The sequence below is a fragment of the Aricia agestis genome, chromosome 4 (genome assembly GCF_905147365.1).
Source record: "Aricia agestis chromosome 4, ilAriAges1.1, whole genome shotgun sequence".
NCBI lineage: Eukaryota > Metazoa > Arthropoda > Insecta > Lepidoptera > Lycaenidae > Aricia > Aricia agestis.
This window is the reverse complement of record NC_056409.1, coordinates 16,554,019-16,626,107: the sequence shown is the minus strand read 5'-3', so window position 1 is coordinate 16,626,107 and position 72,089 is coordinate 16,554,019. Positions and strand designations below refer to the sequence as shown.

General features: G+C 36.4%; 2 protein-coding genes across 2 annotated transcripts; both read left to right on the top strand.

Annotated features, from left to right (window-relative positions):
* The first annotated feature begins 14,373 nt into the window (after positions 1-14,373).
* LOC121726124 (insulinoma-associated protein 1a-like) lies at positions 14,374-27,747 on the top strand. The gene is made up of 5 exons (XM_042113358.1): positions 14,374-14,463; positions 22,535-23,247; positions 23,830-24,024; positions 26,982-27,227; positions 27,577-27,747. The coding sequence occupies exons 2-5, from the start codon at positions 22,594-22,596 to the stop codon at positions 27,745-27,747; spliced, it is 1,266 nt and encodes a 421-aa protein (XP_041969292.1). The 5' UTR covers positions 14,374-14,463; positions 22,535-22,593.
* Positions 27,748-33,376: 5,629 nt separating this feature from the next.
* On the top strand, positions 33,377-71,733 carry LOC121726123. Its single transcript, XM_042113357.1, has 26 exons — positions 33,377-33,711; positions 35,425-35,648; positions 36,002-36,216; positions 37,342-37,421; positions 37,852-38,030; positions 38,995-39,146; positions 42,208-42,376; positions 43,149-43,342; positions 46,826-46,973; positions 47,625-47,808; positions 50,300-50,442; positions 50,570-50,679; positions 51,046-51,166; positions 56,878-57,187; positions 58,890-59,110; positions 59,428-59,642; positions 60,023-60,102; positions 60,790-60,968; positions 61,675-61,826; positions 64,683-64,851; positions 65,509-65,702; positions 67,393-67,540; positions 67,982-68,165; positions 68,418-68,560; positions 68,749-68,858; positions 71,543-71,733. Exons 1-26 carry the CDS (start codon positions 33,414-33,416, stop codon positions 71,679-71,681), a joined length of 4,461 nt encoding a protein of 1,486 aa, XP_041969291.1. The 5' UTR covers positions 33,377-33,413; the 3' UTR covers positions 71,682-71,733.
* Positions 71,734-72,089: the final 356 nt, after the last annotated feature.

Here is a 72,089-nt window from a genome sequence, read left to right as displayed (position 1 = left end):
CAAATTTACGCATTTTCACCCCCTTACAACCCTTTTTTCCAGTAAAAAAGTAGCCTATGTCCTTTCTCAGGCTTTAGACTATCTGTATACAAAATTTCATTACAATCGGTTCGGAAGTTTTGGCGTTTGGCGTGAAAGCGAGACTGACAGACAGACAGACAGACAGAGATACTTTTGGCGTTTGGCGTGAAAGCGAGACTGACAGACAGAGATACTTTCGCATTTATAATATTAGTATAGATTATGTGCACACTGCATAGCTGTTTTTGGGTATTTTGATTAATTAAGGGCCGCGCTACACCGGAAGCACTTACCAGGGTTTTAAAAAGTTTTTAAATTTGACACAAATTTTGTTGACACCGCGCGCTATAAACTAAAGTCCACGCAGACGATGTCGCGGGCAACAGCTAGTTATGAATAAAAACAATATTATATAGTAAAGTAGGTATGATTAGTTCTGTTACAATAATAAAGTAAAAATTAAAACGCCATCTGTTTTCATATATTAGAATTAAAATGTTGATTGCATTGATATATTTTCTGGATGGAATATAGGCCAACACGGTACACTCGAACTCCTTTATTTTAGAGCGCCTTCTGTTGTCAACTTGTCACATATATTAGAAATGCAGTAGGAGTTCTATAAGATAAGATAGATTAATTATTATTATACCAAGTGATTATATTATTAAACATAATATTCTAACGTATTAAAAACTATAAACAAAAACATACTAACTAATAAGTATGATTAGTTCTATGTTACAATAAAGTAAAAAATAAAACGCCATCTGTTGAATCGTATTAGAACTAAAATGTTCATTGCATCGATATATTTCTGGATTTTTTATAATATTATACATAAAATATGTTTAAGATTTTTGAAATTTTATTTTAATACACAACTAAGACCCAGGAACATTGAAAACTTTTTGTTCCGCCTGCGGGACTCGAACCCAGGACCCCCGGGATGAGCGCTGGCCACGCGCAATGCGAATTCATTTTCATCGATATTTTCATGGAAATAAGATATTTTCCCACATCAAAATGTAGCCTATGTCCTTTCTCAGACTCTAGAATAACTGTATACAAAATTTCATTGCAATCGGTTCAGTAGTTTTGGCGTGAAAGCAAGACAGACAGACAGACAGACAGACAGAGATACTTTCGCATTTATAATATTAGTATGGATAAGGTACTTACTATCAGAGAAGTTGATAACTATTAGGCAGATGGCGGACCTAAGTATTTGGTCGCGTTACGTCAAACCTAGCCGATAGATCACAATTAACATTAAATTGACATGATTCGATCAAATGACGTTGGTCTGCAAAAGCCTAGGAATCAATTTCCTCGATGGTACAATGGAACAGCAATTAAAGTTTATATATTTTATATCATGTCATTTTTAACCTCCGACAAAAACAGAGGGGTGTTATAAGTTTGACGAGTCTGTCTGTCTGTCTGTGACCGTGGCATCGTAGCATCCAAACGAGTGGACCGATATGGATTTAGTTTTGTTGTTTGAAAGTTGACATTATCGAGAGTGTTTATAGTTTATCATCATTAGCCCGCTCAGTGCTGAAAATTTTGTTGTTTTTTCTTAATTTAACATTATTAATGGAAAGTTATTGGTAAATATTGTACTTTGTGAGTTGTGACTCATTTCTTTGACTCAAAAAAATAACAATTTTTATAAAACGTTTAGTACTTACTGTGTATTATTGTCTAAGCTAAATATAATATAGTATATAGCTTCGAATAAAATCGTTTAGAAATAATAATAATACTCCCCACACCGGTTTCGTTGACGGTGGCCGGTTTCATTGAAACCAGACCAGGTACGCAGGAGTAATTTTATAGTGCCCAAGTGTGTGCGCAGTACACAAGAGCACTCTCTATTCCTTTTACTCTCATAACCCAGTGGGACGGAAGACCGACACGACCGGCGAGAGGTCAGGCGCAGGACCGACTTTTTACATGCCCATCCGACGCATGGATCATCTTACTTGTCAGACAATCAGGTGATCAGCCTGCATTGTCCTAACCAAACTTGGAAATAACATGTTTCCAACGCGGGATTCGAACCCACGACTTCCGGAGTCGAGAGCGACGCTCTAACCACTAGACCACGGAGGCGTTTAGAAAATACGAAAAGTGTAATACACTGGATACAAATACTGGGTTGCAGAATAAAAATAAAGTACTTTTGCATAGTTAAGTTTTTCCTAGAACAATTTAATTTCCTTAAAGGTCAGGCGTAGCCTGTTGCCTACAAACTTCGACTGACGGTGTCCACATGAGGGTTACAGCCAGGTATACTTCCGCAAAGCGATTACCGTGTAAGCTTCTAAGTCTTCCGACAGGTAAGCGACAGGCATTTGGCAATTGGCAGCAGACATTGCACAATATATCTGAGCACTATCTGTAAGCGGGCCCCTAGACGAGCAATTTTATTGCGCCATATCACGCGTAATATTATTGACCGTCTAGGGTTGATATTTAAAGACTCTCGTATTGAAATTTTTTGACAAATGGCAGATAGGTATAGTGTATAGTGTACCTATAGTCAAATGCCGGTTGCTTTTAAAATCGCACCTTGCAAGATACTTATTCTTCCGATGTTATTACCTGCGATTGAACTAAACCAGTGTCCATACGAGGGTCACAGCCGGGTATACTTCCGATATTATTACTTGCTATTGATACTTGTACTAATATATTGTATTCTGTGCTATTGACCTAGCAGCTACCATGAGGGTTACAAGTTACAACCAGGTATACTTCCGAATTCCGATATTATTACCTGGATTGACCTAAGGCGGTGTCCACACGAGCGGTACGGCACGCGCGCGCGCAGATTTATCAGCCTGTAATTAAACGCGTGAATTAGACCGGGTGCGTGCGCGCCGCAGCTGTCGCTCGCGTGCGGACCGACACATTTTGATACTTGATACCGCCTCAAGATACATATTAATTTGGTACAATGTCATTTACTACGGCTTATTAACCTTTTAGGGCATTTAGCACTCGTAAACAATGTGCCAATTTAATTACATTAAAAGGAATGCATAAATTTTCTAATTAAATTAATAAGAAAGCATAACCTTTCACGGTACCGTGTTATTGATTCATCTTATTTTTTTAATTGGATTTGCCTCATTTTGTCAACAGCATACATTTTAAGTACCTAGGCTAGGCTCTAAGCTGGTGCTGTTAGGTTCCTTTTGGATTTTTTTGGTTTCAATTAATGGAAGAAATAACGAAAGCAATACTTCACCTAAGCGTTCATACTTATCTATGTTAACAGCTGTCCTAAGATCCTCATTCCTCACCATATGACATCATAGACATACAAGACATGGGTTCTACACCCATGTTCTTGTACGTCTCAGATTATTAATTAAAAAAAAAATGACGAGCATGTTTGAATCACAGGAATGCAAGTATCAAAACCAGTCATACCGCCACCGAAATCGCGTGACGTATCGTGATTGTCTAAGCACTGACAGATGTGTGGCGGAATGTAATTGTTGTAGTACATTTTGTATCAAGCGGCACCCCAAAGTTACGTTCACCTCGTCAGATGTTCAATGGGGCGAGTTTGGGAGTTTTTTTGGGGTTTGTATAGATTTAATGTCGATACGCTGTTTTATAATGAATATTTATACGCTTATTTTAGAGGTAAGTTGGAGTAAAAGTATGCGCTAAAGGAGGTGAAGAAGGTACGCACCGTTCGTATGTGTAAAGGTTTTACGCACTATTCCTAGTTTCTTTACTAACTTTGTTACAGTTAACGTAGCGTAACGTAGTTCATGTTACGGTTAAAACTGCGTATTAACCGTAATATGAAAATGAAAAAGTGAAAATTCTTATTAATATCTATCTTTTACAACTTTACGTTACAAACATCTTAGCACATAACATGATAGAACTGACGCGTCTACAGTAGCTACAAAATAATTAATAATATTTATTATTACAAGTCACTATTACCTATTAGTTATTACTAATGGAAATAATTCAATAATGCCGTTAGAAACAACTATTATTTACTACTAGAATAATTCGGTGAGTCACATACTTGTATGGTCTAGGGAGTGACCACATCGTTCTAATATTTTACATGATACAACATATGCTGACGATGAAAGATAAATGAAGATCTACTTAAAGATAATTAATAACCACAACCAAATATCATTAGGCAGATATTATCATTGCCTAGAACAACCCTTGTTTAAAAGCTAACATTAAAATTTTTGTTTAAATAAATTGAGAAGTAACTTGTAACTTTAACAACATAATAAAACTAGTCATAGTATGTCACGAATATTGTAAATATTATAATTATTAACTAATGATGCAACAATTTGCATCATTAATCTCTAGTGATTAATGATTAATAAGTGATAATGGTGGCATATTATCGGAGATTCAAAGCGCCATTGAAAAGCTTAGTTATTCAAAAACACTTTAACGCCTATAGCCTATAAATTTCTAGAATTTGAGGTTTTTTATTACAAATACATGCTTTACTAAACATTCATATAAGTAACTCTTCTTTAGTTTCATTTTTAAATTACCTTGTCTTAAGTTCAACGAAAAAAAACCTTAAATTTACCTTGTCCTTCCTTTATCAGAAAAAATTACAAGGTCTTAAAGTGGCGATAACCCTATGACGTCATTGCAAGTGTAAGTCACATGCGGCACCCCTCAAGAAACAGGTCAAGACGGCACCTGTTGCACCCTCAGGAATTAGGGGAGCCCTTTATTAAGCTGTTGATAATATCGTACATTAATCATTATAGCAGTAGTTTTGATTTACATTCATGTTTTGACGGCTTTCTTTACTTTTTGTTAAGTAGTTCAAGGTGTTAAGGGTGATTTGTGTCATGTTTTTTTCTCAGAAGATACTCGTAGCAGGTCGTTACTATTCCAAATCTTAGTTCCAAATCTGGACCAAATACTGAGATCATTATGCATAATACTTATATTTTATGCTGCGGCCGCACATGCGTAGTGCTTAGTGCTTATAACGATACCATTGGACGATCTGCGTGTATCGTACAATGGTACGAGTATCTTCTAAAGCACGAAGCTTCGTGACGATATACGCATGTACGGCTAAGGCATTACAGCAATATATAACTTTAAAACATTTGTTATTTACGTGAGAGCAAAAATAATTTAAACCGGACTATTAACAAGCTAACTATTACATGAATATTGACTTTTTGCAAAGATTCCATTAAAATATACACTTTTTATAATATGCAGCAATTTCTTATGAGCATAAATATTTCTTAGACGATGTTTATACCGATGACGTACGACAATTGTGTTACAAATAACAATACAAGTTTTTCTTGGTAGAAATCTGCGTTAGAACATAAAGTTAACCGCGTGTCAAGTATCAAGGTGTGTGATACTTTGACACGACATGATTTGAAATCAAACTACTTCAGATCAACTACGTAGCCAAACAACTCACCAAGAACAACTTGCTGCAAAACCAAGATTTATTTTACTTTTTAAGAAAAACGTTGATACCCTTGTACTCTCGCCTCGGTAGTACTAAATTTTTACTAGTCAAAATATCATTTCAAATACCTGAAATCGAGTCATAATATTTTGGTAGTAAAAATGAAATATTGAGTGTGAAAGCGTAACAAACAAACATTAATGACTGATGATAATGATGCATGCGAGTAATGACCGCTGGCATTAGTGGAAGTGCATCAACAGTCAACACTCAAGAGTATCGAGTGACGTCATCAGATACATATCAAAGGACAGTCGTTTCAATGATTTTCGATTCCATTTAATGAATTCTGCAAGTCTTATTTATTACTACTACATAAGATCATGCCAGATGATTTATCACGCGGAAACTGATCATTTTCCGGTATCAAAATTATCCAATATTCTTTCCTGAGACACGTATTATAATTATAACAGCGTACAAAATTTTTGCAAAATTGGTTTAGCAGTTCGGGCGTGTTAGTATCGATGTTTTCCACTACTTTGTTTTTGGTGGCCCGTGTAAAATATCTCTATAGAGAACACATGAAATTCCGTATCTATGATATGTCTGCTTCTTTCGTAGTTCATTTCGTAAAACAAAATTGTCGACCTTAATGTAGTAAAATGGCAATATAAAGGTTATCGCTGTGCAAGCACAGCTTTCATAATACGCACATGTCCATTGTAATAAAGCATTAAAAACCACTTTGCACAAACTCATTAGCAATTTCATTAAAACAGCATCGGTATGACACAAGGACACTTAGTATTCAGAGTGCGAAAATAATGCCAAGTACCCGCATTTGTTCGCCTGAACGAACTGCCAGACAAAGCGTACTTAGACGTACTTGATGGTTGAATGCCTATGCAGGTAACTGAAACTAAATAATGACATAATGACCAGCCAGGAGCCATGAATATTTTTTAATAGAGGTCTGTCAAAAAGTTATGATCTTATGTAGAGCGCTAAGCCACATAGTACCAAGCTTCCAGCATACATATATACGGGCTACCTTAAATTCTACATTTTTACGATCTTAGTCAATGTTTGTTGTTAATGAATTTCATTAATAAAAATCAATTGTATGGAAAATACATTAATAATAATAGAGTAAGCAAGCATTTGAGATTAACAACTTCGTATCTTAATTAAAAACACACCATAGCATACCACCTCTTGCTATATTATACGTCACTTAAATACTTTTTTAATTATTTCCACAACCATACGGAACCCTACACAGCCGAGGTGTAGTCACCCATGCACCTCCACCTGCCCGTATCAGTGCGCGCGCGCAGCTGCCCGCAGCCCGAACCCGTTCATACGGGACACAGATAAAGGGCCCTAAAGATAAACGACCCTACGACAATTTGCATAGATTGTTCCACGCGAATCTCTTGATATGCTAACGAGTTTGGTGAATACAAATAATTACTATGGTGGCTGAAGAAGCCACCATACTAGAGAAGTTTTTGAGACGAGCAGATTTTTTTTACATTAAGGGCCTGTTTCACTACTTTCTGATAAAGTGCCTTATAGGCTATTCACAACTTTTTCGACAGATTCTCCATACTTGATCTGTCAAGTTAATTGGTGGATAGCCTTATCAGGAAGTGGTGAAACAGGCCCTTAGTTTATTACAGTTTATTAGATTCTGACATATAATATTTCTGATTATATTACTGATTTCCTAAAACTACTATAATATTTTATTAGGTCAATTATTATGTTAGGACTTAGGACCATTCAATCTATCCTTTAAAAAATGTATGTCACTATAAACTATTATGTTTTAGACAAAGAGCCTTTTAAAGAATGTTCGAAATCGATATCGAGATACATCTGTATTGACAAAACATTTCACAAACAACAGCTACAAAGTTTGATAATGTACAGATTAATAATGTATTACGGCATTACCCGGGGAGCTTTTTGAACAAAAAACGGAAGAAAATAATCACAACACAACGGTCTCTGGATCACAAGGGCACATATAGGTATTCCCGGCCCCCCGTGCCACGAGCGTGCGCCGAAATACACAATAAAATAATCCAACGCATTGTACTCACAAAGTACCGTTAGCAAAATAACAATATCGTGAAACGTTTTTGGGAGTTAGGTATTGAATTAAATAATGTTATGTTTTTCTTTTATTCGCTTTGTTTCGCTAAATCTGTGTTACTTAATTTATAATACTGATTACTAGATAAAAAAACAGTTTGATAATATGTAAATACATATAACACGTACACGGTACAAAGAACTTAAACGTAGCTCTCCGAAATTGTAGTAATTGAAAAATAACCAAATGAATAACGAGAACGCATTTTCTATCCTTTTAGATTCTTTTTAGAATACAAAACCATTATTTTAATACTTTTTTCAAAAATGTACTTTTTTGTGCGATCATACCAAGGTGCGTCCAGGGCGGCGGCGCGCGCGGCGCGTGCCAGACGCGTGCGCGTCAAACGAACTGCACTGTCATGGCGGACGCTTTCAGGTGCCCTTCGGTTCTTTATACTTTCTCCTTTCGGAACTAATCGGGTATAAATTTATAAATTACAATACAGCTCTCTGTAATAAGGGGAGTTTGTCGAAGAGTAAGTAGTTGTTCGTCTGCGAAAATATCGAATGGGGTACTAAACGTTTCACGATAACGTAATCGGTAAACTTACCGATTATGTACATTGTACAAATAATACCGTAGAAAATCAGTAAAATCTGCTACTTGTAGCAGATTTTACTGATTTTCTCTCTAGTTAAGGGTTGCTCAAGTATCAGTTACATGACGTGATTATTGGTTGTTATCTATATATATATAAATGGATTTTCTATTGTGTTAGTAACGCTAAAACTCGAAAACGGCTGAACGGATTGGGCTAATTTTAGTCTTAAAATATTTGTAGAAGTCCAGGGAAGGTTTTAAAGTGACACGAAGTTCCCGGGACAGCTAGTTAATAATAATTCCAAGTAAGAACCTGCTGAGTTATAGCGACTTAAGTTATAGTCCATTAATACTGTAGATTCAAACTAATACTGATATTGTTTTGGATAATCACCGAAAACTCACCGGGACAGCTAGTTAATAATAATTCCAAGTAAGAACCTGTTGAGTTACAGCGATTTAAGAGTTGAGAATGTTTATAATAATTATAGTCCATTAATACTGTAGATTCAAACTAATACAGGGAGGTGAGCCAAAATCTTTTCGTTTTCGCTTCGTTGTAGAATCGCCGATGAAAATGTATGGAATTGACATAAGCGTTCGTTAATATGACGCTGACGTTTGACTCGTCTTATGTCAATTCCATACATTTTGATCGGCGATTCTATAACGAAGCGAAAACGAAAAAGTTTCGGCTAAATGGCCTGATATTGTTTTGGATATTATGAAAACTTCGTTACAATTTAAACAGACGAAATCATTTGAAAATGTTGCCTTTTAATATCGCTGGCTTTCTGACCGAAGCGAGGCCAATGCTTCATCTATACAGACTCTTATTGCAAATTCAATCGAGAGCTGTCATACCAAATTATCCTCAAGGTAAAATTTAATCTCGTTTGGTCAGATAATAAAATGGTGCAGTAGTGCCGTAATAGTTGGGGGTGGTGGCTGCTACAATCTGCTGATTAAATCCAAGCACACCTGCACGAGGTGGGCGAGGGGGGTCGCCTGGCAACGCGCTGATAAACAATGCCAGCGTCCATCAGGTAGCCCTCCCCAAAGATGCACCCCCGTTATTACATAGGAAATAGTTACGATAATTGTGTCGAAAAATTGCGTAATGCAGCCACGGAAAAACATTTTCATGGAAGTTTTTTTAACAATATTAGCTGTTCTTTCTGTTGCTTTGACTTTAAGGAGTTGTGAAAAAAACTCGTATAAAGAAAAGTTAAAAGGTAAGACAAAATGTGTGAACATTTTGTCATACCTTAGAACTGCTTATTATCTTGGGCCAGTTCTTTCTGTTTTCAGGTTGTCTGTTCAGCCAAATAAAATATAATTAATGAAAACGTGTGATGTATCTCCTATAGGATACTTATTAACCTTGAAACGAGCAGTGTACTCATATAATGAGGGATGATTTTTCTAACTTTGCCTAAATACAAGCAATTATAAAATATTGCAAGTGCCACCAGAGCAGAAGCTTTACTGTAACTCTTCTGGTGCCGCATATCTATTTTCCTGGTTGATTTTAGAATTTTCTTAGTGTATCATGCTTAAATAATCCACAAACTGTGTTTTACCCGAAAAGAAGATCAGTTCCACTGTAGCTATGAACAAACAAAGATTGCGTTTAGCGACTTTATCTACACATACGTATACGTATAGGTACACTTTAGCATTATTGGTATTTCACAGATGCCTATGGACATCGCGTGGGCTAACACTCGTTAGCGTCTAACAAAAAAGATGGACTCTTTCACCAACGGTTGCTCTCACCCCAACCTCCCCTAACAATAGCGTAGCGTACAATGCGCGCGCGCATCTGCCCCGCGCACCGCCGTGATTGGCCACCGCACCCTCACAGATTTAATGTACTGATCGATATTCTATGAAAGCACTTTTTTGGGAATATTATTTGACGTTTTCACGCTAAAATTACTTAAAAATAGAATGAGCGAAATTGACGAAGCAATGGAAAGGTAAAGGCTTACACTATTTTTAACGCGATTCTTGGTTCTTCAATTTGTATTTTTAAGGAAAAATGCAATAACCGTTGTTAAAAAGTATGTTCCGACAAAGCAAATCATATAGCAGTTGACCCAAACTATTATCACGAACCTTTGAATAGCAACCTCATCCAAAATCAGATCAATAATTTAGGCGTACAGTCCACTGTACGCGTAATGTAGAGTACCAAAATCTTTACCATTCCTAACGCTAACGCTTGGCTTACAAAACTAAAAGCTATACTATAATTATGGCAGTATAACAACTACCAACGGCCAAATTACTAGTAAAACAATTATGTGTGAACCATGACCCAACACAACATTTCGGTATCCAGTAATCACACGGCGACTCCCACGTTCACCTCATCAGGGGTCGGCGGACACTCGCGCCGACAACATCCTTCCGACTGCGCCGTTCCCACGACTAAACCAACACTTCGGATGAGGATACTTTCTAATGGTGTTTGGTATGGATATTTCAATAATTATCATGTCGTTTTATATCTATTCAGTAAAATCACGAATTGAGGGACATAACAAATAGATAAGTGACACAGCGAGCTTGCAAAATATAATTTTCTATGCAAGTTAAAAATGCAACATAATGTTGACCAAGTACCCACGCCGTGTATTTTTCTAAAATTAAATGAATATGATCGTTAAAGGTGAGTGATATAAAATAGTTTTTAAATCGATTTATAAAAGAAATTATTAAAGTTGAACTTACAACAGTTTCGGATTTTGCCTGCCATGCCTCAAATCAATACATTACTGACATCCGTTAATAGGTGCAGAAATCCACAATCAGTGCCACACTAAAAGTGAGGGCTAAAAAGGTAATGATGATAATGAATTCAATACAGTACCTTCTGTTGCAATACCGATGTAACCGATACAATGCAAGTACTTATCTAATTACACTCACGGGTGACGGGGTAAGCGACACCGGCGAGTAGGATGCGCGGGCGCAGCGCTTCCGGCGCGTGCGCGAGTGGGGCTTCCCAGTTCCGCCGCAGCCGGCATCTTGTGACATACATGTACTGATTGTGTCAATAACCGCACGAGTGTCACCACGATCTGACATTAACACCATAAATAATTAATGTTAACAAAAATAATTTTATTAATTGATGTTGCTCTTTCATAATTGCAATACTTAAAGGTGCTCCCTTACCGCGAGCATTCACGTGTAATGTAACATTAAGGCTGCTTTTATCGTTTATCGTTAAGAAGATGTATGGGGGTAGTAGTAGCGTTTTAAAGTCGCGCACTTGAGCAGCGCCGTTCGTCCATACTTCGAACGCGCGCGCTCCAACGGCGCTGCAAAACGCTTAACGATAAAACCAGCGTAAAGATCGACTTTGAGCATTACTATACTATCTCCCTGAATGACAACATTCACGTGTAATGTAACATTTGACTTTGAGCATTCCAAAGCTAGTTGATGTTGTATCAAGATTTATTACACACCGTACTTATCATTACAAGGTGCGCAATGTAATGCTCGGTTTTGTATCATTACAAGGTGCGCATTGCAATGCTCGATTCTGTAACGTTACATTACAAGCGAATGCCCGGTGAGGGCGCACCTTAAGAATCTGACGCCTCCGTCATCCGTGGTCCAGTGGTCTAAAACGCGGCTCTTGACTCGGAGGTCGTGGGTTCGATGCCTGCTTTAGAAACAAGTTATTTCCAAGTTTGGTTTGGACAATGCAGGCTGATCACCTGATTGTCTAACAAGTAAGAATATGATCCATGCGTCGGATGGGCATGTAAAAAGTCGGCCCTGCGCCTGATCTCTCGCCCGCGCCAGTCCTATCGGTCGTCCATCCCACTGGGTTATTAGAGTAAAGGAATAGAGACTGATCTTGTGTACTGCGCACACACTTTGGCACTAGAAAAATTACTCCTGCGTAAGTGGCCTGGTTTTAATGTAACCGGCCACTTTTACCCAAACCGGGGTGGGAGGTATTATTATAACTTAAGGATTTTTTGTTTGAGCTCAGGGCCCGTAAAAAATATAATTATTAATTAAGCTACGTATGCATAACGTAGCTGTCGAAGCTAGTAGCTTTGCAACAAGCAGAGGAGGAGGCACTGGTGGGTTTTAGTGGGTACACCTGGGTGCTCTTCCTTACTGCAGCACCTGGAGAGCCGCATATCCCGGCGACCTTTCTCCCAAACTGTCGGGAATGCGTAACGCATTTCCCGCTGATTGAAGAAAAATAAAAAGGTTTCTTAGATGAGAGCTGCATGCGTAATATTATGCATACGCATTGTCAAAATATAGCTTGTTATTAGTAAAAAATCTTAAGCTTTTATGCTAACTAGAGATCGCCTAATGATCGAAATTCGACTTAAATTTAATCATCTTCTTCTTTTGGCTTTAAAGTATGGACTATTTCAGATTTAATAAAAAAAACAATCCCTTTTTAATTTGACAACAGACTTTAACCATAAACAAAAGAGTATAATTCGTATGTATAGGCTTGTTATTCAAAAAGATGGTAGTGTGCACATTGTAGTATGTGTTAAAAATGTATGATAAAAGTATAATTTCAAAATAATCTTAGGTCGATGCACTCCTTCACCATAATATAAATTATAAACTATAACTGTGCAAAATTTCATTCACCTACGTCTTCGCATTTTTCGTCAAAAGGGATCCAAAGATTTTTAGATACGTAAATTCGTAAAGGCATAGCTCAATACATCTCGTGCTATAAATTCACACGATCCTGAAAATCGTATCGTGTGAAGAGCCCTTACGACGCTCCGGCCGCGGCGCCGACGCGCGTGAATTTTGTTAAACAATCGCACTAATTACTTCAGTGTGTGCTCTAATTGAATATGCCTGTTATGATTCAATTACACTCAATTACGAGCGCGCTGGGCGGGCCGGTGGGCGGGGCTGCCTGGGCGGCGCCAGGGCGGGCGGCGCATCCCGCCCTAGCCTCATCTCATCTTAATATACTTTTTCTCGGCGCTGTGATGTAACAAAGGATCTGTCTACCCATATTTTTAATATTCGCAGAATTTTTAAACTTTGCCGTTTTTCTTTTAATGTTTTTATGTATTCCCAATCCTTTGTTGGTGCTGAGTGCAACCTGAATCCATTATTGATGTAGGTAAATGATTGATTAAAAAAATAAGATTTTTTAATTTGCTACCAGTTTCACATAATATTTTGTAGTCGGATACAACTCAATTCTACGTCGTAGCATTAAATATACCTGTCATATTATCGAAATTAACCCATCAATCCCCCTATTGTGTCTACGATTCCCACGATCGAGGTATTAACCTACAAAGTAAAAAAGATATAAAAATAATTCAAATGTTTTTACACACAATGAAATGTACCTGCTCATTACATATTCAAGTTCAGGTTTAGAACACGCTATAGATAACAGTATTTGCTCTATATTCTAACATATAGAGTTCGACAGAGACAGACACAATGTGTGTTGATCTGTAATCGTAGGTGATGTAAGATGCGGGCACTATCGGCAAAGGTTACGGCTGCACAAAACACTAGTAAAGGTGTATGGGGGCCGAAACACGTTGTTCGCTCGCGCGCGCTGATGTACAGGATGATAACTAAAATAACTCAAAAAAAAAAAAAGTGAATAAAGGAAAACAATGTTAAAACTTTTGTTTAACGGCATAAGGATACAAAATTATAGTCAGTCAATATATTGAGGAGAAATGCCCTAAAGCTAGGAAAAAGAAAATGGACACGATGTAAAAAATTTAAAAAGTTGAACTTTGAAAATAAAAAGGAAATTAAACTTACTTTACTTTTTATATTTTAACATTTTTTTAAACTTCAAAAAACATTACTTGCAACTTCTAAGAAATATTGTATACTAATAGCATAGTAAAGTATAATATACATATCTTTAAACGTTTTTGGTAAAATGCGTTTCAATATAAACTTTCGTCACATGGAACATAAGTCGATCATGAATATTCAGTATACTCATGTCACAAAGGGTCATTAAAATGATAATACAAGGCACACGCTGTATAAGGGTAACAAGTTGTGGCACGCGCCAGGGTACGCACCCCGGAGCAGAGCTCAGTCCTGTTCAGACCGCCCTGTGGAGCGGACACCGCGCACCCCAAACCACCAACATCGACTTCAAACTTTAAAAACTAATTTAAAAAAAGAATTAAAAAAAAACTTTTTTTTAATCGATACAATTCAAAGTTCAGTGCATAAGGGGTGCCGGCTGAGTCAACAGGAGCGAAGCCAGGTATGAGTCACATTTTTTTCGCCATAGTAACACCCTAAAGTCGCAAATACATGTAATTAGGGTTAGCCGTAATATATGTTTAGATTAATGTAATTTATGACCTATGTTTTTCATACGCCAGTTGTATTTTCCATATGAAATATTTCTCGTGTTAATAAACTTTAATAACATCATAGAATATTAGTATTTGTTGCTTTCTCTTACCTAATTAGGCATTATATTATGTGGTCTTTCATTAAGAAATAATTTAGAAAATAACTTCACTTCAAAGTTCATTTTTGTTTCGTCAAAATGTAAACTGATAAAAATAATGTAATTTAGCTTTTTCTTGTAAAACTAATTAATATTAGTATATTTTTCGGGGTAAAAAGAATCAGTTGTCCTTTTTCGGGATTCACAGTATCTCCATACAAAATTTCAGCAAAATCGGTTTAGCGGTTTGGGCGTGAAGAGGTAACAGCAAACAGACAGACAGACACACTTTCGGATTTATAATATTAGTGTGGATTATAAAATAAATAGTATCATTAAATATTGCATAAAAAATTCATTTACTTACTATGGGATAAACTCGTAAGTTTTACTTCTTCCTACTACTATTTCTTATCACGTCCTAAAATTCTTTTTTATTACACAATCAGACAAGAAAAGATTTGGTCGCCCGTTTCGGGTTGGACCCTGAAATATATATGACCCTGGTATTTAATCTTTATACTTTTACTTAATAATAAATAATGTACCGACTTCAAAATACATTATACAGGTGACAGAAGAACAGCATGGAAAGCTCTATTGATCTATGCTGGTAGCAAATTACCCTAATATTATACAGAAGTTTACTTACGATGTTATAATTAATAACTATAAATAATTTATGCCACGTCTTCTGTTCGTAAATTATAATGTATAATAGCTGGGGCGATTACTCTAATATGTGGATTTTTCAAAAATATATCTTTATGTTTGGTGAAACCTTGTGATTTGATTTTATGAATACAAACCGATTGGCGGTTTTTTAACCTATTGCTGTGTACATTTATATTAAACTTTTATAATAACTTACTGAAAATAACATTAAACTGTACAAATTTTTCACTAAAATCCTTAACATTGTAATTTAAGATAAAGTAGATACTATAAGGACTTCTCTGAGGCAAAGTTGGTGAAGCTGCACAGAGTGAACTCGCAACGCAGGTGTAATGTATCGTTACACAATTTAAGTTCTATACTGTTCTTGAGAATTTATATGGTAGAGATAGTGTTACATAGAATGTTTGGTAACTGAGTTTTGGTACTCGAATTAAGATTTTAATGACTTTAATAGATGTGTTTCATATCATAAATGGAGACGATAAAAAAATGAGACTTTAAAATAAAGCAAGAATTTTGTATCTACGTTATCTTATAAGTCGAATGTTTTTTTGGACAAGACATAAGTTTCTCCAATTCCTACAAATTTTACGAATCACGATTAGTTTAAATTGATTCGCAGTAACTTTCAGAAGTTTTCGCTTTTTCATATTTTTAGTTTCAGATTTTGCTTACCACGCCCTATACTAATAGTTACTAGACGGTCACTTTTTTCAGTTTTAAGCACGTAAATACTTGGGGAAAAAAAATAGGGGAGCAGACTGATCAGGTATGGACTGATTGACCGCGCACGCAACTCGCTAGCAATATTACATTTTTGTATTTAAACTTTTTTTGCGTTAAAATCCAAAACAAGCGCGAAAAACTAACTAACTAACTTGAGTTTAAAAGCAAAGATACACATGAAGTAATCTGGGGTAATATATGGTAGTATAATGATGTACTGCCCCTGAAACTGCACCGCACTAAGCGCAGCGGAAGCCTAGACCCGCACATACAGACTTTTTAGTCGGCCGATAGTTTGACCAAATCGGGGTTTCATGCTTACTGGACTCGGACTTGATTGTACATTATAATCGGGCGATACAAATCGTTTAGTGTGCGCAACTTTATGAATCTTCGTACTGATTTTAAGCTTTCGATCAAACTATCGGCCGACTAAAAATCTGCAGTCTGCGGGGGCTCTTAAGGCCCAGTAGTCCCTAAAATTAGCAGGTCAATGTCTGTCAGTACGAATATCGATGTTAAGGACATTAAAATAACATTCATATCAGCGCGCCTTGTACAGTGGCGGTTACGCGCTCGCCGCGTGCCTTGATAATAGAAAATAGGAGTAAAAACCTTTTGTTTTTAGTATTACACAAATCAAATATATCAAATCGTTTACGTTAGGTTACGACACATAATATACTACATTATTTGTTTTTTCTAGAAATTGTGTTATTTAGCCATAAAATGATTTAATTATGAAAAACAGCGTTATAACAGTCATCTTTGAGATTTTTTTCTATCGAGCAGAATTTTTCAAATTGTGTACTGATATACCTTTGCGTATAGGAAATTTTCTCAATTTTAAAACGGTACTTATTTTATACTTAAATCATGACATTTCCTTTACTAAAACGTGTTTTAAAAAACCCATTTTACAGTGTCTTAAGTCAATTTAAGGACCCTGAGCCATGTAAGGTCACTCTAACGGGAAAATGCTTGTTATTCGTTTATTAACTAAATAAATTAAGAAAACAAATTATCAAGTAATGCACAGAGCATTACTTGATAATTTGTTTTCTTAATTTATTTTTCTTAATTTATTTCATAAGGTATCATATTATAAATCTCTTTTTAACCAAGCTTCTATAGCCATTTAATAAAATTAAGTTTTGTTAGGCTCTTCCAAATGGCCTTGCAAGAAACACAGCTCCAAACAAGGCCAATGTTATACATCAGTCGTTTTACTACAAAATATAGTTACAAGTATTTATTTATTTGCTTTTACTAAAACGACTAAGCAACACATTAAGTGCTCAATATATTTATATCATTTAAAAAAAACTACAACGAACATTGCTTGAACATCATCTTTTAACTAAGAGTATATTAATGGAATTTTTTTAAAAATAGTAGTAATGAGTATCAAATGACACCTTTCAACTAATTGCCAATGCGTTTTATAATGCAATCAAATTTTTTTTTAAATATTAAATGGCCTTCTTATGGGAACGTTCTTACTATGGCCAAAATGTTCAATATGCGTGTATAAGTTTAATAATCTTAATAAATAAAGATGTTATAAAAAACAACATTATTTTAATTCTTACGGTACGCATTTATAACTAAAAATAACTGTTTATATATTAATGATTTTCGATGTTCCTTGTAAAGTTCATATTCCCCAGCAAGTCCAACTATCAAATCTTTGGTTGGGCCTTATAAGGAACTACCGGCCTTCCTAGGAACATTACCAATATTTTAACTTAAATCGAGGCATAAGTAGGTTTTTCTTTTATTAGTACTATACATACATCCCTATACGACAATGCCCTGTAATTAAATTTGAGATAGGTATAGGTTATGTAACTAAAACATAAAGTTTTTCAGGGTGCGGAAATTACAATTGTAGCCTCGACAACCAAAGTTTACAAACAGATCTCACTGCCACAATGGGGATAGTCCATTTTTTTTTAATTTTGCTCGTTACAAAAACATTTTGATTGTTTTTCTGTATATAAACGAAAAAAATACCCATTAGTTACTTATATTTTAACCTTTGTTTGACCTTCAATGGCGTTAAATTAGCAATAAATTCGACCAACATTACGTTTCGAACTTTTAGTAAGCTTCTCGTATCAGCTTTCACATAATGAGAACTTGCATTTGACGAACCAGCCATTATAAACAAGATTGAAAGGAAAAAAAACATACTGCAGAGGTCAATTATTGACCGCCGATGATGACGTCAGAGCGAAACTTTAAAAATTTATTGAGAAAAAACTAGCTAATGAATTTCAAAATTATTTAATTTATATTCTTAAAATACGCTATTTTAACGAAAAAAAAATATAAAAGTACATATGATTTTTTTTGGACAATGCCCATTGCGGCGCGATCGACTCGCCGCCGCGTTTGTGGCTTTAAGTTTGATGGATTTAAGTGTATAGTAGAAAGAATATGTCTTACCATGACAATAACTACGACTTTTTAACAGTTGGCCTTCAAAGGAACACGGCCTTACATTGCTCAGGGTCCTTACTTTTGAATGGTTTCGACATTCGTATCACGTATGAGACTTGACAACGTATTGTTTATTATCCCCGCGTTCCATTTGACGTTAAAAATGATCAAAACGCTCAAAATACCTCCGTTACTCAATTATATATTTTGGTCGTTTTTAACATCAAATGGAACTCGGGGCAAATTGGCGATTACGACCAAGCACTCTAAATTTTCAATTCGCGCTTGCGTTTCAGTGTGAGAAGTGCCTTATTGTCTTTGTAAAAGTACCTTTATGTTTCGTGAATAAATATCGGTGTGAATTGTCGCCTTCCATTTGTAAAATTATAATCATAGGTGTGGTTTAACGTTCGCGGTCTATGTATTACTTATTTATAAGCTAACACCCATCGTCCACGCGTATTCCATTGTTGAATTTAGATTCTTCATTTATATTCCTTTACCTAATTCAAATTTTACAATGAAACGAACGATACAGTATAATATTATTAATTGAAGGCATGATAAATAAGTAATGTTAATTTAGGCAAGCTAAACATATTTTTTATTTTATTTGTTTGATACCTTTTATAGTAACTAAGTAGCAGGCCCTGTGTGTTGAAATAGTGAGTGAGCTCAGTACTTGAACAAAAAATCCAGTAAGGAGAAAGTATTGTGTACATAAGGGGAATCAAAATAACACCTATGAAGTTTCCAGTTTCCAGACTACTGCAGTACGCTTGACAACTACGTTCTCTAAAATTGTATCTTATATATTTAAACGAGCAATTCTTGTATATTATATAATTGGAATCTCGGAATCGGCTCCAACGACTTTCATGAAATTTTGTATATAGGGGGTTCCGGGGGCGATAAATCGTTCTAGCTAGGAATCATTTTCAGAAAATGTCATTTTATTCGTGTTTTATCGATAATCGATAAACTGAAAAATATGACTCTTCCTGACATCTATTGGCGAATAATAATACTATTTTGTTTGCAACTAATTGTTTTAACGACCAGCAGATGGCGTTATTAAGTAACACGAAGTCAATAAGTGTTTGCTATACCGAGCAAAGCTCGGTCATCCAGGTACTTATTAATTATAACATGAACGTTACGAATACGTATTCAATTGTTAGGGCTATGTCACCAGAAATATAATAGATAATATATTATGAAATCTTGGTCGGACTCCGCCTCCGCACCGCCCATTCGGACACATTACGAAAATTATATTATCGGGTGGCACGCCTCGCTCAAATGTTTCTTGTTATTTTATTAATAACAATCGACCATTATTAATAATTATCATTTGGTAATACGAGTACTTATTACTATTTTATGACCTTTACTCCTTCAATTACAATTACTTTGCCCAATATTGAAAATATAGTTTTATTAATCTATTAAAATAATATTTCCACGTATTTAACACAATATTTTCATAAATAATTGAACGAAAAGTAAATTAGTTGCTTCTGTAATTTATTACAGAAGATTAATTAGTGTTGAATTCATTATTACTGCAGACAAAAAACAGAGTATTAAGTCAGATTTCACATAACGCTTAACAAGCGCAATATTGACAAATAATATGGGATTAGACATAAGTCATAACGCATCCCTGTCCCTGTCATAACGCATTAATAAGATGCGTTATGTCAAATTGGCGAATGCATTTTTAGCTTAGTACTCTGGCTTGCGTTTACATCGCTTTCTATTCGCATCCATGGGCGCCGGCAGGGGGGTGCCAGGGATTGCACCTGCACCCCTTGGGAATCTCGGGATCAACAGAAATTATTGAAATAAAAAGCATTTTGTAACCCTTTTACCATGCCGTACAAGGATAGTTCGTAATGTTCGCATCCTACCATCTTCACAACTTTTAGAACTTATTAATGTAAGCTGTATGTATATGCTAACTATATATGTAATAAGCTGTCACGGGCTACGAGTACACACAAAAGTCTGATTTCATACTTGATGTTGAAAAACAATGCAGTGTCACGTCGCGCGCGCATGTTAGTCTTATTCAAGGACGGCTGAGTAAGCTTGCCAGATTTTTTTTGTGCCAAGTCAGGACTTTGGTTCCAAAGTTCAGACTTGGCACAAAAGAATCCCGCTTTTTCACTCAAAAAGTTATTTTTGGGTGAAAAAGCGGGATTCTTCAGTCAAAAGCGGGACTAAGTAAAAAAGGTATAAAATTAAAAGTTTTTTTTAATTTTTATCTTTTTATTTGCATTATTTCTTCAAGCCCCATAAGAGCACCGGTGATCGCGACAAAAATAGAATACAAAAGCATTTCCTGGAATCCGCGATCGAAGTATTAAAATAACGTTTACGTGACAATAGAATAGACAGCTAAAGTAGCCAAAGAAAATCCACCCCTCTACCTCCCACACTCTTATCTTCATTACGCACCTTTCTTGCCCAGCACGCTGCACCCACGTCCGAGTTATCCCCGAAAGCGGGACTGAGCCTGTCCCGCGCGGGACATTTAATTTTGATGAAAAAATCGGGACGTCTGGCAACGCTGTCTGAGTTGCTCTTACGTATTATATTAATGTTGTGACAAAAGCGTAAACTTTAGAAATTAGGAAGTGTTATTATGGACCGTTACGCATGTCTTTTATTTTCCTCTCACTATCACTAAGCTGATGACGTCATATTTTTTTCTGAAATGTAACAAAGTTCTCTACTTTTGAGGAAAATTGCGTGATTTCTTGGAAACATACTTTGGTTTGTAAAAATTATGACATCGTATTGATTACTAAGTTTTTTTATCTGACTACGCAATACAGTTCAAGTTTATGATATTTGTTACGATTATTGTTACATAATAATGTACTACTACAGTAGTAGGTACATTATTATGTATGAATGTATATTTTAGTACGCTTTAAAGGAATCAGCTTCTTGTATTTCGGCTTGAGAGATCCTTATCATAAGATTATTGTCGTCAGTCTTCGTGGAAGCGAGTCACCTTAATTACTATCAAAAGCTGCAGTGTTTGTTCTATCCTATGCTCATATTTTTCTACCTGGCATAATAATATAAATTTCCTTATAGATAAAAATTTTACAGTAGCTTCACAGAAAAATCGCTCCTATTTGCATTTCCCAACTATTAATTCGCATTTTATCACTTTGCGGTAGGGCTCTAATGGCTTACAAAAATCAATTACGCTAAACACACTGACATTTTATATGGTATTTGCCTAAGCCGCCGTGTCCCGAGGGCTAGGGTGACCGTGGGAGCGATCTCTAATGTAAACTAGCCGATATATAATGGCCCTTTTGTTTCCATTAATATTTAATGACAATCTACTCAAAATAATGGGGCATCCATTGTTCTTTAAGGCGTATTAGTTACGCGTGGTCCTATTGGACACCCCGTGTGGTTCTTCGGATAGACCTAGGTAATTTAAAAAAAAGTTGCAATGTAGATGAACTTAAAAATGGATCGTGTCATGACCAGTGTTCGAATAAATTGAATTTAAATATGGAATCCAGAAGCGGAAATGAGTATTAATGAATGTCAGTGAGATGATTCACAAACAAGGAGCTACGATAAAATCATAACGTAATAATAAATTGCCTGAGATGCAAACAACATGCAATGATGAATTTTAATTGTATCATTAACTTATTATTTGTTGCAACCTACGAATAATATTTTTTTATTATTCATAGGTTGCAACAATTTAATACCCGTTTTAGTCTCTGTGGCATTTAAGATATTCGACTTAAGGATTTTTAATATTATCTAGTATCTACATTTGAGTAAGACTAGGTGTGACAAAAACTAGAATTTAATTAGATTTATGTTTTTGTGTACCTACAAGCGCACAAAAGAGCAATTTTCTAACGAGAAGTACGCGACGACAATCAGAGAAATGGACGTCGAGGACAATCAAGAAAATGTCTCACCTATTTCGTAACATTGATTTTATTTAATCTCCAACTTAGCAATGTTTCCTTTGTTGCAGGCAACAAAATGGAATACTGCAAGAGAAATACTTGGGTTTAAGATAATTGAAGCATATTTATGGATATGGAAGCAACAATCAACATAAATCGCTTAGCTTCTTCTAGATTCTATCAACAGTATCTCCCTCCTCCGATACGCCTATCCAGCGACTATCTCCATGACTTTGTTCCTCAGCAACATCCTACTTTTCTTCAACAATACTTCGACTACTACCATGAGCCTGTGGTTCCTCTAGACTTATCCCTCAAATCGACGATACCTATAACACCGCCATGCACGCCTCCTCCATCACAAAAACGAAAACCTACCGAAGAGAACAAAACTGTCAAAGCTAAAATATTCCGACATTTCGAGGATCCCGATGACGAAGAGAAAACTAACGATGACACCAAAAAAAGAAAATCAGACGAAGAAAACTCAAATGACAGCGATAGTCCGGAAGCGAAGAAACTAAAATTCACGAAACAATTCTTTGACGAACTTCGCACTTGCATTCCCAACGAGTCGGAGAACAAAAGCGAAAGAAGCTCACCAGATATAGTCGAAATAAAAGATGTCGAGGAGAGACCGAAGAAAGTAAATAAACCTCAGCATCCTTTGAAAAAAAGTAAAGCTGTCCGAAAACTGAATTTCGACGAAGACAAGACGTCGCCAGTTTCGGGTACCATCATTCGAGATTTGGCTGAAGACGAAACCCTCGTCGTACGTAAAGTAAGTTGAAACTTATAAATATCGTATAATTTGTAATTCATTATTTCTACAGGAATTCCATTTAATAAAATAATAAAAACGCTATCAAAACGGAAATACTTACGAGCAATTATTTCGATTGACACGCAGATAAGTTTGAAAAAGTAGCAACAAAGTCGGCGTTTATTTCTTAATTTTACGTTGTGAACGTGGCATTACTGAGAGTCCTTTAGGTCGGGGTAGGTTTCTTATCGCTTCGGCAATTAAACGCTATGAAGTCGCGCCTAATGCTATGTTTTTGTTCTAATAACAGTTCACGGGTAAACTGCACATTTCACAGCAAGGGGTTGTTTTATAATCATTAAATGCGAAATAAATCACAAGCGTCTATTGCGTAAAGCAAGTGTACAATTATTTGTTATAGGCCTTTTTATTCGAATGGGCCTTTGAATAATAAATTGTTCGTTTTATTATTGTAATTTGAGAGTAAAGCAAATAATTCTTAACAAAGAGCTAGGAATAGCTTAGATTCTAGTTTATTAATTGGCCGATGTTCACAAAGTTATACCTTCTACAATAGTTCAAAATGCTCATCTTCTACAGGGGGACATAGATCCAGCATTCAACGTGGTAGAAGTGACGGAGGAGGCGAAAGCGTTGATAGCTTCTATAGAGAACCGGCTCGGGCGCTACATCTGCCGGCTGTGTCGGCGGCTGTACGGCGATGCCTTCGCGCTTGCCCAGCACCGCTGCTCCAGGATAGTGCATATCGAGTACAGATGCCCGGAATGTGATAAGGTAGGATTCTTTAAAATGTAAAAAAGTTAAATTTAGCTTTGACGACCTCTGTGGCTCAGTGGTGAGCGCGTCGGTAGCTCAAGCCGGGGATCGCGGGTTCGAATCCCGCCGACGGAACAAAAAAGTTTTCAATGTTCCCGGGTCTGGATGTGTATTAAATATGTGTATGATATAATAAAAATCTTAAATATATGTATAGTATAAATAAAAGTATTAAATATATTTCCGTTGTCTGGTACCTGTAACACAAGTCCTTTAGGTACTTAGCACGGGGCCAGACTGACGTGGTGTGAAGCGTCCATAGATATTATTATTATTATAGCTAATTTTCTTAGTTCTACATTTGCAGCCTCCGTAACTTACCGATTGTTAAACGAATGTTCAAACTAAATGATAGACTAATACAAGTGATTTTAAGCATGTTAAAGCGGTTATGTTTGTCTCTTGCGAATTCTTTTCGATGGCTCATAATAATGAACTAATACAAGCTTTAATTAACAAGCTACTACGAGCTTCTACGAGCTTCTTCTAATCGACATTGATTGTGTAATGTGTATGCTAAAAACTTCCTAATCATGATGACAGTCATGGTTAAACAATAAACACAATATTATGTTAACGTAATAATTAATTGATGAATCATTATGTGCTAATGTGACTGCCTTAGGAATCTAGATTTTGCTTGTCTTTTTGAGCTAAAACTTATTGACTAAGTACATCTATCTATATATTAATAAGTGAGCCAAAAACTTTGTATCCCTTTTGACGAGAAAAGACGTAGGTGAATGAAATTTTGCACAGTTTACAGTTTATATGGTGAAGGAGTGCATCGAGCTAATATTATTTTGAAATTATGCTTTTATCATACATTTTTTTACCAAATAAAACATTACACACACTACAATACACACTCTAGGAAAATGACAGATTTTTGAGTGACAAGCATATACATACGAATTATACTATTTTATTTATCATTGAAGTCTGTTGACAACAAGTTGACAAGTTGAAAATGAATTATAGTTTTTTTTTATTAAATATTAGATATTATTAGACAATGCTTACACGGCCAGTCTGAGATCAGCTGAGTCCTAGAGACAAGAGTTGAAAAAAGTTGATAAATTCAATATTTTTTTACAAAATATAGGTAGTAGTCCTGATTTCGTTGAATCTAAGGTCGAATTTCGACCATTGGGCGATCTCTAGTAATATATTATAATGCCATCAATTTTGTTTTTTCTCTTATTGCTTTAATCATTTCGATAATTGGATACTCATAAACATCCAATTGTTTCATTATGACGTTTGAAAAATGTTTTATAAATTGACCGTAACTAACCCCTTACTTAGTTATCTCGTCAAAGTGTACAATTAGTGGATGTTGATGATGAACTGTGGGAACAGAGGGAGGGTCGCACTTGGCACAGTTCCATGGGAATCGCTCAACGAAATGTTTTGCACCTTAATTGATACTTCACACTGCACGAACAAATGGGTGCAGAGGGGTAGCTGCGTTGTACACGCACGGTTTCATCACAATGTGCAATTTTTCATCTGGATTCTACATGGTCCAATTTTCACAAGCGGTATAATATAATTTTTAAAACTAGACTATTAAAAATTAGTTTACAACTGTAAAATTAGCTTGCGATATTGTCTTTCAAATGGATTAAACATTAAAAAGCTGGTTGTCAAAAGTATAGAAAATTGTGGTTGAACACTTTTTAACCATTTATAGTTGTTTACTTAGTATAGATAGAGTATAGATTTAAGGATTCGCCTGTTGTAGCGAAATTATGTTCAAGTTGCAACAACTATAAATAGTATATTTGAGAATAACAAAATAATTTAGATGTTTTAAATAAACGTACTATAACATTCTGTGATAATATAATTGCACCTTAAGCGTTCACACGTTTGTATGCACTGTCCCCCCTGCTCGCTTGTTTACTCGGTGCGTGACACCGCGCTTATCTCAAACGATGGGGCAGCCATTAATTGCATTACCAGTCGCTAGTTAACAATAATTAATTATTAATAACACCTACAGAAATAATTTCAATTCAACAAAAAATAATCTCTACCCAGTGTAGTAATTAATCATTTATATTCATGGAAAACTTTACAATTAAAATTATACAGTAATAGAATTATTATGAAGGCTTTATATAATATTGGTTTGTACGTGTCGGGTACCAATACAAACATAACCTACGTGACGTCAATTATTGGCAGTAAAAGACGAAGGGAACGCTCTACACAATCGTAGTCTGTTGCTCCTATTTCTTCATCTTGGGATGATGTGAGGTCTCGTTAAACAGTTACCTCGGGAAGACAGCCATGACTATCATTTTGCACTCGTATTTTGCACTGGCCTTGTTCAACTTTATTTAAGAGGGCGACTAACCCAAAAAATCAAACATCGTCCTTCTCTCTTCACACTCACGCCCGTCTTTCATATGCCAGGTGAAAAAGAACGACGCGGATTCATAGCCAAATTAGTTTTTTCTCAATAACTTGATATTCGATAAATATACAACATTTTAAAAATCCGCTAGGTCGATCTCTCAATGATAGAATTTTATACAATGTGTTAAAATATTAACTTAGTTCAATCACGGCCATGGCAATAAATGAAAAATTCGTGAAAATTAGATACATCTTTGTGATTTTTTTTCTATCGAGAAAATTTTAAGATATCGTGTTTTTGCTCAGATCGAATTCTCGGAAATATAATGTAGTATCTAATTTTGGAAAATAATACAATTCGGGGCTTATTTTCAAGTATAAAAATGAATTATAAAATTGACACTTTAGGGTTAGTCGCCCCCTTAATCCTGTATGTTCAAGGGGTGACGTTCGAACCACATCATGATAAAATTTAAACTACATTATTCATAAATAACCTTAGGGTTGTTTTTGTGGTTTACATTTAAATTTAGTTTTATTTCTCCCAGGTATTCAACTGTCCCGCGAACCTGGCGTCGCACCGTCGCTGGCATAAGCCCCGGGTGCCTGGGGCTACCAAGCGCCGGGAGCCGCCAGCTGCCGACGCCAGCAGGTTCCCGTGCCAGCGCTGCGGCAAGGTGTTCCGCCGGCAGGCCTACTTGCGCAAGCACTTACTGGCACACGATCAACCGGAGGAGGAGAAGGAACCCTCAGCCTTCAGACAGGTCCACGTGGAATACCCCACTTACCAGGCGGTAAGTTGTTCCCTACTAGTTGCCCGCAACGTCATGGCGTTTAAGTACAACTATGATTCCCGGGATACAAGGCATCTTCATACCAAATTTCATTACAATTGATTCATCGGTTTATGTGTGAAAAGGTAGTAGACAGATTTACAGGGATCTTTCACATTTAAAAAATTAGTTGGAATTTTAATTTTGATGATTTCACTTTTGATGTTTGAAAAATTAGATTTTAAAAGTAGCAGTACTAAGAGTATTCAGTTTTATAACTGATCTACATCAACTTCCTTATAAATCCTTTCGAGAGAGAATTAACAGACAGAGATTATATAGCTCGATGTTACATTATGAATGTCCACAGGACACGGTGCGTGACAACAACTTCAACAACTACTGGAGCAAGCCGCAGGAGGTAGGTTGGAGCGACGTCCGCGAGCGGTGCCCCTCGAACTACTCCTCGGAGGACTCCCGAAGCCTGGACGTCACGGGGTCCGAGGATGAGGGCGGGGGGTCCACGGACCGCGACGGGTGACGCCGCGTGCTGCGGCCCGTGCCGCAGTTCCCCTACATGGTCAACTCCATGTACCCCTACGCGCCCTACTGCGACAACCTCTACTTCTCCTAAGTCCGGATACCTGATGTATATTGTAGCATAAGTTGTACATACGATCTCCTACGGCAGCATTCCAAATATAAGTTAAGTGAAGATTCATAGAATCGATAGTTTAGTTTAGAATAACATTGAATCGTTTATTTTAATGCAACTTTAATGTAACTTTAATTTTCCGACGTTCTTAGTATTGCATTTCGATCGAGTCGAGGGGTCACGCTATCGATCCCGGACATATTTTTAGATGCACCGTCCACCGCTCCACCATCTCATAATTCTTTCACCACCCATCACAAGTCGGCCGACTTCCCTGGAAATCGCGGCCAAGAAACAAATTGATCGATTTTACATACCAGATTGTGGAATTGAGTTTTAAGTACCTGAAATGAGGAGTAAAATATTATTAAAAAAAATTGGAATAGTCAGATTTACAATTTTATCTAGTCACATACAACTAGTCATTTACAAATTTTTTTATTAGGTAAGTAACTATAATTTTTGTATTTATTTTATTTTATCTAGTCAAAATCAAAAAACTAGTCATTTTTGTAATTAGATATTTTTTAGCATAAGAGATATAAAAAAATTACAAAATAAAAAAATATAGGACATATTCTATTACCTGTATTTATTTGAACTTCTAGTCACTTATCCAAAAACAATTTGGGTTTAATATTATTTTAAAAATATATTGTATAAAAATTACAAAAATATATCCTATGATCTCTATTTAGAACTTCTAGTCACTAAAAAAACCAAACAAAAAATTTAATTTCGATATCATAATATTAGACAAAAAGTAAATACGTATACTTAGCTGTAAAAATATATCTTATGATTTATAATTAGAACTTCTAGTCAATAAGCAAATAAAATATATTTTATTTACTGGAATAATCTTATATTTTTTATTTACATTGTAATACAATTTATACTAAACATTCATCTAGTGTATATCTAGTCATTGCAATTCGTAGTACATATTTGGAAATCGAAACATCTAGTCAATCGATTTTTTTACGATAGATCTCATTCTAGTCATGGTCAGGTGTCATAGCTAGTCAGTCTAGTCATTAAAAATGCCGGTATATATATAAACAAAACATCAGTAAATCATCTCTGTCTTACGAATTTTCGGTCAGGTCACGCTTCCTGACCCGAGTTAAATAATTATTTTTTACCAATTACACGTTTAGTTAAAAAATAAGATCTAGATTTCAAGATCTACATTCTACGATCTCAAGAAATTAACCCTAGTCATAAAGTCTAGTCTATTTACAAGAATATCTACATATTATTGTAGAATAAAATCTCTAGTCATATTTTATTAAAACTAACTAGTTCGAAAAGTCTTGTCGGATAAGTAAAGCACATTATTTTTGAGTTTAATTATTCTTTTATTTCTACGTATGTTTACAAATAACAAGCACTTTACTGCTAAATTTAAATTGAAATTATTTAGTGTCTTCACTTTGGCTATGCTCTTGAAAAATACACATACCTAAGGTATCTTTCAGCATTCGATATTTGAACAAATTAGAATTTTGAAAAGTTCACCAAAAGTTATAAATATGGAATAAACGATTCAATGTAATTAATAATTATTATAATAGTAGTCCCTATATATCTATAAGATATTATATTATACAGTATAAGGAAACGTCTATCGAGTGGATTCTAGTCAGTGTGTTCTTCGTAACGCGTTCCAAAGATTTGTACATTAAATGGCGCATATTAGATTATTTATTAGATTTAATGTAATAGTGTAAAATTTATTTATAAATTTATTACTGCTAAAGAAACATTTTTAGATTGACAACAATTTATTTTGTAGAAACACGTTTTTTTTTAATCTATTTTTTTAAACGAGAGCCTTATTTTTATTTTCTATAACTTAAAAACATACATTTCTTAAAATATTTTATAGAATTTTCTTTTTATTTAACTTAGTAATTATTTAAGAAATGTTGGAAGGTATCCTTCCTACCCCATGATATTTTATATATAATTAATTTCAAATAACACAAGAATTAATTAAAGTTATAATTATTATAATTATAATTTTAAAAATTAGTCCGTACTATATTATAATTATATAGACATGAAATATGTAATTTCACTGAGTATACGTCAGTATATTATATATATCACGTGTTACGTATTAAAAATCCATCTATTTACCATTATATAGAGGTATGTACTCACATCTGGAATACATAATTTTACAGCCATGAGTCTACTGAATCAGTTTCAGGGCACCAAGTACAATAATTGAATTCGCTAGTTTCGAGGGCAAAGATAGATATTTGACTTATTATCTAATATATAAAATTCTCGTGTCACAGTTTTCGTTGCCATACTACTCCGAAACGGCTTGATAGATTCTCATGAAATTTTGTGAGCATATTGAGTAGGTCTGAGAATCGGCCAACATCTATTTCTCATACCAAAAAATATATATATATATATATATGGCAAAACAACGTTTGCCGGGACAGCTAGTTATATTATAATATTATAATACTTTCGCTGTCGAAACTATTAAAGGCAATATCACTGGGCACTTTTTATCGTTTAGAATTAGTTTACCTGTAGAAGTAAAATCTCTACTTTAATTCCAAATTTTAAACAAACTGCTGAACAGTTACAAATTATGTTTTTCCCGTAATGGATAGTTCAATATTTTGTTCACATACTTAACACATATCCTTAAAATAATTCTAATCATAGCAAATAGAGTAATTATGTGTAATTATAGCATGGTAATGTAGACTAAGCTAAATTATATTGTAAGTTTGTAAGTAGCAAAACTATTATAAACAATAGTAATATATTATTATGTGTATAAATATTTACAACAAGTAAAATCTATCAATTTTTATAAATTTTCTGTTTGAATCATTAATTTAACTTTAAATTATAAGAATACCAACTTTGTGTAATAAATAAAATAAAATAATTAGAATGTAATTTCAAGGTTAAACCTCCCATGGTTTTCAACGTAAATGCAATTTAAGGTAGGTAGGTACTAATTGTAAACTTGTGGATAAGCCAGGTAACAATACCCAAAAAAAGAAGTTAACAATACCCCAATTATTCAAATTTTATTGTAACATTAACGCAGAGATCGTTTCGGACCAGTCTGTTTTGGTCTAAACAGAAAAATTTAATTGTGTATTTTGCAATAACCCAAGAGCCAGCGACAGCTAGACTTACGTTATTTTATAAAAGCTGAAAGTTTGCCTGTATATAATCCTTAAGCTTAGGCCAAACCTACGCGAACAGGCGTCTGCGAAGCGGAGCGTCAAGTTGTCAAATGTGTTTTTTGTATACAAAACACACATTTGACAACTTGACGCTCCACTTCGCAGACGCCTGTTCGCGTAGGTTTGGCCTAAGCTTTATAGAGATAAGAACGACCAGCAACGTAAGTGTTTCGGTCACGGTTACCTTAGAAGTTCTTGTTGTGAAGGTCTACCTAAGTCCTAACTTTCAATAAAGTATAAAGCTCAATTTTTCTTCTCAGTCTCGTCTTCCACTGCCAGACATTTTTGATACTTCCTTCATACTGCCAGACACCTTTAAAGTATTAGAGTTTAGACTTTGTGGCATGGGCGTACCCAGTTCGAGGCGTACGAGTTCAGTCAGATTAATAAAAGTCAATTTTCATGATTTTTTGTTTCAATATACCAGACCGACCATCTTCTCGAAACAGGTAGGGGGGAGGGGGGGGGGGAATCCTGGATACGCCCATGCTTTGTGGTGGTCTGGCAGTCGTAAGTATTATGTAGTGAGAGACGAGAATCGAGATTATGCCGAGAAAATTAAATACAGGAAAACTTTTACTTATAAAAACGAAAGTCTGGCTGTCACTGGCTCTTGGGTTATAAGTTAAAGAAACAGATTTTCTTTGGCTTGACATTTTCTGAGAATACCATTACTTTATGACTTGATGGGACAGTGTCTGGATCGAGTAAAGAACAAAATATCTGCATTAATGTGACGTTAAAATCGTAGAGTACAACCTAAGAAAACAAATGTAACCTACTTTACAGTAAGTACTTAATTATTTTGTAAATATTTCTAAGCATTAGGCATTTCATTTATAAAATATTTTAGTAGTATTAACATTAATAAAACATATCTTTAAATAAAAATACTATTAATTATAAATAATAATCTGTAAATCAGTTTGGAAATCGCTTATTCTAGACGTAATAGTTGTTCAGCAAATATTATATTAGTCTAATTGAAGTGCAAGTCCACATATAAAGTAGTTTGAATCACAAATTAAAGATAAATAAAATATAATAAAATATGTGTATTGTGTGGTGTCTTTATTATTTATTATTTTACTTAGAGGCCTAGGGGCGTACCACGAAACCGTTTTGAGACTCGAATGAGTACGAGAATGCCGCGTCCTACTCTAATAAACGAGAAATTACGTTGTTAGAGCAGGACGCAACATTCTCAGCCAATTGTTTGAGTCTCAAAACGGTTTCGTAGTACGCCTACTGAATCGCGATCCTAGATGGCCTGAGAACGAAATGACATTCGACGCTTGAGAATATGACCCGGGCTGATATACAATTTTGTCGCTGTGGTAACCGTACGCGGCAGATGGTGTCATATAAACCAAAGTTCGGCCAAGAAATTGACTTTAGAAAGATGACACAGAATGATAATATAGTTTTTCCAGTACGCACGTAAACGTACGCGTATATTTGCATTCGTGCCTTCATAACGTATGTAAGTTCCACCCTACACGTGATTTAGTTTTGTACCTATTGTGTAATAACTCCGCGCGAAAGTTTTGAGAAATTGTTAAAAAATAAATATGTTCTTGCCAATAGTCCTGCACTCGCCCTCTCCTCGTCCTCAAAGCCAGCGCGTAGAGAATAGAAATTAGAAGTTTTTTCTTTAAAAACATAAAACAAGAAACATAATATTAATATAAATTAGAAATAATTTGAAAATAAATAATTTTATTTTTTTACTTTCATAATTTTGTTATCATATTAGTTAAATTAAATGTTAATATTTTTCATTTAAAAAAAATATTTCACTCTTACTATTAAAGTGATAAAAACATTTTACAATAAATATGTGATATAGCATAATAGGGTTCATATTATTATAATTAACAAGATGACGCCCGCAAGGCCATTGCAAAATTTGCTTATCGCGTAGGAACTGTACATTTTTCCGGGATAAAAACCATCTTATGTGCTTTCCCGAGACTCAAAGTATCCCCGTGCCAAATTTCAGAAAAATCGGTTCAGCGGTTTGAGCGTGAAGAGGTAACAGACAGACAGACAGAGAACTTTCGCATTTATAATATTAATATGGATGATACTGTATCTACCTAGACGTCTGTTACAAAAATACCTAGAATTAAAAAATTTAATAGACAGAATATCATTTTGTGTGCATAAAAATTATCTAGTAAGAAAAAAAAAGGCGGCAACGCAGCGCAGCCTCAACATTTTTTACCGGCGCACGCGCTCGCACTTGCCTTAATTAGCGATTCATAATATAATGCCATCTCTATTGATCTTCAGTATACAATTAAACGCAAAAAGAATAACATGACGCGCATAGTAGCTCTGATTGTCTTAGCCCAGTTCTTGTGTGTGAGATCGAACTTAGTGTCGTCGACAAAGAAAGTAGTTGAGACTTCGACTGTACCGAATAATGGATTTTCTACGGATGAGATTGTCGAAAAGACGAAAATTGTGTTCAACACCAGTGACAGTAACGTGTACCTGGAGGATGTGCTGTACGCTATCAGGAGTCAGGAGTGGAGTGAGGATGAGATGCCGTGTCTGAACCGGACGCTGGTGCTACTGAAAAACCTGCAGAATTTCACGCTGTGGTCTGTTTGGCGTAAGTTACTTGTATAATGTATTTACAGGGTGTATCGAAACTAAGTGATAATACTCTAGAGTCTAGACTCTAGAGTCTAGGGAACTCTAGGGGTTTTGTGTGTGCCCCTTATATAGAGTTATCTCTGAAAGTACGTTCCCATACAAAATTAATAAAAATTTATTCTTTCAGCGCTACTACTGCTCAGCGAACTCTATATAGGGAACCCATACACATCTTAAAGTATAAATATCAGTTAGTTTTGTTACACCCTGTATAACAAAATTATTATGGTAAGTATTTTTAATGCTACTAGCGGGCAGCAACCCTCCCCGGCTTTGCATGGGTACAAAATATATAGCCCATATAACTAACTGAAAAAATGATTGAAATTTAAAATCCATTCAGTAGTTTTGATTGATAAATTTTCATTACTACCCGTGGACCGTGGCCCGCATTAATGGCCGGTACCGCCGCAAAAGCTTATACGTCCCGCAATTTTTAAATCTGTAATAATATATTTGAAAATATTCATTTAAATCGTTATATCTGTTACCTCTTCACGCCCAAACCACTGAACCGATTTTGCTGAAATTAGCTATGGAGAAGTATCTCCATAGCAAATTTCAGCAACTCAAAGTCCCGAGAAACGACGTACTTTTCACTCCGGAAAAATGTATAGTTCCCACGTGATAAACGAATTTTGGTGCAACGGAGTTGCGGGCGTCATGTCGTTACAAATATTTTCCTTCCGACATAAAAATGATTAGTCTGATTTCCATCGTCAGTGATACAATCATCTTTGTTGTAGACTCTAATTATTGCTTCTTGTGCAACAAATGATTCAAGACGACGAACTAATTACAATAATGGATTTAATTACATCGTTACATGCAAATTAAAATATTGTAATCATTTTTTGGGTTCTCTGATAAAATAATCCTTTAGACACACACTTAGCGTGCAGGGAGTAGAGATTTCGATTGTTTAAGTAAGGAAATTTAAGAAACATTAGGTCATCTGTGTCTGTCGGATCAATTGTAAGTCAATCAATTCTATAATTCAAAGAATTGAATTTTTAACTTTTAAGAGGTGTTGAAGTATATTACAGTACCTGTAGTTTCCACTTTCCGGCAATATAATATGGTTCTGCAGCAATTCTATTATTGCCCATGGAACGTTTATTTTTTCGCAATAAAAATTGTAATAAACATTTCCTAGGAATCAAAGCTTATAATATAAGTATAGCCTGTATGTATATCTAAATTTTATCGAAATCAACTGAGCGGTTAAAGCTTAAAGAGGTAACCGTAAGATACTTTTACACCTACACGTGTATACGTATGAAAAGAAGTTCCATATTTCATGACTAAAGTTATTATTCTTTTAACGCCCCTGTGGTCCCATGGTTAAGAGCGTGGCTCTTGACTCGGAGGTCGTGGGTTTGATTGCCGCGTTGGAAAGGTGTTATTTCCAAGTTTGGCTAGGACAATGCAGGCTGATCACCTGATTGTCTGACAAGTAAGATGATCCATGCGTCGGATCGGCATGTAAAAATTCGGTCCTGCGCCTGATCTGCGCGAGTCGTGTCGGTCTTCCGTCCCACTGGGTTATGAGAGTGAAGGGAATAGAGAGTGCACTATAAAATTACTCCTGCGTAACTGGCCTGGTTTCAATGAAGCTGGCCACCGTCACCAAAACCGGTGTGGGAGTTATGTTGTTTTTTTTATATAGAATGGGATTCAATGTCCTCGCAGCCGCTTGGTCTTCTATACGGGAGTCAGTACCACCTGGGCAACTATGATGAATGCCTCAATACTCCATGGCGGGAGAGTTACCCGGAACTACAATCCAAGTACTGCCTGGCCGATATCGTGCTGCAGAGAACTGACCGCCACGTGAAGAGGCCGCGATGGAACAGAAATGATCCTTATCAGTCCACCCTGCAGTTGATAGAGGTAACATGTTTTTTGGTAAAAATTACCTACTTGAAGTTTTGGTAGGTACCCACTTGAAGTTAGTCAAATTAAAACTTTAATTATTATTCGAGTATTTTTCCTTAACTAAATTGGTAAATTATTGTAATAAATGTCGGAAATTTTTGTGTGTAGCAATTATAGAGATGATTTTTCAATCACTTTAATTTGGTCAGCGCTATAGGAAATCCAAAAATATTTTTGAGATTTTCATTGTCAACCTTCTCCTGGTTGGGATGTACATGAGCTAGGTCTGTGCACCATTTTTTTAAAATTAGTCCGCTGATTTTGAAGTCTTTTTAGACTTAGAGTCGACATAATTCCTCCAATTTTAGACGAAATCAGTGTTCGGTCGCGAGATCAAGAAGCTGACATGGGGTATATGTGTGCCGGCGGAGTGTCAGTCGCAGTCCGTGGGGAAGCTGGCGACGGTGCTGCTGGCGCACACGCACCTCAGCATGGCCGGCCTCAGCGCGCGCATCGCCGTCGACGACACCTGCCAGGATGTTTACATGGATAAAAGATACGACGCTCTCTTCTATACATTCATGTATGTTATTCGCATATTTTGTTTTTTTAGTCAACCAAATTTCGGATGGTTCGCACGGAACTGAATCCCGAGCAAATTCTACCATTTTCAACGGCGTGAATCCACCCTACCTCTATACGGAATTCATACCATCGTATTTGGCGTCAATGATGGCTAATAAGTTTTTGTAAATTATAAGGCTAACTAAACACAATTAAATACCTGCATGAGAAGTTTGCCTGTACAATACATTTTATTATTTTAATTAAAACATATATAATTATAATAACTCGTACTGAGTAGTGACTCAACTTACACACAATATGTTGGTGTGCATTTATTTTTTATTGAATTCATAAAAAACCCATTTAACAAGGTATTGTAATAGTAGAAAGGTGGAAGAGGTTTTTGAGCTATCACAGAGATAACGAAACAAAAAAATGCTAAGGCTAATTCAATCTATACTAATATTATAAATGCGAAAGTATCTTTGTCTGTCTGTTTGTCTGTCTCGCTTTCACGCCAAAACTACCGAACCGATTGTAATGAAATTTTGTATACAGATAGTCTAAAGCCTGAGAAAGGACATAGGCTACTTTTTTACTGGAAAAAAGAGTTGAAAGGGGGTGAAAATACGAAAATTTGTTCAAATTAAGTTAGTTCCAAAAATTCATACTAGCTGGCGCCGTGTGTCTCTTACATTGCGCTAACGCTTGCCCAACATCTTTCTATAAGAGGTGGTATCATCTTACATTCGAATTTCGATTTTTTACGATTGTTATTTCTTTTTTACGTTATTTAATAAGTCAGTACTTTATATTAATATATACAGTGACGTTACCTTAAACCTATCAATGATAAATAGTATGTGGGTAAAGTTGTGTAATTGCGGTCTAAATAAGCTTTAAAATTTGGCATAATATATAAAGTTTAATTTAAAAAAATGAAATATTATGTGCACACTGCACAGCTGTTTTGATTTAAGGGGTACCAGGTTTTTTTTTATAAAAGCTTTTGACACCAATTTTGTTGACATCGCGCGCTATAAACTGAAGTCCACGCGGACGAAGTCGCGGGCAACAGCTAGTGTATTCATAAAATAATGAAATATTTGGTTACTTAATGTCATAATATATTTTTTTTCAGTGGGCTAATTCTATTTTTAATGACCATTGCCATCATTTGCACGCTTTTCAACGATAAAACAAATGAATATGAAGGCGTAGGTGAGTGTTAATTAGGTTTACTTAATATGACCTCGTACTGATTACTAAAGTACTCGTAAAATAAATTATATAAGTTATTGAACTACCAGATTCAAAACTTTCTACGTTTTCATTTAAAATACGGTTACCTGTAGCTTGGTTGGTGATAGACTGTACACAATATCTGTTCTGGTAAGCAAATAGGCGCTCAGTGATATGCCAGAGTAATAAAAGACGTTAAACTAATTTGGTCACGTTGTAAGGCATTGTCAATTGTCTCACTCCCCTTAAATGTTGTGACCTTTCACCGTACCCTTGTTTGTTTATTCATTGGCGAACCATAAAGGAGCCATAACTAAAAAGAAGAAGAAGAAGTCGAGACCTACGCCTTACCGCGAGCTCACGTTTAAAGAAGACGTCATGATGTTCATCCTTGGTTCCGTTTCTCCAGGCAGCGGTGTGATCAAGGCGTTCGACATCCGCAGCAACCTGAGCAGCATGATGAAGTCGAGCGACGAGCTGCACGTGCTGTACGGCATCAAGTTCATGTCAATGTGCGTCGTGGTCATTGGCCACCAGATCGGCATGTTCAACAGCGGGCCCATCAGCAACGGCGTCAACATGGACGAGGTAATTAGCACTTGAAGCAACATGAGCAACAAGGCGATCTACATAATGCAGGACCAACATGATAATGATAATGTAGGACGACGACAATGAGGGTTTTTACGATCCTGACATACGACAGGTGCTTGCCAGGATACGAAAAACCCTGTAAATATAGCAAAGGGTATTTCGTGGCTCTTTCGAGGCTCCGCCTAGTGGCAGCTAGTCGGTAGGAAAGTGTCGGAAAATTCTTATTGCTATTCTTGAGATTTGAGAACACGAGTCCACCAAGCGGCGCATTGCGTGGGTGTGCGCCGGCGGCAAATAAAATATCGAAAACCGTCTTTGCACTGCCAAAATTATAATTTTGAGCATAATTACAAAAATATCAGTTCGTAGAATAATTTTCTTTCTATTGGTTAAAATCACTAAAAGATCTAAAAAAGCTTTTTACTACTTAATTTTAAACTTAAAACTAAAGTAGCTTTAGTAGTTGGTATATCATGTCTAAGGTTCACTCGGCGTTACTATTGACAATAAGGTGTTAGATGTTGTCAATCGCGGCTTTGTATAGAAAATGACAAGTTTTTGACAGGGAGTCAATGACCGCTACCGCAAAGTTACGCCGAGTGAACTTAAATCATAACAATAACATTTTTACGTAGTTTTTTGTCCAAGAACTTAACCCATCAATCCCCAAGCGGCACCCGGCTGTTGCATAAGGGTTAATTCGAACCACAACGCGACGAGGCAAGGTGAGGCGCGGCGCGGCATAAATTTGTATGGACAGATGATCAGATGATGATATTGACAGATTTCAATAGCGTGAGACGTCTTGCGAATCTGTCAAATCCATATAAATTTAGAAATGCATCTACGCGTCGCGTTGCCGTTACAATTGAAAAAGAAAATTAAAATTGTGTCTGTGATTCCGACAATCCAGGTAATAATAATAAAAAATGGAAACTTATCCTGTGACTAATTACAGGATTCGACGTCCTTCCTCGGGCTCCTGTTTCTTCACGATGACAGTGTGGTCGATTCGTTCTTCATGCTCTCAGGCTTCCTTACAGCAACCGCTATCACGAAGATGAAGAACCTGCCAAACCCACTTGTCATGATATTCAAGAGATACATGAGGTAAGTTTTTAAATTGGTACAGTGGACTAGGCGAAAAGAGATAACAGACCAACAAATAGACAGACAGATAGATTTTCGATTTTATAATTTTAAGTAATTACTAAGGGTCAATTCAGACCGCAACGTGACGCGTAGATGTATTTCTAAATTAGTATGGATTTGACAGATTCGCAAGACGTCTCATGCTGACGACATCTGTCAAATCCATACAAATTTAGATCGCGTCGCGTCTCGCCTCGCCTCTGCATGTTGCGGTCTGAATTGACCCTTATGCGCTTATAATTTTGCTGTCTACGACAACTGCTACGTGTGCTACGAAGCGCTACGACTGCTACGCGAACACAAAGATGATAATAATAATAATCATAATATTAATACGCGAATGAAAAACTTTGTACTTAACCCTTTTTACGAAAAATGGGGAAACGTAGGTGCATGAAATTTTGCACAGTTATAGTTTATATGGTGAAGGAGTGCATCGAGCTAATATTATTTTGAAATTATGCTTTTATCATACATTTTTTCTAACAAATAAAACATTACACACACTACGCTCATTTTGGGTAACTTTGAATTGCAGTTTAACTTTGAACAGTACATTATTGTATTGTTCAAAGTTAAACTGCAATTCAAAGTTACCCAAAATGACTGTACAACACACACACATGAGAAATGACAGATTTTTGAGTGACAAGCCTATACGTACGAATTATACTCCTTTATTTATGGTTGAAGTCTGTTGACAACAAGTTGACAAATTGTATATTGATTATAGTGTTTTTTTATTGAATCTTAGATACTAAACACACCGGCAAAATTAGAGGAACATAACAAAATTTTCAATTTTTTTTTAATTGTTCACTGATTTTTATATATTTATTTATTTATTTACTAATTGATTATTAAAAAATAAATTTTATATGAATGTAGGGCATAAAAACGTGAAAAATAGAAAAAAATCAGCAGAAATCAAAAAATTAAGAAAATCTTTGAAATTTCAGTACCTAGTAAGTTTTTAAGATAAATTCTCCATTTTTATTAAAGAAATGCCATGTTAAAAGCGTGTAATGCTGGTGTAATGCCTTCTATGGATCTCAAGAGGGCCTGGATACGCCATTCCATGCTTGCATTTTAATTGTCAATCATTTCCTGTGGGATATTCTCCTACTCCTCCAGTAGCGCCAACTCGAGCTCCTGGACACATTTTGGAGCTGGAGTTTTAACTCGTACCATTCACCCATTGATGTGCCACACGTCTTCAATCGGATCCACATCCGTAGACCACGCTGGCCTCTCCACCTGGGCTACGCTAGCATCGTTTAGGTAATAATGCCCGATTTTCTTACTCTATGGACGCACATAAAATTGAAATTAGTACCTAAAACTGTGTAAAAGGCACACCATGCCGTTCCAGGATGTCGGTGCTATAGCTCTGTACTGTCAAAGTACCATCATCTATAATCATCAGTTTCATGCGGGCTCCAAATCATATGCAACTATATATATATAACAACCAAACCATTACGAAGCCTGCATCATAGGCCACTGTTTCCGGTAAGTTTGATGGCCTGTAGCTTTCCTTATAATTTATCCACATTCTTTATCGCCTGTTAATACAATGTACAAAGAATTTGCTCCCATCACTGTACAGCACAAGATTTCACTCACTTGTCTAATTTTGATGTTCACGCGCAAATCTTAGCCTGGCTCTTCGGTGTCCTGTCTCAAGTTTTGGTGCCCTTGCTGGCACTTTTGAGTTTTATTTAACTTCTTTGAGTCTTCTTCTTACTGTACAATCACTTACACGTTCATCTTGGACCTGTTCCGACAGGTTTCGTGTCTGCATAGCAGTTTGAGGTCGATTTCTTAAGTTTTGTTTCCTTACAAAATGGTCATCCTGAACCATTGTCACCCGATATCTGCCTTGTTCTCGTCTCCGAACGTAAGATCCAGTCTCTCTGAAGCGTTGAAAGTTACGATGAACCACGGAAGCCGACACACCTGGCCTGACTGACCGAACGGTAGGTGTGACCTTTCTCTATCGTGGTTACAGCTCTAGCTGTCGCAGATGCTGGGAAATCACTAATTTTGTATCTAAGCAATGTGTTCTTCCAAAAACCAAACAATCAAATGAGCTGAGCATACCTTGCACCCCGCTAAAACGCCATTCTTATCAGGAACACTTACAACGTCAATAATCGAAAAACACTTATTAGGGCATAATTGCTATAAAAACCTGTCAACTTGCCAGTTTTGTTCCATATTTTATTCCTTGAATGAGCTTAGAAGCTATAAAAAAGGCTTTCAGACAGCCCGGCTCACTTGAGTTCAAGTTTTGGCCCTTTTTACCAATGTTCCGCTAATTTTGCCAGTGTGTGTATTAGACAATGCTTACACGGCAAGTCTGAGATCAACTAAGACCAAGAGACAAGAGTTGAAAAAAATGATAAAGTCAATATTTTTTACAAAATATAGGTAGTAATGTCGTTGAAAATAAGGTCGAATTTCGACCATTGGGCGATCTCTAGTATTATTAATTATTTCTAACTTTTGCCCGCGGCTAAGCTCGCGTTAAGAAGTATTTTTAATTTTTGTATAGAATCTTTCATCTTCTATTTTATGCCCTTGAAATTTATCAAAATCCTTTCTTAGCGGAGTCTACGTCATAACATCTACCTGCATGCGAAATTTCAGCCCGATCCGTCCAGTGGTTTGGGCTGTACGTTGATAGATCACTATGTCAGTCAGTCAGTCATATTTGAGTTATATATATTTAGATAGATTAGAAGCACAAATTAGTGTTATTACGCAATTTTAATTGATATTTCATTTGTAATACTTAGCCTGTACCATAATAGGCCCACTTGCGCTAATTCGAGGTTAATCCTATGTTAAATTGCCTTGTGGCTTGTAGTGCATTTTTTGTCATAAATTAGAAAAACAAAAGAAATTACATTAAATAATAAATATAATAATTTGGATTTAACAAGAAACAAATACTCTGTTTATAATATTATATACATTTTTTGTATGTTCAACGATCATTCATATTTTGTCCCAGGCTAGTTATACCCTACGCCCTGATGATATTCTACGTGGTGGCGATATTTCCCTACACCGGTACAGGACCGCTATGGAACCGCGCGGTCGCGGGCGAGACCGCGCAGTGCAAACAGAATTGGTGGCTCAACCTGCTGATGGTCAGCAACTATGTGGACACTGAGAACGTTGTAAGTGGAACCAATTTGTTGGTTGTCATTTGATTTTCTATGAACGTGTAAGTGATTAGAAGAAAAGCAGTTGACGTCGTCGTTGTATTGGACCTATCGTTGCCCTATCTGTCCAGACTGGTGAGCTGTAGCATATTCTGCTTAAATATGTGGCTGGTTACATAATTTTTAACGTTTTGAATGAGAAACCCCATGTAGACGTCGATATTTTCGTGAAACGAATAAAAATTCTTTTTAGAACACATTATAAAAAAATGTAAATTTATTTTCTACAATCAGTCCACGATAACAGCGTGACTGATAACTTTTTTTTGTGATTCGTATGGGCAAGCTTCCGAATGTCATGGATATTAACCAATACAAAAATGAAAAAAATAGTTTCTCAGCGCTGCTATTTTCACAGCGAACTCTGTACCTGCTGCATACAAACCCTAAAGTATTTTCACTTAGTTGTTTATACACCCTGTAGACACTATAATTATATTTTATGTTATACTTTCTCTATTACTATAAAGTGCCGACGACTATTTTCTTTTATCTTCCTTTTTATTGGACTAATTAGCTCGTTTAAAATTCGCAACGTAATAAAACTTTTTAGGTTATCCAGTAGTTTTACGTAGATGATAGTATTGTTGTATGTCCGCAATTACTGATATCTGTAGCTCTACACTAAACTTTAATCCCCGATTTCGCTATCATAACAGTCCGAACAATAAGTTGCAGAGCCAGCCGATTGCTTACTAATGTTAACTCAAAAAACCTTATATTTCAGTGCATTATAATCAGCTGGTATATACCCAGTGACTTCCACTTCTTCGTGTTCTCTCTGTTCCTGTGGGAGCTATACCGCCGGAGCCCAGCGCTGGGCAAAGTCTTGGTGGGAGTCATCACTGTAGTGTCTGTAATACTGCCCGGAGTATCAACTTATATGAACGACTTCCCGCCCATACACGCGTTTAATTTTGAGTAAGTATTGTTAGTAAGTTGAGTAAGTATAGTTATGTGCACATGTGTTTATGTACCATCGAAGAAATTAATTTATAGGCACTTGACGGACTTACGTCATTTGGTTGGATGTCAATTCAATGTAAGTCGCGATTTGTCGGCTGGGATTGATATAACCATAGACTAGTACAACGTGCATGTGTGTGTTTCGAGATACGTTTTAACTGGTAAATTACCTATTTACTTTATATCGTACTACTGCACTAAAAAAACTACTATATACGTGCATATTTCATAATTTTTAAACGTATCAAAAGCTACTAGCTAGTTGACCGAGCTTTGCTCGGTATTCGATAAAACACGTATAAAATGACATTTTCTAAAAATGATTCCTATACTCCACTCGGGCTAACTTGTCGCTAGCGGTCATTACTCATTGACTCCCTGTCAAAAACTTGTCATTTTCCATATAAAACCACGATAAACAATATCTGACACTTCATTGTCAATCGCGGTTTATATGGAAAATGACAAGTTTTTGACAGGGAGTCAATGACCGCTAGCGACAAGTTAGCCCGAGTGGAGTATAGCTAGATCGATTTATCGCCCCCGAAACCCTCTATATACTAAATTTCATGAAAATCGTTGGAGCCGATTCCGAGATTCCAATTATATATATACATATATACAAGAATTGCTCGTTTAAAGATACAAGATATACAAGATAAGATAAAGGTGCATAATAATTTGAAATAAAAAATAAATAAAACAGCAGTTATAAAGTTAATGACAAAATTACGAAGACATCATAGAAACGTTTAGTTACAGCAAAGAAAAGGAGACAATAAGATTATGATTACTCATCACATAGGCAGGAGCCAGCAAGTAAACAAATTAATTCTGAAACAATAGCACAGGTGTCCATAGACACGCGAGAGTGAACTTATTAAAAAGATAAATGATAACTCCTATATTAGCCTATATTAAACGTTACCTATGTCAGTACCGACGAAGAAATGAAGAAATTGATTCATGAGCAAATGGCGGACCTACGTCATTCGGTCGGGTTATGTCAATTCGTTGTTAGTCGTGATTTGTCCGCTCGGTTTGACATAAAACCACCAAATTATGTAGGTTTGCCATCTGCTTATTTAATTATATATTTATTTAAGGACCAACTTACGGCTAATACAGGATATTAATAATTAAATTAGCTAATAAAACCATAATATTTTGCATAGCCAACAACATTAGTCTCAAGTTAATATTATAACTACAATAATTCTTTAAGGGCCTGTTTCACCACTTCCTGATAAGTGACGAATAGGCTATCCAATTAACTTGACAGATCAATTATGGAGAATCTGTTAAAAAAGTTGTGGATAGCCTATCCTTTTCCCTCATGTCCCTTTGTTCCCTTTATTTAATCTTTAAAACTACGCTACGGATTTTGATGTAGTTTTCTTTAATAGATAGAGTGATTCAAGAGGAAGGTTAATATTATAAGTATAATAACATTCATTAAATAGTGGAAAATACTGTTAATTTTGGGGTTTCTAATGTGAAAAGGTCTACAGAAAACTCCGCGATGGTACATAATATCATGTCTATCTCTTATGGATATCCCACAGTAACATTTTTTGTCATAAATTACTTTTAACTTCAAATAATGGCTAATTTTCGAAGCGATTTGAACGAATATACGGCAATAATCCTTATTCAATTAAATACTTTAAATACATTATTTATTTAATATAGGTAGATCTATATGGCCCTTTACAGCATATGATTTCAATGAATATTTTCAAAGATATTACACATTCTAAAATTGCGAGACGTAGCTTTTGCGGCGGTACTGACTAATGCGGGCCACGGGTAGTAATGAATATAATTAAAAACTACTGAATCGATTTTTTCAGTGAGTAACATAGGCTACAATATTATATTTTATACCCATGCGAAGCCAGGGCGGGTCGCAAGTACTTAATATAATGTTATTAGGAGCATTAACAATAAATTTTTAAAGATTAATTGTAGATAACCGTTAATTTTAGCGGTGGCAAGAAATATAGACAATAGATGCCGTGAGAGAAGTTTGTTACAAAAAGGTCAAGGGACAAAATTAAATGATGATTTCGTGACAAAACAGGATCTCGATTGGATCGCAAATTGTGCATCGTAGCATGATGCATAAAAATTAAGTTAATTAAAAGTTGTTGAAGAGAAACGTGTATAAATAAAATAAATTGAGTTAAGTACTCAATATAAAGCATTATAAAACACGTTCTTCCCATGGCTGAGGATTTCGCCTGCCCTTGTCTAACGTTTGTCTTTCATTCAAAAACAACTACTAATAACCCAGGCTGGCGGATACCATAGCAAATATTACCTACGATGTAGATACTATCAGACAAATTGATTCAGGGGTAGATGGTGGACTTACGTAATTTGGAGGGCTTGTCAATGTTAGACGTGATCCATCAGCTGGGGTTAACTGGACCCAACCAAAACCTAGGTCCATAATCTGCCTAATAATGAATTTCAGTACAATCTATTACACAGTAAAATATTATGTCATTAGAACCACAATAGACATAACTACCAGTAGTTCGACTGCAATGAAACGGACTGGTTTCAATATCTGTCAAATTCGTCGGGTTTCACTAGGATTATGAACGGAATGTGCCTCGCGCTGGCTGATATAATTTATTTTTAAATATTTAAAATAAAGATTTCAAAATTAAATTCTGACAATTTTAATCGAGGAACACGTCCAGCGAATATGGCATAGTTTTAAATTCGTAGTGACAAGTTAACAACCCTAGCGACGATTTTCGTCATAATACGTCAAATTTAAAAATTTCAACATCAGTTCTAAGTCGGCATACTCTATAATTCTGTCTACTCTGTTAGAACAGTGCAAGTGGCAGGTCTTCACTTGTTTTTATGAGTTGCGAAACAATCGAGTGCGTGGAGGCGGAACTCCGCTATTAGATGAGTTACGTATTGATAATGCAGGTTATTTTCCATGTCAATAAAGTACGTCGCTTTGTCTTTATGAGATTCAAAAGTCTTTTTCTTCTCGACTGGTACTTATTTGTTGGCTAAATATTGTGAATTATTGTCAAATGTAAAAGTAATTTTACGACCGCACTCAGATCATTTAATGATGATTAAACTTAATGAAGAGTTTGGCATAATTATAATGTATGCGGCTTAGTTAAGTAATTAATATTCGTCTCTAAATGCTGCAGTTAGTATTTGCAAATTAAAAATCGGCGTTGTAAGAAAATCAAAATAACTAGTCCCAATTTCACGAACACATGTTATCTTAGATTTCATACTACGAGTTTGCATTACGTAATAACGCTAATTGTATGTATATTGTATAAATAAAAGAGAAGAGATTTCTTCTTATCTTCTCTTCTTTTCTAATCTTTAAATGTCAAAAATCTTTTATTTCTCCCTAGGTCTTAGCAATACAATTTTTTTATGTTATTTCAGGTTCATCTCGAACCCTCGCGGATCCAAGCAGTTCAATGAGTTGTACATCAAGAGTCACATGCGGTACTCGGCGTATGTCATCGGCTTCGTCGCCGGCTACGTCTACGTGCGACCCGCCCTTATTGATCACTTGAAGAGACTGTCGCAGGTTAGTTTCTTGCAGTCAAATGTAAATAGAATGGGTCCAAGCAGTTTAACGAGCTGTACAGTGTACATCAAGAGTCACATGCGGTACTCGACGTACGTCATCGAATGTATCGTACGTCGATGAAACCCATCGCCAGCTACGTCTACGTGCGACCAGCCCTCATTGACCGCCTGATGAGGCTGTCGCAGGTTAGTTTCGCGCAGTCAAAAATACAACGATACGGTTTTACTCATTTCTATCTTGTTTACATCTTATAGAGGTATATAGTATAATATGTTACCTTACCTTAACAATCAAGACGATATTCATACATCTTGCAGTAGTTGTGTCGGTGGAACTGTGTAACAAATGTGTGTAACAAAGTGAACAAGAGTAACAGAAAAGGAGAACTCCAGAGAATTAAGCATATACGCTTGAGCACTTTAAATTACTGGTCCTATATGTTAGCTAATGGTTAAGTTAATGGATAAGTAAAGATTCGTATAAAGTTTAGCCGGGTCACGACATTAACTTTCTATAACCTAAACAAATAACATCCGCCATCTGATTAAGAATTAATTTTTCTGATGCATGATGGTACAATGTATCTACGTCGGGACATGTCTTTTACTTCGTAAATTCTTCAATCAGTAATTTTTCTCGTTTTTTTAGACTTGGCTAACAACGATCGCGTACATCAGCACTGTAAGCATATTTGCGTGCATGTACCTGGGCAGTGTCCTGTACTGGCGCGACAACGCCGCCGTCGTGAACGCCATGTACGCCGCCCTCAACCGCCCACTGTGGGCGCTGGGACTGGCTATCATCGTGCTGTGCTGTTCAGTCGGCCATATTCGTGAGTACACTTTATTTATCTTACTGTACTAGACATAGCTAATGATGCGCCATAACGGTGCCGTGCAAAATTGCTCATGCACTTTGGTTGGCGCTTTATTCAATCTAAAGGAATGTACTATCAGAGAAGTTGGTTCCTATGCAAATCGGGGACCTAAGTAGTTTGGTTGCGTTAAGTCAAACCCTTCTTACCGATCACAGCTAACATTGACTTGACATAAACCGACCACATGACGCAGGTCCGTCAACTGCCTAGGAATAAATTTGCCCAAAGTTAAAAAAAAATCAGCCGATTATATTTTAGACAGACTGCAGTTATTGGGTTGGTGTTGCCCTTTTTGGTGTTGCATACAAAATCGTAAATTAACATACATTGCAAAATTAAGAAATCACTATAAGGCTGCGTTCGAACGTGCGCGTTTTTGCACGCGGTATTTGTTGAAATGTATAAAAATAATGAAATCAAATCATTTATTTGCAGAATAAGTATATTATGTAAAAAGATGTTCAATTTTTGTTTTCATATTTAAGTTAATTTTAAAATTTTATATTCTTGTTTATTCGTTCTAAAGTACATGAGATGGGTTTTCTCGATATTTATTTTAGGTAATTTTTATGAAGCCGTTCTATTATTTTGTCCAATGATTTGATTATGTCTGAATTAAAGTTGTCGGTTTACCCCCGAAAAAAGTACTGTGCTATCATCAGCAAAATATAATAGGTACTATTTGGTGTTCAATTGCTTAGTCAAGTCGCGCTGTAGATAATAAATAGACTCGGTCTAATATGGTACCTTGTGGTATGCCTATCGTCACTATTTGTGTCTGTGATATGTAACATTTTTCTTTCTTAGTATATACGTGGGAGAGCCATGCTTCGGCACGAATGGGCCGGCTCGACCGGAGAAATACCACGTTCTCACAGAAAACCGGCGTGAAACGTGACTCACTCACTCGGCGAAAGCGTGTTTCGCCGAGTGAGTGAGTTTACTGGAGGCCCAATCCCCTAACCGTATTCCCTTCCCTACCCTCCCCTATTCTTTTCCCTTCCCTAAACTTCCCATATTAGCCTATTCCCTCTTAAAAGGCCGGCAACGCACCTGCAGTTCTTCTGATGCTGCGAGTGTCCATGGGCGACGGAAGTTGCTTTCCATCAGCTGACCCGTTTGCTCGTTTGCCCCCTTATTTCATAAAAAAGAGGACAATATTATTATGCGTATAATTTTTGTGATTTGTTTCCTATTATGAAGAAATTCCAAAGTCGTATAGTTTGTCATTTAAAATATCATGGTTTACGTAGTTAAATGCTTTTGTTAGGTCCATATTATACAAGGCATATTATTATTATTTGTTGTTTTTTTTTTAATTATGTAGGATAGGTTTTATAAACTAGTGAATTGCGTCAGTTATCCATTTCTTTCTTAAAAATTGTATTTGTTCCTTACATAATATTTAAATTTATAAAAATAATTGTACAGATTTTCGTTTATTAATTTTAGGGTCTGGCTGGCTGGCAGGCTGTATCTCAAGAACCTGATTGTGTATATCTGTTGCCGCTATAACAACAAATACTAAAAATAAAACATAATTAATACTAGACGTTCCGTACGACTTCGCCCGCGTAAATTAGATATTTCACAAACAAATTATTCCACAAAAAATTGCCTATGATCCTTCACGTGGTCTACTTCTTATCTGTACCAAATAACATAAAAATTGCTCCAGTAGCTCTTTCAAATAATTTCCTCCGTTTTTTCCACATTTTCCTTTATTTCTTCGCTCCTATTAGTCTTAGCTTGATGAAGTATAGCCTTCCTCGATAAACGGGCTATATTATAACACTGAAATAATTTTTCAAATCAGACCAGTAATTCCTGAGATTAGCGCGTTCAAAAAAACAAACAAACAAACTCTTCCGCTTTATAATATTAGTATAGATTTAAGAGAGGCTCCCATACAACAAACGCCATTTTTTGGTCTTTTTTGCTCGATATCAATAATGGTAGCAGGTAGGCTCTTGAAATTTTCACAAAGTCTTTGAATATATGTGTTCTTTATTAATTAATAAAAATAATAAAGTAAAATTAAAAAATAAGGGGGGCTCCCGTACAAAAAACACATTTTTGGCCTATTTTTGCTCTATAACGGTACGGAACCCTTCGTGAGCGAGTCCGACTCCCACTTGGCCGATTTTTTAATAAATTTTAGAGAATACTGATACTAAAGCTATAATACATTTTTTAACAAGTTCTGGGTCCCCTTTTTTAAAGATCGGGGTAATAATTATATACTTCAGCAATTTGAGGTTCTATGCTAATTACATAAATAAGGTTTATGTAATTAGCATAGAATCTCAAATTGCTGTAGTAAAACACGCGACGTGCGCTAATTCCGCGCGCGCAGAAAACGCGCACGTCTTAACGCGCCCATAAAAGCTTATACCAAAATGTAAATTATAAACATAAAGTTTTAATCAAAATTATTTCACTGCAGCGTACATAAAGGCGATACTGAGCTGGTACCCGTGGGTGCCGCTGAGCCGGCTGAGCTACGGCGTCTACCTCATACACTCCATGCTCATCACACGCAACGTCTTTATCACCAGGAACCTTCAGTTCCACGACGTCGTTCTACTGGTAAGTGCAAGCACAATGTGACTATAGGTTTTTATATTATCATAAATTATATGAATGGAACGATGAAAATGAATCGAACGATGTTGTAGAAAACTTGTAGCTTAGAAATATTACGCACTTTTTGTAGGCTACATCCTGCGCCGGCATTGTGTTCTGGAGCCACCTGGCGGCGCTGCTCATGTGGCTGGTCGCGGAGGCGCCCATCAACAACCTCGTAACGCTGATGTTGAAACAAGGGTATGTACCTATGTCGTTCTGGCGACGTGGTGCGCCGGTATCGTGTTCAGGAGCCATTTGGCGGTCATAGGCACCTGCTCGTGTGGGTACAGGATATTTTTAAACCTATCTGGACACTACCTGGGCAAAAATGGACACAAAATATAGGGTAATCGCGTATTTAGCCAAACCGGCACAGCGACAGAAATTTCGAAAACTACCAATCAACATTACGAATTTTATGATACGGTAAACATTAATAGAAAATAATCACGAAAAATTGATTATGCAGAGGAATATTCCGTGATGGTATCTTTCCAATAATAATTATTATCGGGAGCTTAGGAAGTACTATTCAGTGTCTTAAACGTATATTTTATATTTCAGACCCAAAAAAACCAAAAGGACAGCAGAACACACAGAAGAGAAGACACAGGACAATCGCGCATATTTGGAGGACAACTTGCCGCCGACGATACCTACCATACAAGTTATATCCTCCAAGTGCTAAGAAATAGAGTTCAAATGTTTGTTATAATATAGAATATGAAATAAGTTATACTTAGACTGATTATTACGAATACTTATAATGTTGTACTTAATATTAATTCTGTGTTCTAACATAAAAAGCAATAAATGTTAAATTAAAAGACAATGATTTACATTGTCTTTTAATCGTGTCCATTTAATATAATACCGATATTTAATGAAATAATCATGATTATAGGAGTTATTTATTATGCAATGGTTAGATAAATAATATCTATGAGCAATGTATATGTCGTGGCGTCACGGGGTCTACCCCGTTCACTAATGATTATTATTAATCAGAGATAGATAAGTCACATCTAAATACAGCAACACTTTTATTCGTAGTCTTCGGTTTGGGTTCACAAAGGTTATTTACAGAAAAACCGGCCAAGTGCGAGTCGGACTCGCGCACCGAGGGTTCCGACAGCTTAAAGGTATTATAGACCTGAGTATTTGGTATGAATTTCAATTTAATACCTCTACGCGTTTATGAGGAAATGGGTAGTAAGTTTAAAATTATTAAAAAAAAAAATATTATGTGATGTAACTAAAAATTTATGGTTTTCGTAATTTTTCCTTTATCTATGCTATAAGACGTTGCTTCGTACCAAATTTCAAGATTCTGAGTTCACGGGAAGCACCCTGTAGGTTTTGATTCCCTTGCAAGTGTCGAAAATTTGCGGCATAAACGGCTGTATCTTTTGATTGCGTTGGCTTAGAAGTTTGATTTTTTCACAGCTTCAAGGGACAGTAGACCTGAGTAATTGATATAAATTTCAGCTTCATACCTCCACGCGTTCCTGAGAAAAAGGGTCTTGACAGACGGACGGACGGACAGACGGACAACAAAGTGATCCTATAAGGGTTCCGTTTTTTCCTTTTGAGGTACGGAACCCTAATAAGGTTCACAGTTGTACTTCACAATAATTGTCTCTAGTTTGTAGAAAACTATTACTGATGACTTGTTGTTGATAGCAGTAAGTCTCTTGATACTCTAGCAAGGGTGGGTAACGTCTGACTCTATACAATATGATGTTACTTTACACTGGGGCCGAACCCCACTCGTTCATGCCTCCGCTTCCCATATTTCCTAGTGCAAACTATAACTTAATATAAACAATGACAAACTTAAAGACAAAGACAGAAAGACTTCCACTGTGCGTGGAGCTTGTTACATTCGTACAATTAACTCATAAGGAAGAGTTTAGATTAACATGTGTTTGGGACATTTAAGAATTCTCGTATTTCGACAAAAACTATGAACTGTGTATAGAAATTTAACAATAAATAAACTAACTTTGACAGGGTTTAGGACCCTTTATAAAAAGTCTTTGTCAATTGAAAACAATCTTTACAATAATTACTTAAATTATTCTTTATTTTTAAGGACTAAAAACGGCGCCCATATAAACCTACTTCCAGAGCAAGTTTGAGCTACATAGTAAAATTTAACAAAATAAGGATTTTAGTTTTAAGCCCGTGCTTGTTAAATAAACGTATCCCTACTCACCACACACATCTCGCGTTTACGCCATGTGTTTCGTGTTTCATATCTATAATATAAAAATGAGTCGCTGAATGTGTTGCTAAGCGCAAAACTCGAGAGCGGTTGGACCGATTTCGCTAATTCTTTTTTTTAAATATTCCTTGAAGTACGAGGATGGTTCTTACGGAGAGAAAAATTCTAAAAAAAAAAAAAATCCTGAAAAAGTCTAAATACAACACTTTTCTATACTCCCATACAAAATATATTTTGTGATAATACTTAAAAGTCAAATATATAAAAATGGATTTTCAATTATGTTAGTAACGCTAAAACTCGAAAACGGCTGAACGGGTTGGGCTAATTTTAGTCTTAAAATATTCGTAGAAGTCCAGGGAAGGTTTTAAAGTGACACGAAGTTCACCGGGACAGCTAGTTCATAATAAAAAACTTCAAGAGATAACCAAAACAATTTTCGAGTTAGGTATCAGTCGTACAGCGTACTGTAGAACACTGAGACGAATATAAGTTTTGACATAAGCCCCATACATTAATTTAAAATGTTCGGTTCCCACGCGTTAAGCGAATTCTGGACCAACGGTCATCTAGTTTTTCTATATTTTTTTTCCTATTGATAAACAATAATATTATTGGGGTTCCGTAGTCAACAAGGAACCCTTATAGTTTCGGTCTGTCCGTCTGCCTGTCTGTCCGCGGTTTTGCTCAGAAACTAAAGGTACTACAAAGTTGTAATTCGGCATGAATGCACATATTGAGGATGCCGACAAAATGAGTGTCATTGAATAGGTTTTTAAAAAACATATAAATATATAGGTTTTTAAAATAGCTCCGCCTTTAACTCGGTGGATCACGACATTTCCATACTATAAATCCATTGGAGTCTCGCCATCTGCACTCTCATGGTTTGACTCATACCTAAGAGGACGAAAACAGCGTATTTCCACTCCAGACAGATGCTCTGAATGGGTCTATACATTGGTTGGGGTCCCGCAAGGAGGAGTTTTGTCTCCATTGCTTTTTGCAATTTTTATAAATGAGATAACTAAATTCATATCTTCTGCTTATCATCTTTGTGCAGACGACCTACAAATCTATAGGCACTTCACCATTGACAACATTGAGCTTGCGATTGGCTCGATTAACAACGACCTTTTAAATATTGAAAAATGGGCTAACACATTTGGTCTACTTGTTAACCCGAGTAAATCTTTTAATTGGCAGTAGGCAGCTGCGTTCGAGGATTGATTTTAAATCTCTAACGAAGGTTACTTAAAGTGGCAGCATGTTAAAGTATAGTGACAAAGCCAAAAACCTAGGAGTAATTTTTGACTGGCACTTTTCCTGGTCACCACATATTAACGAAGTAAGAAAGAAACTTCACCACTCATTGCATGCGCTGAAGATTTTCTTCCCATTCCTGCAAAAGTGCTTTTGGCACAATCATTACTCCTTCCTCTTTTTGATTACGCTGACGTGTGTTATTTAGATGTAACTGAAGAGCTTCTCAGCAAACTCGAACGGCTACAAAACCCGTGCATTCGATTTATATATGGATTGCGCAAATTCGACCATATATACGAGTTTCGTAACAAGTTGCAATGGCTTCCTATTCGCTTGCGGCGAGATATGCATGTTTTAGTATTACTCTTTAAAATACTCAAACCCTCATCTTCTCCCTCGTATCTGTTTGAGCGTTTCTCTTATACAGCTCCAAGTGAAAGACCTGCTCGATCATGCCATCATAGGAAGGTATTAGACACTCCGTGGTACAATACAACTTTTTATGAAAACTCATTTTCAGTTAGAGCTGCCCAGTTGTGGAATGCTCTGCCTGAAGACATTCAGCAGAGCCCAACAGTGGGCACCTTCAAAACAAGATTGAAGAGTCACTTTATGTTAACTTTGAACAGTTAATTGTATTACTATTAGTATATGTAGGTTTATTTATTAATGTTATATCTATATTATAGTATATTTTTATATTAGTATATTTTTGTATTAGTATGTATTAATATTATATTTTAGTGAATATTTAATGTATGTAAGTATAATGTACTTTAATATAATATTTAATGTCAATAATTATTATTCTCTTTATGTTAGTCATCCTTTCATTTTGTATATTAGATTTTAGTGCATGTTTCGTTTTATTAAGTTTTCATTATTCTTTTGTGTACTATCTACAAATTCTCTATTTTTCACAATGTCTTGTAGGTCTGCTGGCAGAGATCTCTTCTAGAGATAAGCACACCTATGTACTCTATTAATGTATGGTATATTTTAAGCTAGTTTTAGAAAATTTTTTATAAAGAATAAATAAATAAACATAATATTAAGAGTGTTCATAGATCATTTTCCGATTTAGAGATCGATTTGTGAAATATTATGAAGTTTTAAAGTGGAGAAATTCGTTAGAGTCGAGTGTTCCCCCTTTTACCAGCTAAACGGTTACATAAGTTATTTAGTAATAGTCGATCAACTAAAAAAAATATTCGGCGAAGTATAAAGGAATTTTTCGTTTTTAAAAGTCCTTTGAACGCAACTGAGATAATGTTGTTGGTAGTGTAAAATACCTACGTCATAAATGTACACTCATTAATCATACAAAAATTATCAAAAACTAGCGGTACCTACTACGGAACCCTATATTGCGCGTGGTCCGACACGCACTTAGCCGATTTTTAGAACCAGTAGTTCTTCCTAGTTACGTGCAGTTTCCCAAACGAGACAATACAATTTTTAAAATATTTAGTACAAAATATTTGTTTTTGTTTTTATTTAAAAGCAGTTGCAAAAAACTTGTCGCAAGTTGTCCAGAAAAGAACAGCACAAAATTAAAAATAATTTAGTAAAAATCTCCACCAAGCACCTGAACAAGCTGGATTTCGACCAGGCTTCTCAACGACCGATCATATCCACACCGTGAACCAAGTCATAGAAAAGTCTAATGAATTTAATGTACCCTTATATTAAGCCTTTATTGATTTTAACAAAGCATTCGATAGCATATTCCATAACAAAAAATTTTCAGCCCTCATTAACAAAATATCGAACTTACTTACATAGACCTACTTAAAATAATTTACAAACATAATTTAGCTGCCGTAAAACTAGGAACTACAGGCCCAAAATTCAAAATTGAACGGGGTGTCAAAAAGGGTGACCCTATCTCTCCACGCCTATTTACGAGCGCCTTAGAAGAGGTATTCAAGAAAGTCTCAACAGGTTGGGGGGACAAGGGTATTGTTGTCGACAAAAAAAGGCTGACAAACCTTCGCTTCGCCGACGACATAGTTCTGTTTGACACTTCTGCACAAAACCTGCAGGCCATGCTGCAAGACCTGAGCATGGCAAGCCATGAGGCGGGACTTCGGATGAATCGATCAAAGACCAAACTCATCACTAACAGCACGAAACGTAAGGACGAGGTAGACGGGTATGAGTTGCATTATGTTGACGAGTACGTCTATTTAGGCCAAATAACATCCTTTAATAATTGACAAGACAAGGAAGTAGACCAAAGAATTGAGAAGGCATGGAAAAGCTTTTGGTCTATGAAAGAACTAATGAAAGGGGACCTTTCACTTTGTCTAAAACGTAAACTCGTCGACGTGTGCATCCTACCTATCCTAACTTACGGTGCTCAGTCCCAAGACTGAGAAAAGACCAATCTTTAACCGACTTACAGAAGTCCCGGCTCGGAGTTTGTCAAAGAGCTATGGAGCGCAGCATTTTAGGTGTCAAAAGGATTGACCGTATTCGAAACACCGCTCTGCGCTCCAAGACAAGAATCTTAGAAGAAGTCTAAAGTGGAGCTGGGCAGAGCACGTCGCCCGCATGCTCCCGGACAGATAGGCGCGTCTAGTTACGGAGTGGCTACCGAAAGGTCGGCGAAACAGGGGCAGACCCAAGAAAAGGTGGGGCGACGAACTAGACGCTGTTGAGAACGCCGAAGAGTGGCCAAACACAGCAAAGGATAGAGACGTGTGGAAGGAAAGAGGGGAGGCCTTTGCCCAGCAGTGGGACACAAACGGCTAATAAAAAAAATCAGTAATGCAAGATTTCAAGAAATAATAACAATATTAAAACAATTATAGTACACTTAAGTGTTTTAGTTATACAAGTATAACAATACATTATTAAGACGTGCAATTTATATTTAATGCACACCTTTTGAGATTCAGTCCACAGTCACTAGCTGGAAGTGCAACATGACGGGAATAATAACTTTAGTTGTCTTAATCAAGATCTTAAGTGCTGCGGCTAACCAAGTATCGTCTACAAAAAAGATACAAGCCAATAATGACTTTTCTATGGACGCAGTCATTGAAAAGCCTATAGCTGAGTTTACCACCACTCAGCATAAAGTGTACCTAGAAAATGTTATTTATACACTGAAAAGTCAAAACTGGACTGACGAAGAGATCCCATGTTTGAACAGAACACTGGTGCTTCTGAGAAATCTACAAAATTTTACGTTATGGTCTGTTTGGGGTAAGTAAATATTTTATAACATTTTAAAAAATCAAATGCAGTAATTTGCGAGAAATGTTCTGAGTTAGAGAGCTTAGAATATAATAATTACTTATACAAAAGCAATAGTTTCGGTAAGCCGCTGCGATACGAGGGCTGCCTTTTAAGTTCTGTCGTTTGTAAGCTTCCCGCTAACATTGAAAAAAAACATATGGGATTTTAATCTCCTTGTATTTGAATTTCAACAACAAAAGAAATTATTCAGATTGGTCGAAAAGTCTTATTGTATCGTCTATTCAAAGATGATACGTCGGTTGTAAAAATGGAAATGTTAAAGGAAAATTTCCATGCGATAATTTTTTTTTCAACTAACGAAGTTGATTATCGCGACTTCGGCGTTTTAAGGAGATCACTTCTGTACTTAGTGATACAGGACCATGTCTTAGGATTATAGAACGCTTCTATTTAGAAGTTTAAAGTGGACACCCTAGCCTCAGTGACCAGCCACTGAGGTCGTCCAAAAACCGTTGTAACGCAAGAGAATATTGAAGCCGTGCAGCAGCTAATCCTCGAAGACCGTCATGTGATATATCACGAAATAACGGCATCCATGGGCATTTCAGGGACCACTGTCCAAAAAATCTTGCATGAAAAACTTTGAGTAAAAATGGTGATTTCTCATTAAATAAACTTGTTTGCTTAGCGACGACCAAAAACAGCCCGTGTTATTTTTTGTCGCAAAACTCTGCAGCGATTCAACCGAGGAGAGTCAAAGCACGTTTATAATTTGCTCAATGGTGACGAGTTTTGTATATATGCTTATGATCCAAATTCTAAGCAGCAGTCTGGGTCTTCTAGAATGAGCCAAAATCGACCAAAGTCATGGAGTCACAGAGCACTTTAAAAAAAATGTTCGCCTCCATTGTGACAAAGGGTGGTCACATCGCCACTATAATTGTACTCGAAGATTGCAAAACGGTTACCGCTGACTAGTATACCACAGATTGTTTGCCACAAGTCATCACCGAATTTCGAAAAAACGATTCGAGACGTCGTATGTTGCTGGCCATGACAACGCATGTTCGCACACGGCACATCGCCGGTCAAACAATAAGATGTACTTATTTGTAAACCCAAAACATTGAAATTTTAGATCATCCGCCTTACAGCCCTAGCTTGAACCCTAAGGATTTTAATAAGTTCCACAAAATTAAGCAAAGTCTTTGTGGCCAACGTTTAAGCTCACCTGAAGAAGCTGTTTACGCGTAAAAATCGCCCATTTTGACTACCCAACTTTGAACTGGAATAAATGTTTTAAAAACTGGTTTGAACGCATGCAAAAGCATTTTTAATATCGCGAAAAATTCTTAAAAAAACAATAAATGGTGATAATCTTTTTTTATACTTAATAGAATATCATAGTGATAATAATCTATTAGATTGTCTGTATTTATTCCAAACGACAAAACTTAAAAGGCAGCCCTCGTAGTAGATAATTTTAAAATTTGACTTTTTAATTTCAATCATAAAGTTAATATACCTAGCGGACCGCGAGGTATATTAACTTTATGATTTCAATTGACTTATAAATTAATTTTATAAAGCTTTTAATATTTTTCGCATATTTTTTGTACGCTCAACGATATTTAGTTAGATTTTAATGTTTTCACGTTACATAAATCTTATTGTTTTTATTATTTTGAATTATCTCTTCTTCGTATAGAATGGGATTCCATGACATCGGCGCCGCTTGGTGTGTTATACGGGAGTCAGTACCACCTGGGTAACTACGACGAGTGTACGAACATGCCCTGGCGGGACACCCATCCGCACCTGCGCTCTAAGTACTGCCTGGCTGACATCGAGATGCGGAGAGCTGACGGACAGAGGAATACGACGTGGAACAAACATGACCCTTACCAGTCAGCTCTGCAGTTGATAGAGGTTTGCTTCTGCTACTGATGATCATGTTTCGGGTTAAGAAAATGTTTAAAGATTAAGGCCGTACTATTGGAAATAGTAGAACTATGCAAATACCCTGCCGATTATAATGATTGACTTGCCATAAATCGTCCAACTAACGTAGGCACACCAGCCGTCTGAATCAATTTATCTGATGGTATTATTGGCACCTGCTGATCGAATAGTTAGAGCAACCATATAATTACGAATCAAGTCACAAAATATAACATTCATGAATACCAAAAGTATTACATTTTGTAGCTAATTCCGTGGTTTAGATCGAAGTATTGCATTCCCAGACGAAATCGATGTTCGGTCGCGAGATCAAGAAGCTGACATGGGGTATATGTGTGCCGGCGGAGTGTCAGCCGCAGCCCGTGGGGAAGCTGGTGACGATGCTGCTGGCACACACGCACCTTAGCATGGCCGGCCTTAGCGCGCGCATCGCCGTCGACGACACCTGCCAGGACGACTACCAGTACAAACGTTACGATGTCCTTTTCCAGGGATTTATGTGAGTAGTAAAAAAAATAATAAGTTTTTTTTTACTGGCAATTGGCCCACGACGCATTGCCACGAATGCAAATCCTGTGTCGTCGGGATCAATATATTAGTGTTAGCTGGTAATACCCCACGATACACACACAAATATTATAATGTTACACATACCTTGCGCGAGGTCCAAAGATTTTTTCGAGGGCAGCCCTGTAGAAGCCAGTTCCTCAGAATCCAATTCCCGGAAGTTCGCGTGCATCCAAACTTTGAACGAACGTGCAGTGATCCAGGAACCATTTTTGGTCTGTGAAAAAACATACTTATATACATCTTCTATGATTATGTAGGCATATAAGTTAACATATAAAATATATGCTAATTAGTATTTTTTGCTTTCAGGGTTATTATCGTTGTCCTAGTAACTTGTGGCATAGTTTGTACTATTTTGAACGACAGAACAAATAAACAAAAGGGCATAGGTGAGTGCTATACATTTTTATTATTATAAAAAGGTTTAGTTAATTTTCATAATTATAATTAATTATGAAACCGTAGGGGTCATGAGCAGAACCTGAAGTTCAGAGGCAATTATTGAAAAATCTTGTCGCCAAATTCGCTTTAATTTTATGTTTATTAATTAGATTATTACATACAAATGAATATGAAACATGGACATGTGTCACAGCACATCTATCATGGTAATAACTCTACAGACAGATGAGGAGCACTAATCGCTAAATATAACCTATAGTCAAGTTGTAACCTCGTATTCGACGCAAAGTTAGCAATGCGTTCATCACTTAACGATGCGATGCGATCTTCGTCATCTGTGGCTTTTAACTTATATTTCGAAAGTATCGAATACAAATTTAACTAAAAGCTATTCAGGGTGTACCGTGTAACAAAAGTAAGTGATAATACTTCAGGGTGTGTATGTGGCCCCTATATAGAGTTCCCTGTAAAAGTAGCAGCGCTAAAAGAGTAACCTTATTTTTAATTTTTGTATAGATAAATTCAAGACGATCGTGCGCGTACAGATCAAAAAAATATATTTGCTCTTTCAGCGCTGCTTCTTTACAGTAAACTATCTAAGAAACACACAAGAAACCCTGAACTATTATCACTTTGTTGTGTTACACCTTGTATAGTGTCTACTTTTTCCTAAGGTCGCGGTATAATGAAGGCCTTCGACATCCGCATCAACATGAGTCGCTTGATGAAGTCCAGCGGCGAGCTGCACGTGCTGTACGGCGTGAGGGTCCTCTCCATGTTCGTGGTGGTCATCGGCCACCAGATCGCCCTGTTTAATGGCGGACCCGTGAGCAATGGCATCGACGTTGATAAGGTAACTTCGAGCAGCATTATGCTCTTTTAATTTTACGCACAGTGGATATTTTGACTTTTGTGTGGTTTAGAAGAGTGTAGACGTCGTCATGGCATCCGTGCACTTTATAACGTTATCGTCGACTGAAATTTAAAATCTTCTTCATATTTAATAATAATAATAATATCTATGGATGCTTTACACTATATATTTAATACACATCCAAGACCCGGTAACATTGAAAACTTTTTGTTCCGTCGTCGGCGGTCAAACCCGCGACCCCCAGCTTGCGCTACCAACGCGCCACCAACTGAGCCACAGAGGTCGTCAATATATCCATACAATTTACTTCCCTGTGCTATCATTTTGCCGCGGACGTCCACGATGTTACCGTCACGTCCAAAAATATAAAAGCACCCATTAGTTACATGAGGAATTGATATTGATAGGTAAAAGCCAAGAGTTAAAGCGCGTATACTGAAACTATAGCTCTTTTTGTAGTTATTTAAAGCAATGTAATGCAAACATTGTGATTCTGATGTGTAACACTTTTCCATTAACGTAATAATTCATATTTTTCATTAATACAAAACTTCCATTCACTTTATGTAACAGAATACTGAAATTTTACATACCACCAGACATTTAAATTTAACGATTAAAGAAGAAGACGATATAAAATTAACGATTTTATACTTATAAGGTAATACAATTGTTTTTATCATAGGATTCTATGTCTGTCCTTGGCAATCTGATACTTCACGACGACGTCGTGGTGGACTCCTTCTACATGCTCTCAGGGTTCCTGACAGCTGCAACTATCACGAAGATGAAGAATCTACCAAATCCGTTCATCATCATATTCAAGAGGTGGACAAGGTAGGCAAAAAATAACTAACTTTCCTAGAACTTTCTTTACTATTTAGCTTATCATTATAAGTAGTTATTATCATGATATTATTTATTTATCCCATGTGACACTAATATTATACTAGTTTTTAGTATTCGTAGTATTATACATACAAATTGTAAGTACCTGTGTTTGCTACTTTACGGCTGGACCGGATGCACTGGATGTGTTTGTTATTGTCAGGAGAAGCCGGTTCTTACTTTATTTCTAATCTAACTAGGTCATCTATTATCGCTTTGGACGATTTAATATATTATAAACATTTTGATCACCTCTGTTGGTGAGCGAGCTGGTAGCGAAGCCGGGAGTCGCGGGTTCGAATTCCGCCGACGGAACAAAAAGTTCAATATTTCTGGGTCTTGGATGTGTTTAAATATAATTATTCGGAGCATGCAAAGTGGGTGGAGGGGGTAAAGAAAGCCATCGCCGCGCTTGTCGTGGCCAAAATCATCAGTTTAAATAGAAATCTTTGGCCAAAATATGCAACAAGACGGGCTCAATTAGTAGTCAAACAAACTTGTCAATCTTGTTTTGAAATTTTTAGAAGTTGGTCTTAAGTATCGTAAAATGCAAAAATAACAGCAGAAATAGGTAGTCAGTGTAAATTTTATGTTTTTCACAAATCCACCTAGAAATAAGATCATGGATAGCTACTGTAAAAATGAAAAAGTAAGTGATTTGATATAAAAATTGCATTATCAATCAAATAAATTCTATTTAATTTGCATTTTATAGAATATTAATTGAGTACTTAACTATTGTTTTAGTGTTGATGGATCACCATGGTCTCCAAAACCCGACGACAAAAGTTTCAGTGATAGTTTCATAGAATATTTCATTTAAATCAAAAGTATCGGGGGGAAGAAACAGTGACTCACATCAATTCTTACTCGAGCAATATCATAAGTCCTTTCGGTTTCTTCTTGAGAGTAAGTGTTAGTTTTGTTCTAGTAACTCTGAAGAGTGGAGTGGAAAAGAGGCAAAAAAGTTAAAATTATTATGCCCTCATTTTGAGCAAAACAAAACTAATACTTACTCTCAAGAAAAAATCCGAAATGACTCATGATATTGCTCGAGTAAGAATCCATATTGAAAGTGTAATGCAAAGACTCAGAAACATGAAGAATGTTTGCAGTGTTTTAGTAAATTTTATAGACTCCAATGTTCTTCAAGAGTATTAATGTTGTAAAATTTAAATAAAAACTAGATTTTTAAAAATATGTTTATGGTTCAATAGGGCGCTGAGGTCACCGATGTTTGACGAATGCTAGTAGCTCGTATTAAATAACTATTGCGGATTGCCATTAGTTCTCAGTTCTTCTTCATTCCTTACATGTTCTGCTAACACTAATTTATTTCCTTTCAGCATAGTTTGGGGCTGGAAACTTGTTTAGGATTTCACACTCTCAAGACCAATTTTTATAATGAAATTCATTTTCCATAAATAGTTTTGAATAAATGCATCTAAAAGACCATTTACTGTCTTTTGAAATGTATTTTTTTACTATATTATACAAAATAAACAAGCTCTTGTTGTTTATTTTTTGACATACCCTAGTATTTATTATTCATAGCATACCGTACGCCCCTAAAACTTAGTTTGTAATAAATTATGGCGCTAGCGCACATTCCCATATGAAAATTTCAGAAGTCTAGCTATAGCGGTTCTTAATAAGATACAGCCTGGAGATGGACAGGACGGACGGACGGACAGACGGAAAGACAACGAAGTCTTAGTAATACGCTTTTTACCCTTTGGGTATAAACCCTGAATATATTGATAGATAATTAATTTGTTATTTCCCACAAAACAGACGTAAGAAAACTGAATTTCTGAATGTACATCACGGTTAGTTAAAATTGTATAGCAGTTGTACTTGCTTCATCAGGTATTGCAGCTAAATTATTGGATGGCGGTCAGCTCATGTCGCACTGAAGTTACCGTTGAACTTGCAAATATTTACGTGGTAGAGCCATGATTCGGCACGAATGGGCCAGCTCGACCGGAGAAATACCACGGACTCACAGAAAACCGGAGTGAAACAGCGCTTGCTCTGTGTTTTGCCGAGTGAGTGAGTTTACCGGGCCCTACCCTTCCCTTCCCTACCCTGCCTTACCTCCCCTACCCTGTAATCCTATTCCCTCTTAAAAGGCCGGCAACGCACCTGCAACTCTTCTGATGTTACGTGTGTCCATGGGCGACGGAAGTTGCTTTCCATCAGGTGACCCGTTTGCTCGTTTGCCTACTTATTTCTTAAAAAAAAATGAAAACCAATTTGCAACCTTTCGAGAAATTGTGCGATGGCCAAAGTGTAGCAGCAGAGCAAACTAATAGTTTGGGATGAGTGCACGATGGCACACAAAAATAAACACACTTTTTTAAATCAATTGTACCAATTCAAATTAAATAATCATCGTTAAGACAGGACAACATCTGTCGGGTCAGCTGGTTTCAATATAAAAAAACTAAAGTAAACCGTAGCTACAAAACTCTGCTACGAATGTGCTACACTCGTCGTAGCAACTCGTAGCGTTCTACGAAGAGCTACGGACAGTGGGCGCGTAGGCTTTTAAGATTTCTTTTTATGAGAATTGATGGACGGATGTTTGTTTCTAATTCAGACAAAGAAAAAACCACTAAACGAATTTTGGAGGAGGTTTAAACTATTGAGATACAAACAGTTTATTTTTTATTCCACACAATATATACTACTCCTCTAAGATTATTTCTGTACATGTAACATGTGTAGATTGAACCGCGAGCAAAATTAATGTATAATTCCTTTTCTGATTTTAAACAAGTCCAATTTCATTATGTGTACCAGGTTAGTAGTACCATACGCCCTGGTGATATTCTGGTTAGTGGCGGTGTTCCCCTACACCGGGACCGGCCCCCTGTGGAACAGAGCTGTCGAGGCCGAGGCCGGCTCCTGTCGACAGAACTGGTGGCTCAACCTGCTGATGGTCAGCAACTATGTCGACCCTGAACACGCCGTGAGTAGAACTTTGGAAACAAAAATTGGAGTTTTCTTCAAAATCTAAATTCTAATAGTTAAATTGCTACTGCTATAATCATTTTCATATTCTACATTTACAAACAGATTGCATTGTATTATAGGACAGAATATTTGTGTATTGTCTGTATCTAATACATCTGGATTGATTTGAAATAAAGCAACTAATATACAGTAGGCAACTGAAAAGTAGCACGAAAAAAATTTTTTTTTTGCGTGCATGAAGCATTTTTATACGTGGGAGAGCCATGCTTCGGCACGAATGGGCCGGCTCGACCGGGTAAATACCACGTTCTCACAGAAAACCGACGTGAAACAGCGCTTGCGCTGTGTTTCGTCGAGTGAGTGAGTTTACCGGAGGCCCAATCCCCTAACCCCTACCCCATTCCCTTCCCTACCCTCAACTATTCCCTTCCCTTCCCTTCCCTACCCTCCCCTATTACCCTATTCCCTCTTAAAAGGCCGGCAACGCACTTGCAGCTCTTCTGATGCTGCGAGTGTCCATGGGCGACGGAAGTTGCTTTCCATCATGTGACCCGTTTGCTCGTTTGCCCCCTTATTTCATAAAAAAAAATGAAGCCTTTATTAGGTCACATATTTAGTAAGGGATAGTTTTTCATAATATTATTGTTTTCAGTGCATAGTAGTTAGCTGGTATATACCCAGCGACTTCCACTTCTTCGTGTTCTCTCTGTTCCTGTGGGAGCTATACCGCCGGAGCCCAGCGCTGGGCAAAGTGCTATTGTCAGCCATCTTTATACTATCTGTAATACTGCCCGGAGTATACACCTACGTGAAACGGTACCCGCCTATACACGCATTCAACATTGAGTAAGTTTATCTTTTATCATCATTTTACCCAACTTCAAAAGACGAGGGTTTTGTTTTCGATTCCTTTTTTGTAGTTATGTATAAGACACTCCCTCCCTCCCTCCTTTTGACACTCCCTAGACTCTAGAGCCACAACCGTTTTTCGCATTTAAGAGTCGCAACAGTGACACTGGGCACCAATTTCCTGGTTTAATAATTTAACTGACTTATTTTTTTAAGAATAAAAATATTTCCACTATTATACAGTTATACAGTATACACTGTACACACTATTATACAGTATGTATACTGCACGTAAACAGATTGTTTACGTGCAGTGTATACTGTATAATATTCATTTTTAGAAAATGGTAAATGCGAATGCGAAACTGAAACAACTGGTACACTTTCTGACCTGAAAACTAATATTATTATGTTTTCTCAGTAATATAATAAAAAAACCGGCCAAGTGTGAGTTGGACTCCCCCATGAAGGGTTCCGCAGCAGCAATAAGGTTTATTTCTATGAAATTCAATGGATTTTGATTTATTTTTATATTTCAGTTGATTTAATGAAAATTAAATTAAGGTTTACTATTTATGACGTATAAAAAAACTACTTGCTAGATCTCGTTCAAACCAAATTTCGTTGGTAATTTTTATAGTAATGTACATCATATATTTTTTTTAGAATTAGCATGCCCCTACTTTAGAAGTTAGGGGGGGGGGGGGGGAAAAACATTTTGCCACTTTGGAAGAGTCTCTCTCGCAAACTATTCAGGTTAAAAAAAATGATAATATTAGAAACCTCAACATGATTTTTGAAGACCTATCCATAGATACCCCACACGCATAGGTTAGATGAAAAAAAATATTTTTTGTTTCAGTTGTACCTATGGGGACCCCTAACATTTTTAATAATTTTTCCATTTTTGTATCAAAATCTTAATGTGGTTCACAGACTACATCTACTTAGCAAGTTTCAATTGTATAGCCTTTATAGTTTCGGAGAAAAATGGCTGTGACATACGGACGGACAGACAGACAGACAGACAGACATGACGAATCTATAAGGGTTCCGTTTTTTGCTATTTGGCTACGGAACCCTAAAAATCAGTACAGGTAACTCGAAGAACTAAGGTAAAACAAACGAACAATCTAAATTCTAGAACAATAATATTATAATACACCCCGATCATGCAAGCGTTATTAAATAATAATGATAATACTGAAATGATCGTAAATTTTATCACAATAATGATAATATTATGTTATAAAAACCTTAATAACATTGCAGTATAAATATTTGCACTGCAGGTTAATGTTCCTTTTTTGCCAGCTTTAACCCGTTTCTTTGTAATCTAATTAGATAAAATTATTAATTTCATCTGAACATAATTATCGTGAGAAAAAAATATAGTCCACAATAATTAATTTATAATAACATCATGATAATTGAATTATATTAAAGTTCCTTTAGTTAACTTACGTACTGTACAATATTTTATTTTATTGTTATTATACTGCAGTACGTTTTAATTAGCGAAAATAAAAACGTGACAAATACATAATGTTCTTCTTCACCGGTTCAATTGTAACCATTAAGGTTATTATGGTGTTACGGTTTCTACAAGACGACACAACAAACACGACATTAAACGTAAAAATGTTTACTGACCAATTTATTTCCATGTAACAATGTTTATTTCCAGATTTGTTGCTAATCCACGTGGTGGGAAGCAGTTCAACGAGCTGTACATCAAGAGTCACATGCGGTACTCGACGTACGTCATCGGCTTCGTCGCCGGCTACGTCTACGTGCGACCCGCCCTCATTGATCACCTGAAGAGACTGTCGCAGGTTAGTTTCTTGCAGTCAAATGTAAATAGAATGGGTCCAAGCAGTTCAGCGAGCTGTACATCAAGAGTCACATGTAGTACTCGACGTACGTCAGCGGCTTTGTTTCCGGCTACGTCTACGTGCGACCAGCCCTCATTGACCGCTTGAAGAGTCAGGTCAGTCAATAAGAAGCAGAGGTAAGACCTTGTCCAATGTCCAGAAAGCACGTAATTCCTATGCCTGAGTCATTTTCCTAGGCCATATAAAGCCTTGATACATTGCGTCCAAAAGCTACGTGCGTTATTTTGTGTTTGCGTTTAATTTAAACCAGAGGTTACACACCACGGCGCGTAGCAATCCGCAATAACAAGTTGTGTTTGCTTCATTTGAATTATTGTCTTGTCTGATATATTTACTCCAGTATACACATTTCACCAGGTTCTTTTGACATTCCTTTTCTAGACCTGGCTGACCGCAATCGCGTACGCCAGCTGTGTGGGCATATTCGCGTGCATGTACCTGGGCAGTGTCCTGTACTGGCACGACAACGACGCCGTCGTGAGCGCCGTGTACGCCGCCCTCAACCGCCCACTGTGGGCGCTGGGACTGGCCATCATCGTGCTGTGCTGCTCAGTCGGCGATGTCCGTAAGTACCTACTTTAATATAATACTTAAAAGTTGTCCGCCTGCTACCTATTTGCTAAACCGTAATTAACAAATTATGCGCGAACATAATTGCGGGTTAAATTTTAAATTAGTTAGTGCCAAAGTACTTTTTTGAGATTTTTTTCATTACCATTCCCTTTGGGGATAAACGTAGCGTTAAATAAAGAAACAGTAAAGATTTAAGAACTTTTTTATTGGTAGAGGTACACACTTAGTTAAAAATATTTTACAGCGTTTATAAAAGCTATCTTGAGCTGGTACCCGTGGGTGCCGCTGAGCCGGCTGAGCTACGGCGTCTACCTCATACACTCCATGCTCATCATACGCAACATCTTCATCACCAGGAATCTGCAACACAACGACTTTTTTCAGCTGGTGAGTACATAGAGTTTCAAATAAGCTTGAAAACGTTAAATTATACAAAATTTATAGAATCTGCATTTTTTCCTAAGCAAAGTAAATAACAGATTTATTGAATGCAATGCAAAAAATACAATGCTAATAATGAAATAATGAATAGACTAAGTACAGACAATATTTTATCATTTGGATATACTTCTTAGAGTACGGCGTGCGCTGGCATCGTGTTCTGGAGCCACCTGGCGGCGCTGTTCATGTGGGTGGTCGCAGAGGCGCCCATCAACAACCTCGTAACGCTGATGTTGAAACAGGGGTAAGTACCTATGTCGTGCAGGCGGCGTGGTGCGCCGGCACCGTGTTCTAGAGCCACCTGGCAGCGCTGCTCATGTGGGTGGTCGCGGAGGCGCCCATCAACAACATCGTAACGCTAATATTGAAACAGGGGTATGTACCTTTGATGTGCGGAAGACGTGATGCGCCGGCATCGTGTTCTGGGCCTTAAATCACAATGCGCGATTCGACTCGGATTCGGAAACTTTATCGCACGTTATCAATAAACGCTCGCCGTGCTAAGCATTGACCGATGCCCGCACGGTAAAGTTTCCGAATCCGATTCGAAATGGTGAATCGCTCTGCAGGATCCTTAAGCTGAAATTGCTCTTAAAAGTTTGACGTGGGAGAGCCATGCTTTGGCACGAATGGGCCGGCTGGACCGGAGAAATACCACGGGCTCCCAGAAAACCGGCGTGTAACAGCGCTACCGCTGTGTTTCGCCGAGTGAGTGAGTTTACCGGAGGCCCAATTCCCTACCCCTTTCCCTTCCCTACCCTCTCCTATTTCCTTTTCTACCCTCCCCTATTCCCTTCCCTACCCTCCCCTATTACCCTATTCTCTCTTAAAAGGCCGGCAACGCAACTGCAGCTCTTCTGATGCTGCGAGTGTCCATGGGCGACGGAAGTTGCTTTCCATCAGGTGACCCGTTTGCTCGTTTGCCCCCTTATTTTATTAAAAAATAATAATAATCTGTCTACATTTATAATTGTGTCGCAACTTTTTATGCAATGAATATCCCACCAAAAACATGAAATGTAAAAGGAGCCAAGCAAAATATTGCAAAGCTTTTATACTTCTGTCGTAAAAAGTTTTCAGATCACATTCAAGCCAAGCCTTCAACTTACTTTGTAATTTTAATCAACATTCAGTAAATGTATCAAGAGATTTCTTTATTTTATAATTGGTGTAGTGGCTTGGAAATGAGCACAAGAGAAACCAATATAAAACTGCATATTTGGAGGATTTCATACTTACACAGATGGCAAGCGTAAAGTGTTTTAGTATGTAACGACGCATGTGGCTGATGGTACCCAATAAATCTAATTAGTCGCTGATTATTTTTCTAGTGCTCATTGCTAAGCCACTATAATAATCATAAAATAAATAAATCTGTTGATACATTTACTGAATGTTGATTTAAATTATAAAGTAAGTTGAAGGCTTGGCTTGAATGTGATCTGAAAACTTTTTACGACAGAAGTATTAAAGCTATGCAATATTTTGCTTGGCTCCTTTTACATTTCATGTTTTTGGTGGGATTTCATTTCTTTTTTGAAGGTTTTTTATTTTTTTCTTTTAATCAGGTCACGTTATAACTTTTCTGTACTTAGCTTAGCACTCATTTTCTATCTCCTTTATATTTTTTCTTTGTGGCTTCGTTAGTTATAGGTAGACAACGTAACGTAAATACTTTTGAGTTCTGAGTCGATTATTATATTTTGTTATTTAATTCATACCAATTCATTAAGTACATAAACTTAAAGCCTTTTGTATGTAAAACAAATATGCAGTCGAAACTCATACTGTTCTTGCAAAGTTATAAACATAAAAATCTTTTCTTTTATTTAATAAATTATTATATCATTTTTAATTATTTTTCAGTGTTTAGGTTTCCCTGCCCAAAGGATGAAAACGGAACCCTATTATTATAAGTCTTCGCTGTCTGTCCGTCGTCCATCCGTATGTCACCAGGCTGGACCTCGAGAACCGCAATAGCTAGATAGTTACAATTTTCACAAATTATGTATTTCTGGTGTCGTTATAAAAGTTAATAGTCCAATTAAAATAAAATAAATTATTAATGGGAGGCCTCATACAACAAACACGATTTTTTCCCTTTTTTGCTCTATATCCATAACGGTAACAGCAAGGTTTTTGAAAATTTCAAAAAATACTCAATTGTATTTTAACTTTAATTATGAATAATAAAAATTAAATAAACTTATTATTTAAGGGCGGCTCCCATACAAATTTACGGTACGGAACCCTATGTACGCCATTCCGACTCGCAATTGGCCAATTTCATAATTTTTCCTTTTATTGTGAATAAAAACCTATCCGGATACCAAATTTTAAGGTTGTAAGTCTGCTAGAAGTACCTTAGAATTTTGATGATCTGTCAGTCAGTGAGTGACAAAATGTAGTAACTTTGACCATCCGTAACTATTTATCGAAATTTCATGTAATTTGGAGGTTAAGCTAGTTTTAATACTTGTTCCTAGTGACCGAAATTCTAAATCCTAGCTTTGTTAACATCGAAGATAAAGGGGGTGTAAAATAGCCGCGAACCTCTTCGAGAAAAGTATGGTACGGCCGTTCCTTTGCTAAAAAGCTTGGCTGGGGCACTGCCGTGCCCCCAGATACTAGCTAAAAGCCGAGCTTTGTGAGGGCTCGCGTCGTCACACCTTGACTGACTGATGATAAGACATCTACATAATATAAAAAACCTTGACTGACTGATGATAACACATCTACATATAAATATAAAAATTAGCACAAATCAATAGGCGTGATAGTTTTACCGTAAACTGTACCACAAAAAGTACAGGTTGTGGGATATACTAGGACTCGCTTCACTCGCCCTGATTATCATACTTTAAAACACGAGAAAATAATGGATATTATATTCTTAATTCATATTAATGTATGTGTTAAAAATTTCAGATACAAACGAAGCAATGGGACAAAAGAAAACACAGAAGAGAAGCCTCGCCCGCCCCGCGCACACGACAATCGCGCATATTTGGAGGACAACTTGCCGCCGACGATACCGACCATACAAGTTATATCCTCCAAGAGTTAGGGATTAGAGGAATGTTATTCTTACTTATAGACAGTGACGGATTAGCCCTTATTCAAATTAAGAGTAAATGTTCAAAGACCGATTATAGTTGAGATACGGATAGGGGGGCCCACAGGCATGGATTGCTTAGGGAATCAAGTAGTCTTAATCCGTCACTGCTTATAGATATATAATCAGTCATATAGTTTCATGAAACTATATGACTGATTATTCCGAAATCCGAACACCTATTTTTACATTATGGCATTGTCTATTGTCTTTTCCTCGTGTCATTTAAAAACTAATTATGGTTAAAAAATAATAATTTAAATAACTTGTAAAGACGTTCAGAAATTAGAAAACATTTGAAGAAATTTATTCTGAATAAAAAAGTTTGAGATGATTATTATTATGACTGTAGAGACTAGG

Coding starts and splice junctions, on each gene's coding strand:
- LOC121726124 (XM_042113358.1), top strand. CDS start 22,594: ATGGATATGGAAGCAACAATCAACATAAATCGCTTAGCTTCTTCTAGA. Junction 23,248..23,829: donor AAACCCTCGTCGTACGTAAA/GTAAGTTGAAAC, acceptor CATCTTCTACAG/GGGGACATAGATCCAGCATT. Junction 27,228..27,576: donor AATACCCCACTTACCAGGCG/GTAAGTTGTTCC, acceptor GAATGTCCACAG/GACACGGTGCGTGACAACAA.
- LOC121726123 (XM_042113357.1), top strand. CDS start 33,414: ATGACGCGCATAGTAGCTCTGATTGTCTTAGCCCAGTTCTTGTGTGTG. Junction 37,422..37,851: donor AAATGAATATGAAGGCGTAG/GTGAGTGTTAAT, acceptor CCGTTTCTCCAG/GCAGCGGTGTGATCAAGGCG. Junction 50,443..50,569: donor TCCACGACGTCGTTCTACTG/GTAAGTGCAAGC, acceptor CACTTTTTGTAG/GCTACATCCTGCGCCGGCAT.